This window comes from Haematobia irritans, chromosome 3, assembly GCF_050003625.1.
Source record: "Haematobia irritans isolate KBUSLIRL chromosome 3, ASM5000362v1, whole genome shotgun sequence".
NCBI classification, from domain to species: Eukaryota; Metazoa; Arthropoda; class Insecta; order Diptera; family Muscidae; genus Haematobia; species Haematobia irritans.
In genome coordinates this window covers 142,972,911-143,044,999 of record NC_134399.1, presented here as the reverse complement: position 1 = coordinate 143,044,999, position 72,089 = coordinate 142,972,911, and the positions used below count along the sequence as shown (strand labels likewise).

At 34.7% G+C, this 72,089-nt stretch overlaps 3 protein-coding genes across 3 annotated transcripts; all 3 read right to left on the bottom strand.

Moving 5' to 3' along the window:
- Positions 1–39,061: 39,061 nt before the first annotated feature.
- Positions 39,062–46,330, bottom strand: LOC142229565 (uncharacterized). Its single transcript, XM_075300131.1, has 2 exons — positions 45,982–46,330; positions 39,062–40,365 (listed from the first exon to the last, which is right to left on the bottom strand). The coding sequence occupies exon 2, from the start codon at positions 40,351–40,353 to the stop codon at positions 39,613–39,615; it is 741 nt and encodes a 246-aa protein (XP_075156246.1). The 5' UTR covers positions 40,354–40,365; positions 45,982–46,330; the 3' UTR covers positions 39,062–39,612.
- Positions 40,432–41,394, bottom strand: LOC142231227 (uncharacterized). Its single transcript, XM_075301844.1, has one exon. The coding sequence runs from the start codon at positions 41,392–41,394 to the stop codon at positions 40,432–40,434; it is 963 nt and encodes a 320-aa protein (XP_075157959.1).
- On the bottom strand, positions 41,606–45,582 carry LOC142231226 (uncharacterized). The gene is made up of 2 exons (XM_075301843.1): positions 44,825–45,582; positions 41,606–44,762 (listed from the first exon to the last, which is right to left on the bottom strand). Exons 1-2 carry the CDS (start codon positions 45,580–45,582, stop codon positions 41,606–41,608), a joined length of 3,915 nt encoding a protein of 1,304 aa, XP_075157958.1.
- Positions 46,331–72,089: the final 25,759 nt, after the last annotated feature.

Genomic DNA, 72,089 nt, shown 5'->3' with positions numbered 1-72,089 from the left:
AAACATGTTTTATTAATTTCTTTTTTGTGTAAATGCTAATTTAATATATAGAAAAGAAATGACAAACGAAATTTTAGTATAGAACCAATGTATGAAGTAACACAATTATTAACAATAAATTAATACATAAAACAACAACAACAATAATAAATAACAATTATTTTAGTAATGAATGTCAACAGAAAACCTATGAAAAAACAACAACCATAAATATGATTATTTCCTCAAAATTAACAAAAAAAAAACACAATGAATAATTAAACTGAACCAATTTGTTGCATGGTATATGATTCCCTCAAAGGATAGAATTTACAAAAATAAAATATGGACATGCAGAGTATATGATTTCAGCCTGATTTGTAGTGTCTGTTGTATAAAACGAAAGAACCCAAAATGATGATTGTTTGAATAGCTGAATACATTAATTAAACAAATATTAATTGGAACAAGAAGAAGAGCCCATTGAAGAAACATAACAATAAACTAGGAAAATGTAAAACAGAGATATAATTTTGCAATATAATTGTAAAATATTTACGAAACGATAGTAAAAGAATGGAAAAAATAAAGGTATAAATTACAAAAAAAAAATATTTTGAATGATATTTATTTTTAAATAGCATCACAAGTTTTTGAGAAAAGGTAAGTTTTTAAGAGCAATTACTTTATACGACCCTTCTTTCACAGTAAATTAAAATTTTAGAGAAATTCGTAAATTCAGATTCGTTCTGAAGAAAAGTTTTTTTCTTTGAGGGAGAGGTTCAACATTTTGGCGGCAAAAATGTGCCATGTTCTCAACTCAAAACTAACATTTCGCTCTCGAAACATGTTTAGAGTGATCATATTCCCTCTCTGCGTTCATATACATCCAAAAAAGTGAACTCTCCAGGGCATTAAAGCCAAATTAACTCTATTTTAGTTCATGCAAACTATTATGTTATACTTACAAATTCTCAGATATGAGAAAGTTTCTTTCATCTTAATAATTTTTTGCCCGGCCGAAGCTTAAATACCCACCAACATGGAAACAAAATACAAGTATATACGGCCGTAAGTTCGGCCAGGCCGAATCTTATGTACCCTCCACCATGGATTGCGTAGAAACTTCTACGAAAGACTGTCATCCACGTTCGTATTACTTTGGTTGTGGTATCTTAAAACTTCTTAACATCGTTTTCTCAATTGTGAGTTAGTCCATACGTGATATATATTAGACAAAAAAGGTATGTACACGCAAAAAAAAAAACATTTGGAAAACGTGTACCGAAAACGTTTTTCTTTTGTTAGAGTTTTTTGAATTGCTTCCAAAATTTTAAACTTTTATCACCAAAAAAATTAGTTTGTTACAAAATTTTAATTTTTTCAATAAAAAAAGTTATTTTTGAAACAACAAGACAGTCCATTTCGTTTATATCAAACACTGTTCTTTTCTGACTTTAGGTCTTTAATAAGACAAATTTTACAGTTCAAAATTTAATATTCTACAATGTAATGTTGAACATTTTTTCGGAATCTTCCGAACATATCTGGAATATATGTAAAAAAAAAAAAAACAAAAAAAAAACTTTGGTCGAAGCAGGGATCGAACCCACGACCCTTGGCATGCAAGTCGGACGTAGCAACCACTGCACCACGGTGCCAAACTAAATGTTTGTTTCTGTTAAATAAACTTTGTTTATTCGGTTCGTGGGCGCCGCAAGCTATGCTATATAAATATAACTTATATGGATATTTATCTATTGATGACCATAACAGGTACATAGCTCAGTGGTTAGTGTGTTGGCTTACAACGTGCATGGTCCGCGGTTCGATTCTCCGTCCAGGCGAAAGGTAAAAAAATTTTATAAATTTATAAAATCGTATAATTTCTTCTACATTGTTGGTATTACAGGAAAAGGTGTTAAGAACTAAAAAACATCGTGGATGTGAGAAAGATGTGAGGGAAAATGCAATTAGCAAGAAAACAATTTTTTTTTTTTTGAGTTTGTCCTTATGAAATTGTTTTTACATCCTGGAAAAGAATAAACGCTTATCACAAAAAGTATATACTTTTCTCCCAAATACACTTCCTTACATCGAAAAGCAAATGAGAAACGAACTTTGTTTGTCTAAAATTTCGTTTGGGAGGAAAGAATTATTTTTTTGCGTGTATAGGTAAGTCAACAAATAATTACGAATCGATTTGGACTTTTGCACAGCACGTAGAGAGCCAGAATTGACATATGGGAGTCGCTTATATGGGGGCTATATACAATTTTGAACTTGATATGGACCAATTTTTGTGTGATTGGGGATCGATTTATCTGAGGGCTATATATAACTATAGACCGATATGGACCTAGTTAGGCATGGTTGTTAACGGTCATATACTAGCACAATGCACCAAATTTCGGATGAAATTTGCTCCTCCAAGTTGCTCCAAAACCAAATCTCGGGATCGGTTTATATAGGGGCTATATATGATTATGGACTGATATGAACCACTTTTGGCATGGTTGTTAAATATCATATACTACCACCACGTACCAAATTTCAACCAGATCGGATGCATTTTGCTTCTCCGAAAGGCACCGGAGGTCAAATCTGGGAATCGGTTTATATGGGGGCTATATATAATTATGGACCGATGTGGACTAATTTCTGCATAGTTGTTTGAGACCATATACTAATACCATGTACCAAATTTCAGCCGGATCGGATGAAATTTTCTTCTCTTTGCGGCTCCGCAAGCCAAATCGGGGGATCGGTTTATATGGGGGCTATATATAATTATGAACCGATGTGGACCAATTTTTTTAGAGATCATATACTAACACCATGTACCGAATTTCAGCCGGATCGGATGAAATTTGCTTCTCTTAGAGAATTCGCAAGCCAAATTTGGCGGTCCGTTTATATGGGGGCTATACGTAAAAGTGGGCCGATATGGCCCATTTGCAATACCATCCGACATACATCAATAACAACTACTTGTGCCAAGTTTCAAGTCGATAGCTTGTTTCGTTCGGAAGTTAGCGTGATTTCAACAGACGGACGGACATGCTCAGATCGACTCACAATTTCACCACGACCCAGAATATATATACTTTATGGGGTCTTAACAGGTTGGCTGATAAGTTCCCGGTCTGACACATAGATGGCGTCGCTAGTATTAAATGCATATTATTTTTATATAGAACCAACCTTCAAATGATTGGTGCCAAAATTTGACGTCTGTAAGTCAATTAGTTTGTGAGATAGAGCGTCTTTTGTGAAGCAACTTTTGTTATTGTGAAAAAAATTTCGTGTTTTGACTGTTTTCTGAAGGGAAAAAATACGGTGGAACAAAAACTTGGCTTGATAATGAGTTTCCGGACTCTGCCCCAGGGTAATCAACAATAATTGATTGGTATGCAAAATGCAAGCGTGGTGAAATGAGCACGGAGGACGATGAACGCAGTGGACGCCCGAAAGAGGTGGTTACCAACGAAAAAATCCACAAAATGATTTTGAATGAACGTAAAAGGAAGTTGATCAAGATAGCAGAGACCTTAAAGATATCAAAGGAACGTGTTGGTCATATCATTCATCAACATTTGGATATGCGGAAGCTCTGTGAAAAATGGGTGCCGCGCGAGCTCACATTTGACCAAAAACAATGATTCTGAGCGGTGGTTGCAGCTGTTAACTCGTAATACACCCGAGTTTTCCGTCGATATGTGACAATGGATGAAACATGGCTCCAGCACTACACTCCTGAGTCCAATCGACAGTCGGCTGAGTGGACAGCGACCGGTGAACCGTCTCCGAAGCGTGGAAAGACTCAAGTCCGCTGGCAAAGTAATGGCCTCTGTTTTTTAGGATGCGCATGGAATAACTTTTATCGATTATCTTGAGAAGGGAAAAACCATCAACAGTGACTATTATATGACATTATTGGAGCGTTTGAGGGTCGAAATCGCGGCAAAACGGCCCCGTATGAAGAAGAAAAAAGGTTTGTTCCACCAAGACAACGCACCGTGCCACAAGTCATTGAGAACGATGGCAAAAATTCATGAATTGGGCTTCGAATTGCTTCCCCACCCACCGTATTCTCCAGATCTGGCCCCAGCGACTTTTTTTGTTCTCAGACCTCAAAAGGATGCTCGCAAGGAAAAAATTTGGCTGCAATGAAGAGGTGATCGCCGAAACTGAGGCCTATTTTGAGGCAAAACCGAAGGAGTACTACCAAAATGGTATCAAAAACTTGGAAGGTCATTATAATCGTTGTATCGCTCTTGAAGGGAACTATGTTGAATAATAAAAACGAATTATGACACAAAAATGTGTTTTTCTTTGTTAGACCGGGGACTTATCAGCCAACCTGTTATATGGGGGCTATATCAAAACATGGACCGATATATACCAAATTTAGATCAGCTCTTTACTGACTTAAACTACGTCCCGATTTCCAATTCCAAGCAAATAGGATAAACATTGCGGCTTCCATGCCCACAATAAGTAAAATCGGAAAATCGGTTTATGTGGGGGCTATGTCGAAACATCGACCGATATAGGCCATTTTCGAACTTGAACACAAAAAGCAAAAGTTAAGCAAGATTATATTGTTATTGAATGCTGTAGTGTGATTACAACAGACAGACGGACATCGTTATATCGTCTTAGATTTTCTCCTCGATCAGGAACATATATATTTTATATCGTCGGAAACCCATATTTCGATGTGTTACAAAAGGAATGACAAACTTAGTATATCCCCATAACCATGCTATGGTGGTGGGTATTAAAAAGGGGAAATTTTACACACATATGAAGCATACATACTTCTATATATTACTATATTTGTATTACCCACAAAGTTCACCACTGTGGTATCGCAATGGACTGAATAGTCTAAGTGAGCCTGATACATCGGGCTGCCACATAACCTAACCTAATCTAACCTACCCATAAAGTAATTCAGAATTTCTTAAAATTGTAAATGTTTTTGTAATATTCGCGTGATATCGCCCTTTGTAATAAAATAATATGTTAAAATTTGACAAAATTTTCTATAGAAATAAAATTTTGACAAAATTTTCTATAAAAATAAAATCTTGAAAAAAATTTTCTACAGTAAAAACATTTTCACAAAAGTTTCTATAGTAATAAAATTTTGACAACATTTTCTATAGAAATAAAATTTCGGTAGATTATTTTTGGAGATCGGCTATATATAACTATCGACCGATATGGACAAATTTTGGCATGGTTGTTAGCGGCCATATACTAGCGCAATGTACCAAATTTCACCACGTATCAAATTTCAATTGGGTCGGATGAATTTTGCTCCTCCAATAGCTCCGGAGGTCAAATCTGGGGATCGATTTAAATGGGGATTATATATAATTAAGACCAGTATGGACCGATTTTTGCATGGTTGTTAGAGACCATATACTAACACCACGTACCAAATTTCAACCGGATCGGGTGAATTTTGCTCTTCCAAGGAGCTCCGGAGGTCAAATCTAGGGAACGGTTTGTATGGGGGCTACATATAATTATGGACCGATATGGACCAATTTCAAACGAATCGGATGAATATTGCTCATCCATGAGGCTCCGGAGGTCAAATCTGGGGATCGGTTTATATGAGGGATATATATAATTATGGACCGATGTGAACCAAAGTTTACATGGTTCTTAGAGACCATATACTAAAGGGTGAAACGGTCAAAATTTGGTCAAGGGAAAACGCCTGTAAATCGGTGAAATCGTTTATTTAAAAAATCAAATTAAATTTCTTTTTCAAGTTCAATTAGTATAAAATTCAGGAAAAATATTCAGTTAGGCTTTCGCTTTTCCAAATCCGAATTGCCGGGCCTCCCGCTTGACACCTGCCATCAGATTTTGTACAGCCACCTTGTCCACCTTCTTCGCCCGTTTGCCTTGAACTGCTGCTCGTCCTTAGCAGTTTTTTGGTCTTCTTTAGGTTCCGCTTGACAATAGCCCAGTATTTCTCAATTGGGCAGAGCTCTGGCGTGTTGGGAGGGTTCTTGTCCTTGGGAACCACCTGCACGTTGTTGGCGGCGTACCACTTCATGGCCTTTTACCGTAATGGCAAGATGCCAAATCCGGCCAAAACAGTACGGAACAACCGTGTTTCTTCAGGAAAGGCAGCAGACGTTTATTCAAACACTCTTCACGTAAATTTCTTGGTTGACAGTCCCGAAAGCTATGAAAATGCTGCTTTTCAAGCCACATGTACAGATGGCTTGCCAAACCAGATATTTCTTTGCGAACTTTGACAGTTTTATGTGCTTGAAAATATCTGCTACCTTTCCCCTTCCTTTTGCCGTATAAAACTCCTGTCCCGGAGGCTGCTTGATTTGTCGGCTTTGACGTAGGTTTCGTCGTCCATTACCACGCAGTCAAACTTCGTCAGCATCGTCGTGTACAGCCTCCGGGATCGCGCTTTGGCCGTCGTATTTTGTTTATCATCGCGATTTGGAGTCACTACCTTCTTGTAAGTCGATAGTCCGGCTTGTTTTTTGGCTCGATGCACGGTTGTAGACGATACACCCAGCTTATTTGCGGCATCTCGGAGAGAGAGGTTAGGGTTTCGCTTGAAACTACCGGCAACTCTCTTTGTCGTCTCAGTGGCTTCCGGTTTTCGATTTCCCCCCGATCCAGACTTCCTGGCTGTCGACAAACGTTCCCCAAACACTTTAATTACATTTGTAACGGTTGATTTGGCAACTTTTAGCGATTTTGCCAGCTTTGCGTGCGAGTAGCTCGGATTTTCGCGATGCGCGAGCAAAATTTTGATACGCTGCTCTTCTTGCTTGGACAGCATTTTGACAACTGAAGAGTGAATTCCAAAATCAAAATAGGAGCAACATTCTACACACACACCTTGAAAATGAGGGGTGTTCAGGTTTTTTAAATGCAAAATTGAAAGAAATACGTCAAGTTTATATTGACCATATTTTGACCGTATCACCCTTTAACACCATGTACCAAATTGCAGCCGGATCGGATGAAATTTGCTTCTCTTAGAGGATCCGCAAGCCAAATCGGGGGATCGGTTTATATGGGGGCTATATATAATTATGGACCGATGTGGACAAATTTTTGCATGGTTATTAAAAACCATATACTAACACCATGTACCAAATTTCAACCGCATCGCATGAATTTTTCTCCTCCAAGAGGCTCCGCAAGCCAAATCTGAGCGTCGGTTTATATGGGGGCTATACGTAAAAGTGGTCCGATATGACCCATTTGCAGTACCATCTAACCTACATCAATAACAACTACTTGTGCCAAATTTCGAATCGATAGCTTGTTTCGTTCGTAAATTAGCGTGATTTCAACAGACGGACGGACATGCTTAGATCGACTCAGAATGTCACCATGACCCAGAATATATATACTTTATGGGGTCTTAGAGCAATATTTCGATGTGTTACAAACGGAAAGACAAGGTTAATATACTCCCCCCATCCTATGGTGGAGGGTATAATAATATTTAATTGTAATATTAAAACAATAAAAAAATTGCAGTGCTCTGAGTCGCAAAAATTAGCAATACAACTCTTGCTGTATACCTTGTTTTCTGTCTACGTTATAATTGTATATAACATATGCATGCGAATATGTTGTGTGCAGAAATATCTCCTACAAATCCTTTGGATTCAGTTAAAGCTTAACAATTATTAAAGTAAGAGCAGAGAAAGACAATGGCAGAACCCAGAGCGATAACCCAGAAAGAAGTTAAATAATAATTTACTTTTTCACTTTCACATATATAATCGGATGATAATCAGCGGTGATATTTAAATGTTTTTTGTTTCTCATATCCTTTCTTTCTTTTGCATGCGTCCTGCATGGGTTCGCCAGACCGCACTCATACACTAACAACAGCAACCATTCCCTATGGTAAGGACATTATAGGCAAATATCACGTAAAACAGATATAAACTACATTCTCTCGTGGGTGAAATGAAAAAATACCAAAGTAACTGAGATGCAGAGGAATGCAACAACTAACAGATGATAAAAAACGACAACTTTAGAGTCCATATGAAATGGCTTAAACAGGATTAAATCGGATTGTGTTAACGAAGAATGTAAAAAAAAACGGACTTTTTCCAGCACTCTGAACCTTGAATGCAAATACATACAAACAAATAAGAAAAACAATGACAAATGGAAATTGGATGAGCAGGAAATGACGGTGATTACATCTAGCCACGAGCTCTGGATGATGGCAATTGAAAAATTTATTGAAATGCGTCAGAAAGTTACACTCTTAAATTTTTAATACCATGTGGTCATCTTTTTGTTAATTTACTAAAAGTTTACTCAGGTGCTCTTTACCAAGCAGAATAATAGTAATTAAAGAAATTGCACAAAAAAACACTAATTACAAAATGGCGAAATTATACAGTAAAAATACACTCAAAAAATTGTAAACCCACCAGGACGGAAAATGTTTGTTAATTTTAGAAATTTTTAAATAAACTGTCGTACAAACCGATATCAAAACAATAAGTGAATATTTTTCGAGAAATTCAAGAGAAGACATAATTATCGTTTTTCACTTGTTACAGAAATATTTCTGGTTTGAAGAAAACAATTGGAGTGAAAATGTGCAAAAATGTCTTTAGTACCATACGAAGTTCAAGATGGGCGCATTATTGGAAAAATTTACAAGTTTTAAGGAATTCGGAACTATTTTGTGGGAGATCCGAATTCAGTAAATCTTTATGCTTCATTTGAGTATAATTGTTTCCCTTTTTTATACCCACCACCATAGAATGGTGACGGGGGTATAATAAGTTTGTCATTCCGTTTGTAACACATCGAAATATCGATTTCCGACTATATAAAGTATATATATTCTTGATCAGGGAGAAATTATAAGACGATATAACGATGTCCGTCTGTCCGTCTGTCTGTCTGTTGTAATCACGCTACAGTCTTCAATAATGAAGCAATCGTGCTGAAATTTTGCACAAACTCGTATTTTGTCTGCAGGCAGGTCAAGTTCGAAGATGAGCTATATCGGTCCAGGTTTTGATATAGTCCCCATATAAACCGACCTCCCGATTTGGGGTCTTGGGCTTCTAGAAATCGTAGTTTTTATCCAATTTGCCTGAAATTTTAAATCTAGAGGTATTTTATGACCATAAAGAGGTGTGCCAAAAATCGGTTCATGTTTTGGTATAGCCCCGATTTACCTCTTGAGCTTATAGAAACCGCAGTTTTTATCCAATTTACCTGAAATTGGAAATCTAGAGGTATTGTAGGACCACAAATACGTGTGCTAAAAATTGTGAGTATCGTTAACCATAAATAGAATCAAAAAGAGCGAGTAAATATAATCAAAAAAGCGAGTGAGCTGCTGCTTTCATATCTATTTATAGATATTATTCTCTCTCGGTTTTTACTACCCCTTTTTTTGAAAATCTCTATAACGCCAGGAGCAATTGAACTCAGACCTGTTGCTTTGTAATCCAACACACTATACCTATAACACACTATACCCTACACCACAGCATAGATATATTCAGTAATGTAACATAATTTTACAATATAAATGATGCACTATACAACTTAAGAAAACAAGGGTATATTTTATTAGCATGTTGCAATTTTTTTCTGAAATGTAATTTTCGCTACTATTAACGGTGCCCACAATCGCTTTAGAGATTATTCTATTTAAAAAAAAAAATCAAGAAAAAAGCAAAATTTCAAAAAACAAATTAATGAAATAATATATAATACGAATAAAAAAATAAATTTAACAAGTATATACGGCCGTAAGTTTGGCCAGGCCGAAGCTTATGTACCCTCCACCATGGATTGCGTAGAAACTTCTACTGAAGACTGTCATCCACAATCGAATTACTTGGGTTGCGGTAACACTTGCCGATGACAAGGTATCTTAAAACTTTCTAACACCGTAATATATACCACATAGTCCATACGTGGTATATATTAAACTAAAAAAGGCCGATTAAATACGTATATAATTAAGTTTAAAGTTTCTATAGAAATACCATTTTGACAACATTTTCTATAAAAGTAAAATTTGGAAAAAATTTTCTATAGAAATAAAATTTGGAAAAAAATTTCTATAGAAATAAAATTTTGACAAAATTTTCTTTAGAAATAAAATTTTGACAAAATTTTTTATAGAAATAAAATTTTGACAAAATTTTCTATAGAAATAAAATGTTGATAAAATTTTCTAAAGAAATAACATTTTGGCAATGTTTTCAATAAAAAAAAAATTTTGGCAGATTATTTTTGGCTCGAGTGGCAACCATAGGTTAGGTTAGTTTATGTGGCAGCCCGATGTATCCGGCTCACTTAGACTATTCAGTCCATTGTGATACCACAGTGGTGAAATTCTCTCTTATCACTGATTGCTGCCCGATTCCATGTTAAGCTCAATGACAAGGGACCTCCTATATAGCCGAGTCCGAACGGCGTTTCACATTCCAGTGAAACCACTTAGAGAAGCTTTGAAACCCCCAGAAATGTCACCAGCATTACTGAGGTGGGATAATCCACCGCTGCAAAACTTTTTGATGTTCGGTCGTAGCAGGAATCGAACCCACGACCTTGTGTATGCAAGGCGGGCATGCTAACCATTGCACCACGGTGGCTCCAACCATGAATATGAACCGATATGGACCAATTTTTGTGTGATTGGGGATCGGCTACACTGTTAGAAAAATATGTTTTTCATATGTTCCGATATAAACAAAATGTGTTTCGGGCACAATTTTTAAACACAATATATTTAAGTGCCAACATGTAATGTTCCTAAACTAACACTAAATGTTTGGGACACATATGTTAATATGATAAAATATATTATGTTTGGGGTATGAATGTTTCATAAAAATAATATGTGTGAATTTAAACATATATAAATTTACAAATTTCGAGCAAACATATATATGTTTACAATTTCTGTGAAATGGTTGTATGTTGTTTCGGAAAACTGCTATATGATAAGGCCAAAAATTTTATATGCTTAAGTCTAAATATTATTTAATTTGAATATTAGAATGAGTATTCGGAGTAAAGATAATAGACATTCGGAACCAAGAGCATAGAGATTTGAAAAAAAACAGCATGTGTTTTCGCCTTGAGAGGAGAATTTTATGTATGTGGGGACTGTAAATTTTTAATAACCCACATTTCGAAGTTTCATTATAAAAATTTAATATAGTATAAATGTCTAAATTGCAAAAAAAAAATTGGTTCGGTCGGAGCAGGAATTGAACCCACGACCCTTTGCATGCAAGGCAGGCATGCTAACCACTGCTCCACGTGGCCAACAAATGTATGTTTCTTTTAAATAATGTTATGTTTGCATGGGCTCGTGGGCGCTGCAAAGTATGCTATATAAATGTAACTTGTAACGATAATTGTCTACTGGTGACTATAACTACTACGTAGCCCAGTGGATAGTGTGTTGGCTTACAAACTGTATGGGCCTCGGTTCGATTCTCCGCCCAGGCGAAAGGTAAAATTAAAAAAAAAATTATAAAATTGAATAATTTCTTCAACATTATTTGTATTACAGAAAAAGGTGCCAAGAACTAAAAATTTCGTGGAAGTGAAAATTATGTGGGGGAATGACCACAATCTTCTTTGGGGAAAATTCTTCCAAGCATATATTATTTTTGGGCTCAAAATGCTTCCAAACATATAATATGTCCACATAAAACAAACATATTAATATTTCGGCAGTATCCAATAATATATGTGCTTCCTGCAAAATATGTTTGGAACATATGTTAAAGAAGCGATTTTTTTTGAGGGTGTATATATAACTATAGACCGATATGGAGCAATATGGCATGTATATTAGCGGCCTTATACTAACACCACGTTGCAAATTTCAACCGGATCGGATGAATTTTGCTCCTCCAAGAGGCTCCGGAGATCAAATCTGGGGAACGGTTTATATGGGGGCTATATATAATTATGGACCGATATGGACCAATTCTTGCGTGTTTGTTAGAGACCACATTCTAACGCCATGTTCCAAAATTTCAACCGGATCGGATGAATTTTGCTCCTCCAAGAGGCTCCGGAGGACAAATCTGGGAATCGATTTATATTGGACCGATATGGACCAATTTTTGCATGGTCATTAGAGAACATATACCAACACCATGTACCAAATATCAGCCGGATCGGATGAAATTTTCGTTTCTTAGAGGCTCCGCAAGCCAAATCGGGGGGATCGGTTTATATTGGACCGATGCGGACCAATTTTTGCATGGTCATTAGAGAACATATACCAATACCATGTACCAAATTTCAGCCGGATCGGATGAAATTTGCTTCTCTTAGAGCAATCGCAAGCCAAATTTGGGGGTCCGTTTATATGGGGACTATACGTAAAAGTGGACCGATATGGCCCATTTGCAATACCATCCGACCTTGTGCCAAGTTTCAAGACGATAGCTTGTTTCGTTCGGAAGTTAGCGTGATATATATACTTTATGGGGTCTTAGAGCAATATTTCGATGTGTTACAAACGGAATGACAAAGTTAATATACCCCCATCCTATGGTGGAGGGTATAAAAATAGAGTCTCAGCAGGATTCGAACCCGGACCTCAAGACATGATTTGAATTACTGGTATAAAAAAAGTAATCACTTTTGGTCTACACAGGTAAGTTATTATTTTTAAATCCCAGGTAATACTACAAGTAGTAAGTTTTTTGATTACCGGTATTACTGGAAGAATCACTAGAGCTTACCCAGTTTTTGCTGAGTTTCCCTTGTTTTAACCACGCATTGAAAAAATCGCAAAAAGTGGAATAAAATGTAATGCAATATTCTCACGACGTATCAATTTTCCCGTAAAAGGGCTTACTATTTTTCTGTGTGTAAAACTAATCATGATATTTCTTTTTGTGCACTTGTATGCATTTTTCATCGCACATTAATCCCTCTTCAGGCTTGCTTGTTTGCAATGTCAATCCACCAAAATAGAAAAATTGGCATTAATATTTCATCTGGTTCGGTAACAAATCCATATCTCCCCTAAGGCATTGCATCTAACTAATCATCAAGCAAAGTATTCAACAAATTCAAAGGACTTGGCTATTGAATGTTGTGTACTAAGTATAATTCACATAATGTACATCATTTGGATTGTTTATTCAATAGCTCTCACTGGTCAGGTATTTGCAATGACATTTCGGAAAAATGAAAATGATGATGAAATAATATGCGGCGCCATGCAACCGTAAATGCAACGATGCATTTCCAACTGAATTCTCTGTCATGCGATGGTCATAACTACTCCACAAATGGAATCAAATACCGTTAATTTTTGGGCATGGAAGCAAATATTTGGCCACTCAGCATAGTCTAGAATTCATTCATTTAGCCATTACTCATGTTGTTGGCTCTGGTCTTGAGCGTATTGGGAATACCCACCAACAAAACCGCAAAAGTGTGGCCAATGCCTTTAAATATGCAGGAGGGGAAATATGACAGAAACAATCTTTAAAATTCATATTTAGGGTATTCACGTCAGTGCAATTGTTGGAAACCATCAATACTTTGCTTTGGCTTAGCGTGGGTGTTTAATTAGGGTTAATTAGGAGATTTGATTGGAATGAGTTGTAGGCTTTTGAGATTGTGAGAGAAGATAACAAGAACTTAGAGATGTGTACATAATGTGGAATAGTGTATCAGTGGGTATAATCAATTTTGCATTCCGTTTGTAACATATCAGAAGAAATACTTAGACTATCTATTGATGTTGTTTTGATAGATTGTATTTTGTACTCAGGTTAGGTTAGGTTATGTGGATGTATCGGGCTCACTTAGACTATTCAGTCCATTGTGATACCACAGTGGTGAACTTCTCTCTTATCACTGAGTGCTGCCCGGTTCCATGTTAAGCTCATTGACAAGGGACCTCCTTTTTATAGCCGCCCTTCAGTTCTTGGGACTGGTCCCAAACCGGTCGTTTCACCTGTCCTTTATAGCCGGTACAGGTCCTTTAACTGGTTAGGTGACCGGTGAAATTAACATGGGGTTGTCATAGGAAGGGTCAATTGACCCCCACATAGATACCTACAAACCAATCCTTTAACCGGTTGTTTTCAACCCATCAATTAACCAGTTCAAATAGACATGTTAGAGAGACAGTTCTAAAAAACAAATTTTTCCACCAATTTTACTTCTTATTTCTATCAATGTTGTTTTTTACTTTTATTTGTCTTATTATCTAATTTTTACAATTTGAACAACTTTTTCGCTCCGACCAGGTTTTGAACCTGGGTTTACTGGCAGCATAACAGAACGCCTTAACGCATTTAGCCACAAACGCCATTGAACACACAGCGTTGAAACGTCAATTTAGGGAATATATAACTGAAAAAAATCTAAAAATAGAACTGTCCCTGTTTTAGATGCAAAAGGGCCAGAAATGTGTTAATTAATCCTGTAATAGAGACATTTGAACCGGTTAGGGGATGGGTTCTTTGTGGTCTAGAGACAAATGCATGAAGTGGCTACCAATTGGCTAAATACAACCAGTCCCATGACCGGTATAAAATTCCAATTGCTTGGAAAAAGGGTTCAATTGGAACCAAAAAAACTGAAGGGCGAGTCCAAACGGCGTTCCACATTCCAGTGAAACCACTTAGAGAAGCTTTGAAACCTCAGAAATGTCAACAGCATTACTGAGGTGGGATAATCCACCGCTGAAAAACGTTTTGGTGTTCGGTCGTAGCAGGAATCGAACCCACGACCTTGTGTATGCAAGGAGGGCATTGTAACCATTGCACCACCGTGGCTCCCTTTGTACTCACGCTACAGCATTTAGTGGATTGGATAATTTGAAAATCAGAAATAGGCCCTATAAAAATCGAACACCGATAAATCGAACTTCTTGTACGCATCTCAACTGCGCAATTTAAATGTCACATGTTCACCTTCTAAAAATAACGTTTTGATTTCGGAAGTGGTCATATTTCTTCTTTGGGTGCTACAAATATTCTGGTATAGCTCTCATATAGCCTGATCTACTGATATGACTTCTCAGCAAAAAATAGTTTGCAAAAAGGTTTGTATCCACAACTTGTGATCCGGAGGTAGTGCAAAATTGGATCATCTCCAATGAATTCTACATGGGCTTGTCATCGGATCGAAGGACTTCGTTGTCGGATCCTTAGCATTTCTTCAGAATGGTTTTAATTTTGGACCAACGAACATTGCTTGGAAATTTATATTCGTGGTAAAAAGGTTTGTTTTGTAGAATAGTATATTTTTTTGTGATGAAAAAAAAAACAATTTAGTTATTATAAGCTCAAAAAGATTTAAAGTTGTGTCTAATTGTACCTTCCCTATATCCCTCTTACTTTCACATGATGTATTTGGCGCTATGTATATGGGCCCCATAAAAGTGAGCTTCAAAGCTAATTGATGTAGGACCCCAAAAACATATATGGGAAACAACGACACCAATTTTTTATATTTTTTGGAGTGAACCTTCATTTTATTTTTGGACTCATTTGCAAATAATTATGAAAATAATAAATACCAATATTTCAAATGAAATTAAACTCCAATTTCCTAATTTGAAAACAGGCTTTCCAGTAAATGTACGTGAATATGATTTAATTTGAAAAAAAATGTCAATCAACTCTATAATTTCAGAAATGTACTCTGCGGGAGCTTATTATTTTCAATTGTTGGAATCTCAAACTATTTCTCCACCTTTTTAAAACTAACTGAAGTTCAATTACAATAGTTTGATTATATGTACAAGTTTTCTTAAGGATTTTTCTTTTTTGTATAAAAACAGGAGCACAACATACTCGTCTATTTTATTTCATGATGAGAGGCCACTTCTAAGTACTCATATGGAAGAGAAAAGTTTTATATCAAATTTAATAATAATAATGACAATCTTGAAGGAAACAATTGTACGACTAAGGGAAACAAGGAAATCCCATCGAATGTTCGGCCGAGCAGAGGCTTATGTTCCCTACACAATGAGATAGCCTTAAGCCAACAGATGACAAAAGCTTTACTTTTAATTCTAATTCTATTCATACTGAAGGGTTGGTTAAGTAGAAATACAGAAAAAGGCCCGCCAGGGGAGCAAATCGATCAATTTAACAATCAGGAAATTTTTCTTATAGTTTTGGATAATTTTGATTCCCTTCTATTTCCTCATATCAAATCAAACTCTTATTTTTATACCCACCACTATAGAATGGTGACGGGGGTATAATAAGTTTGTCATTCCGTTTCGATATATCGATTTCCGACTATATAAAATATATATATTCTTGATCAGGGAGAAATTCTAAGACGATATAGCCATGTCCGTCTGTCTGTCTGGCTGTCTGTCTGTCTGTTGTAATCACGCTACAGTCTTCAATAATGGAGCAATCGTGCCGAAATTTCGCATAAACTCGTTTTTTGTCTGCAGGCAGGTCAAGGTCAAGATGGGCTATATCGGTCCAAGTTTTGATATAGTACCCATATAAACCGACCTCCCGATTTGGGGTCTTGGGCTTATAAAAACCTTAGTTTCTATCCAATTTGCCCGAAAATGGAAATCTAGAGGTATTTTATGACCACAAAGAGGTGTGGCAAAAATGGTGAGTATCGGTCCATGTTTTGGTATAGCCCCCATATAGACCGATCTACCGATTATATTTCTAGATCTTCTAGAGTCGATAGTTTCTATCCAATTCGCCGGAAATTGGAAATCTAGGGGTATTTTAGCACCATAAAAAGGTGTGCCCAAAATGGTGACTATCGGTTGATGTTTAGGTATAGCCCCCATATAGATCGATTTCCCGATTTTACTTCTTGGGCTTCTAGAATCCGTAGTTATTATCCAATTTGGTTGAAATTTGAAATCTAGAGGTATTTTAGGACCATAAAGAGGTGTGCTAAAAATGGTGAGTATCGGTCCAGGTTTTTGTATATCCCCCATATAGACCGATCTCCCGATATATGGTCTTGGGCTTATAGAATCCGTAGTTTTTATCCAATTTGCCTGAAATTGGAAATCTAGAGGTATTTTAGAACAATAAAGAGGTGTGCCGAAAATAGTGAGTATCGGTCCATGTTTTGGTATAGCCCCCATATAGACCGATCTCCAGTTTTTACTTCTTGGGCGTCTAAAATCTGTAGTTTTTATCCAATTTGCCTAAAATTAGAAATCTAGAGGTATTTTAAAACCCTAAAGAGGTGTGCTGCAAATGATGAGCATCGGACCATGTTTTTATATAGCCCCCATATAGACCGATCTCCAGATTTTATTCTTGAGCTTATAGAAACCGTAGATATTATCCAACTTGCCTCAAATTGGAAATCTAGAGGTATTTTAGGACCATAAAAAGGTATGCCGAAAATGGTGAGTATAGGTCCATGTTTTGATATAGCCATCAGATAGACCGATCTTCCGATATTACTTTTTGGGCTTCTAGAAACCGTAATTGTTGTCCACTTTGCCTGAAATCGAAAATCTGGATGTTTTTAGGAATACAAATAAAGGGTGATTCTTTTGAGGTTAGGATTTTCATGCATTAGTATTTGACAGATCACGTGGGATTTCAGACATGGTGTCAAAGAGAAAGATGCTCAGTATGCTTTGACATTTCATCATGAATAGACTTACGATCTGCCACAACGTCGAATTTACAGTGAATGGGCCCTAGAAAAGTTGGCAGAAAATCCGCTTTTTTATCGACAAATTTTGTTCAGCGATGAGGCTCATTTCTGGTTGAATGGCTACGTAAATAAGCAAAATTGCCGCATTTGGAGTGAAGAGCAACCAGAAGCCGTTCAAGAACTGCCCATGCATCCCGAAAAATGCACTGTTTGGTGTGGTTTGTACGCTGGTGGAATCATTGGACCGTATTTTTTCAAAGATGCTGTTGGACGCAACGTTACGATGAATGGCGATCGCTATCGTTCGATGCTAACAAACTTTTTGTTGCCAAAAATGGAAGAACTGAACTTGGTTGACATGTGGTTTCAACAAGATGGCGCTACATGCCACACAGCTCGCGATTCTATGGCCATTTTGAGGGAAAACTTCGGAGAACAATTCATCTCAAGAAATGGACCGGTAAGTTGGCCACCAAGATCATGCGATTTGACGCCTTTAGACTATTTTTTGTGGGGCTACGTCAAGTCTAAAGTCTACAGAAATAAGCCAGCAACTATTCCAGCTTTGGAAGACAACATTTCCGAAGAAATTCGGGCTATTCCGGCCGAAATGCTCGAAAAAGTTGCCCAAAATTGGACTTTCCGAATGGACCACCTAAGACGCAGCCGCGGTCAACATTTAAATGAAATTATCTTCAAAAAGTAAATGTCATGGACCAATCTAACGTTTCAAATAAAGAACCGATGAGATTTTGCAAATTTTATGCGTTTTTTTTTTTTTTAAAGTTATCAAGCTCTTAACAAATCACCCTTTAGTTGCGCAAGAAATGATTTTATTTTTTAGGCTTCTAGAATCCGTAGTTTTTATCCAATTTGCCTGAAATGAGAAATCTACAGGTATTTTAGGACCTTAAATGTGAGAGCCGAAAATGGCGTGTATTGGACCATGTTTTGGTTTATCTCCCAAATAGACCGATCTCCAGATTTTACTTCTTGGGCTTTTAGAAGCCATAGTTTTTATCAAATTTGCATGAAATTTTAAATCTAGAAGTATTTTAGGAACATAAAGAGCTGTGCCGAAAATGGTGAATATCGGTCCATGTGCACTGATAATGAAAATTGCTTGAAACTGAATTATACTTTCCAGATTTTACTTCTGGTAATCATTTAAATAATGGGGGTAAAAATCTACATATGTTAGAGTTTAAATCAAGGCGTTATTTCATCGTTTTCTTGCACACGATGTTTATGATTCCTCTAAAAACAAATATGGTTCTTATAAATCCAGAATCTGATCTAGTCTTCATAGGTAAAATCTTTGAATTTATCTTCGGGAAGTGTACTGGTTGAACTGATCTGCTTGTCATCAAATCCCCCTGAAATTTTCACAGGAAACTATAATATTTGATTCATGGTGGTGAGTATTTAAGATTCGGCCCGGCCGAACTTACTGCTTTATATGCTTGTTGACATATATCTTTATGAACCTACCTCTAGATTTCGAATTTCAGAACATTTGGATAAAAATTGTGATTTCTAGACGCCCATGAATAGAAAACTCGACATAAAAGTGTTTTACCAAAACATTTAAACCGTTTAAAAATATCTAAATCTCCAATTTCAAGAAATCTGATAAAAAAAGTGCGGTAACTATGCTAGGTAAAGTTAGGTATAGTGGTTTCTACAAGGAGTAGAACTAACATTCTGTCTATGCATGCCAAATTTGGTTGAAATCTGTTCAGATTTAGATATAGCTCCCGTATATATCTTTCGGGCAATTTACACTCATATGACCATAGAGGCCATAATTTTACTCCGATGTACGTTAAGTTTTGCACAAGGAGTAGAACTAACATTCTGACTATGTACCATGCCCGCCTTGCATATACAAGGTCGTGGATTCGATTCTTGCTTCGACCGAACCCCAAAAATTTTTAAGCGGTGGATTGTCCAACTTCAGTAATGCTGGTGACATTTCTGAGTGTTTCAAAGCTTCTCTAAGTTTTTCGGACTTGGCTATAAAAAAGAGGTCCCATGTCATTGAGCTTAACATGGAATCGGGCAGCACTCAGTGATAAGAAAAAAGTTCACCACTGTGGTATCACAATGGTATGAATAGTCTATGTTAAGTGAGCCTGATACATGGGGCTGCCACCTAATAACCTAACCTAAATATACATGCAAAATTTGGTTGGATATAATCCCATATATACCTTTCGCCCGATATGGGCTTAGATGGCCCTAGAAGGCAAAGTTGCACTCCAATGTACATGACTATGCATACCACAGTTGAAATCGGTTCAGATTTAAATATAGCTCCCATATATATCTTTCGCCCGATATGGACTCATATGACCACCGTACTTCAAAATTTCACTTCAATTTACTTCAAATTTTGCACGGAGAATGCAATAAACATTCTAGAAATGTGTGCCAAATTTAGTCGAAATCGGCTCAGATTGGGACAAAGCCCCCATACCTACCATATTTCGATTGGGGTAAAGATGGTCAAAATACCCACATTTTCTTTGTAACATGGCGACTGTTAAAACGAAAACTTGTAAAAATGACTCCAATATAAGACATATCTATCGACCGATAAATCATAAATGTACTTTTGCGATGTTGCCTAATACTGGCTTCAGAAATGTAATGTTTAGAGATTTTGTAGATCACAAATAGATAACAAAATTTTGTCCAAATCGGATCAGATTTAAATATAGGTATGTTGCAAAATAAAATTATACATATAGCACTCAACAAATTTGAAGGATTTTATATGGTATAGAAGTGTTAGATCTCCGAACGAAACAAACTATCTACTTGAAACTTGGCACAAGTAGTTGTTATTGATGTAGGTCGGATAGTATCGCAAATGGGTCATATAGGTCCACTTTTACGTATAGCCCCCGTATAAATGGACCCCCAGATTTTGTTTGCGGAGCCTCTTGGAGGAGCAAATTTCATCCGATCCGATTGAAATTTGGTACATGGAGTTAGTATATGGTCTCTCATAACTATGCAAAAATTGGTCCAAATCGGTCCATAATTATATATAGCCCCCATATAAACCGATCCCCAGATTTGGCTTGCGGAGCCTGTTGGAGGAGCAAAATTCATCCGATCCGGTTGAAATTTGGTACACGGTGTTAGTATACGGTCTCTCACAACCTTGCAAAAATTGGTCCAAATCGGTCCATAATTATATATAGCCCCATATAAACCGATTTGGCTTGCGGAGCCTCTTGGAGGAGCAAATTTCATCCGATCCGGCTGAAATTTGGTACATGGTGTTAGTATATGGTCTCTAAAAACCATGCAAACTTTGGTTCACATTGGTCCATAATTATATATAGCCCTCATATAAACCGATCCCCAGATTTGACTTTCGGAGCCCCTTGGAAGAGCAAAGTTCACCAGATCCGGTTGAAATTTTGTACGTGGTATTAGTATATGGTCTCCAACAACCAATCAAAAATTGGTCCATACCGGTCTTAATTATATATAACCCCCATTTAAACCGATCCCCAGATTTGACCTCCAGAGCTATTGGAATAGCAAAATTCATCCAACCCGGTTGAAATTTGCTACGTAGTGAAATTTGGCACATTGCGCTAGTATATTGCCGCTAACAACCCTACCAAAATTGGTCCATATCGGTCTATAGTTATATATAGCCGATCCCAAAAATAACCTACCAAAATTTTATTTCTATAGAAAATTTTGTCAAAATTTTGTTACTATAGAAAATGTTCTCAAAATTTTATTTCTATAAAAAATTTGGTCAATTTTTTTTTTCTATAAAAAATTTGGTCAAAATTTTATTGCTATACAAAATTTTGTCAAAATTTTATTTCTATAGAAAATTTTGTCAAAATGTTATTTCTATAGAAAATTTTGTCGAAATTTTATTTCTATAGAAAATTTTGTCAAACTGAATTATTTACGTATTTAATCGGCCTTTTTTGTTTAATCCTCTAATGCCCCAATTTTTTTGCCAGCTGATTAAAATTTCAATGTTAACGACACAAAAGCAAGAGAACTAAGCAAGAAAAATTTATACGGTAAAATTCAGCATATGCTTCAAAGCCTCTTGAATAGCTTCAAATAAGTTTTCTTTTTATTTTGCCCATTTTTGTTGTCTTAAGGTGTTTTTTACTAAAAGCTTCCTTATTAAATGAAGCCCGCCTAAAGGCGGCTTAGGGCATTAGAGGGTTAATATATACCCCGTATGGATTAACTTACAATTGAGAACACGGTGTTAAGAAGTTTTAAGATACCTTGCCATCGGAAAGTGATACCCAAACCAAGTAAACTTACGGCCATATATACTTGTTTATTTTATAAATTTATTTATCGTTTTATGATCACTCCCAATAGCGAGAATTTGTCCCATGAATTATAAATGTGTCAAATTTTAAAATATTTTTAGCTTACACCAACAAGCGAAAATTGGTACTTTTACCAAAAGGCAGAACACAATGGACTTTGATAGTATGACCTAAAACGGGAATAAAAATTTTTAAATATTTAGACTTAATATTGTAAATTTTATCAAAATTTTATTTCTACAATAAATATAGAAAATTTTGTCAAAATTGTATTCCTAGAGAAAATGTTGTCACAATTTTATTTCTAGAAAATTCTAACCAATTATATAGAAAATTTATGAAGTAAGCTCAGAAATGTCACCAGAACTACTGAGAGGTTATAATCCAATGCCGAAAACCTTTGCTTAGTGTTTTGTCTAAACTGGGACCATTTGGCTGCCGGAAAGCTGTGGTTAATATCTCTCCCTGATCAAGAATATATATATATATATATATATATATATATATATATATATATATATATATATATATATATATATATATATATATATATATATATATATATATATATATATATATATATATATATATATATATATATATATATATATATATATATATATATATATATATATATATATATATATATATACATATTTTATATAGACGGATATCCGGATATTTCAATACGTTACAAACGGTATGACAAAATTATTATACCTCCAACACCATTCTATGGTGGTGGGTATACAAAATTCTACAACTTGAATGAATGGGAAAAGTGAAAAGTTTGAAGAAGAACTCTTGGTATTGTGAGCTTATAGAAAATTATAATAATGAAGTTTTCTTTGCATCATTGTTAGGCGACACTAAAAGGATTTGTATGTCAAATCCAAGCTGGAAATAAAACAAGTATATACGGCCGTAAGTTCGGCCAGGCCGAAGCCTATGTACCCTCCACCATGGATTGCGTAGAAACTTCTACTGAAGACTGTCATCCACAATCGAATGACTTGGGTTGCGGTAACACTTACCGAAGGCAAGGTATCTTAAAACTTCTTCTAAATTACTTCCTTGTAATACGTAGTATATATTAAACTAAACAAGGCCGATTAAATACGTATATAATTAAGTTTAAAGTTTTTATAGAAATAAAATTTTGACAGCATTTTCTATGGAAGCAAAATTTGGAAAAAAAATTCTACAGAAATAAAATCTGAAAAAAATTTTCTATAGAAATAAAATTTTGACAAAATTTTCTATAGAAATAAAAATTTGACAAAATTTTCTATAGTTCGGCCAGGCCTAATTTTATGTACCCTCCATACATATGGATTCTATAGAAATAAAATTTTGACAAAATTTTCTATAGAAATAACGTTTTGACAATGTTTCCATAAAAATAAAATTTTGGTAGATGGACCAATTTTTGTGTGATTGGGGATCGGCTATATATAACTATAGACGATATGGACCAACCAACCTTATACTAACACCACATTGCAAATTTCAACCGGGTCGGATGAATTTTGCTCCTCCAAGAGGCTCCGGAGATCAAATCAGGGGAACGGTTTATATGGGGGCTATATATAATTATGGACCGATATGGACCAATTCTTGCGTGTTTGTTAGAGACCACATTCTAACACCATGTTCCAAATTTCAGCCACATCGGATGAATTTTGCTCCTCCAAGAGGCTCCGGAGGACAAATCCGGGAATCGATTTATATGGGGACTATATATAATTAAGGACTGATATGGACCAATTTTTGCATGGTCATTAAAGAACATATACCAACACCATGTACCAAATTTCAGCCGGACCGGATGGAATTTTCGTTTCTTAGAGGCTCCGCAAGCCAAATCGGGGGATCGGTTTATATGGGGGCTATATATAATTATGGACCGATGTGGACCAATTTTTGCATGGTCATTAGAGAACATATACCAATACCATGTACCAAATTTCAGCCGGGTCGGATGGACCGATGTGGACCAATTTTTACATGGTTGTTAGAGACCATATACTAACACCATGTACCAAATTTCAGCCGGATCGGATGAAATTTGCTTCTCTTAGAGCGATTGCAAGCCAAATTTGGGGGTCCGTTTATATGGGGGCTATACGAAAAAGTGACCGATGTGGCCCATTTGCAATACCATCCGACCTACATCAATAACAACTACTTGTGCCAAGTTTCAAGTCGATAGCTTGTTTCGTTCGGAAACTAGCGTGATTTCAACAGACGGACGGACGGACGGACGGATGGACGGACATGCTCAGATCGACTCAGAATTTCACCACGACCCAGAATATATATACTTTATGGGGTCTTAGAGCAATATTTCGATGTGTTACAAACGGAATGCACACAAAAAAATTTCACGAAAAATTTTCCAATTAAAATTTTAATTGAGTTTTAAAAAATATTCAATTAAAAAATTAATTGATTCAACAATTTTTTTTAATTGAAAAAAAAAATTAATCACAAAAATAATAGTATCAATTATTTTTTTAATTGGATCAATTAACTTTCTAATTGAACTTCAATTAATTTTGTAATTGATACTATCATTTCTGTGATTGAAGACATTTCAATTAAAAATTAATTGGATCAATTAATTTCGTGATTGAATCAGAAAAAAAATTTTGTGTGTGACAAAGTTAATATACCCCCAACCTATGGTGGAGGGTATAAAAAGTATTTGTATTTATTGTATTTTGTATTTATTGAGTTTGGTTCCTGCACAACAAGACTCAAGGTCCTATAATTTACAGTACAGGCATTTGATTGTATGCGAACAGATGCAATGGTATATACGGCCTAAGTTCGGCCAGGCCTAATCTTATGTACCCTCCATACATATGGATTGCGTAGAAAGTGCTACTAAAGATTGTCATTCACATTTGAATTACCTGGGTTGTAGTAATACTTACAGAAGGCAAGGTATCTTAAAACTTCTTAAGATCGTCTTCTAAATGGTAAGTTAGTCCATACAGGGTATATATTAAACAAAAAAGGCTGACTAATAATTCAGTTCTTAATCGGCATATATATATAGGGAGTCTATAAATAATTACGAACCGATATGAACTCTAGCGTGGTAATTAGAGAGCCACAAGTGAAATATGGGGGTCGAAATTTACACCTCCAAGAGACTCCGGAGGTCAAATCTGGACATTGGTTTATACGGGGGCTACATAAAATTATGGACAGATATGGACTAACTTTTGCACGGTAGAAAGTGTCCATATACTAACTCAACTTACAACATACATACGGATTATATGGGGGCTATAAATAATTATGGACCTATATGGATCAATTTCAATGTGAATGTTAGAGACCCTATACTAACACCACGTACCAAATTTCAACCGCATCGGATAAATGTTGCTTCTCTAAGTGGTTCCGCAAAGCAAATTTGGGGGTCCGTTTATATGGGGGCTATACGAAAAAGTGGTCCGATATGGCCCATTTGCAATACCATCCGACCTACATCAATAACAACTACTTGTGCCAAGTTTCAAGTCGATAGCTTGTTTCGTTCGAAAGTTAGCGTGATTTCCACAGAAGGACGGACGACCGGACATCACTAGATCGACTCAGAATTTCATCACGACCCAGAATATACATACGTTAGATTAATATTTCGAAGTGTTACAAACGGAATGACAAAGTTAATATACCCCCCATCCTATGATGGAGGGTATAATAATAACTCCATCCACAACTCTATATCTTTCGGAGAAATTTTATAAAAGAAATAACAAATAACCACATATGGTCTCCCGTATAAAATAATGCTAGGTAAATCTATTAGTCATAATTATTGGATTATCTATGGTTTATTTGTCTCATTAGAGAAATTAAAAGGAATTTCAATTTTCAATGAAATTAAATTAAATTTCTGTATTTATCACTACCTCTATTAAATCCCTTGATACACAAGAGCTCAAGAGCTCTCACATCACAATAAATCAACTATGAATCAATTCATAATCCCGTTTTGCACTATTTATTACATCTTCCAACCGAATTGCCATTGCCCACCTTCAAACCATTTTAGATTGCTATTGATGGTCAATACCTGTTTGTGAGCAGAAAGATAAACCCTTTGCCCCAATGCCTGACATGGTATAGCAGTAGAACAAATGCATATTTTTTTCTTTTTTTTTCGTTTATCCTAAACTAAACGTTTTCACAGTCAGTCGATAAAAGTATGAAGTTGAAATAACGAACAAAACCAACCAAGAACCAATTTTTTAGCATAGTTGGAATAGGAGAGAAAAAAAGTACTCGGTTAACAAAAAGACCGTGGATAGTAAAGGATAACACAGCATAAAATGAACTTTGAACCATTATCAAATATTCTTTTTGATAGCAGAGAAAAAATATACTTCACAAACAGAGATTCCAACATCAAAATCAGGCAAGCGAGGAAATGCTAAATCGGATGGGAGTAGGAAAACTGTTATTCTGGTCAACACGAATACACTTCATGCCGCCCGGTTCTATTTTTATCTCAATGATATGAGACCTTCAATCAAGAACCTTGGAACTTCAATGGCTTTAGTCGAAGCCCATTTTTCAATAAGAGTTCCATCCTTTCTCGCGATCTGTTGAGCTCACAAGCAAGTTTTCTATCACTGTGGCATGGATTTCAATTAAATCTGGCCTCCACTTTTCGGATCAATATTTATTGGAAATATATCAGCTTATGAATCTATGATATAGGACCAACATCCACCGATCTCCACAATTTTAATGGAAAACTTTAAGAATCACTGATATGCCAATATGTGATGATTGCACGTATGAGTTTTCGTTTGCGTTATCACTTCACTGGAATAACGTATGCAATACGCCGTGGTATTCTCAACTGTATTAGTTAACATTGGTGACCACAGAGGAATTCTTCAATGGATTTTAGTTTAAATTAACTCAATTCCATTGAATGGAATTCTTCAAACACATACCTCAACACATAAATGAAAACTGCAATCCAGCATTCTAGCAGGAGGCTCTCGTGCCAATGGGGAAATGCAGGAAATATGAACAGAAGCGAAACTAGCTTTTAATTCTGTAAAGATTGAGTGTGTGTATATTTGTATGCGTGTGTGATTGCGAATGATTGTTCAAAATTGCTACATCAACATTAAATGGCAAATCTGCAATATATATAATAATATATGCATGGGGTTATGACAGAGGTTCTGGGGATTTTTTTTTTTCACAAAGAGGCAACCATGTTCCGAGTTTTCGAGTAAAACCAATTGGTTTGGCTTTGAAGCTCCGTCAAGGACCAGTGTTTATCGATCAACTGATGTCGTAGTTCAATCAGCGTTGCCGCTGTTGAAAAAGAGCCAAATTTTAAATATGATTTTTAGGGAGAAGACATATTTAAATTTGTAACATTTTATTAATCATTATTCTATTTTTAATCTAAAGGGTGGTTAAATTGTAAGGGCCGATGTTGAATGTGAAACACACCTAAACGCCAAGTTTTTTTCCAAATTTTATTTGACAATTTGAACCATGGAGAGATACACAATCCAACAACGTGTTAAATGGTTCCAAGAAATGGCAACAGTGGATGATCAATTTTCGAAGAAAATCATCTTCAGTGATGAGGCACATTTTCACCTCAGTGGATTCGTCAATAAACAGAATTGCCGCATTTGGGCGAATGAGAATCCAAGAGTGATTGTCGAAAAACCAATGCACCCACAAAGAGTGACTGTTTGGTGCGGTTTATGGGCTGGCGGCATCATCGGGCCGTATTTTTTCCAAAATGAGGCCAGTCAGGCAGTTACTGTGAATGGTGTTCGCTATCGTGAGATGATAACGAGCTTTTTATGGCCCGAATTGGAAGATATGGATTTGGACGATATGTGGTTTCAGCAGGACGGTGCCACTTGCCACACAGCTAACAAACAATGGCTCTTTTGCGCAATAAATTCAATGGCCGTGTTATCTTACGTAATGGCGATGTCAATTGGCCGCCAAGATCATGTGATTTGACACCGTTGGACTTTTTTCTTTGGGGTTATTTGAAAGAAAAGGTATACGTCGATAAGCCAGCAACAATTCAAGAGCTAAAGCTTGAGATAATTCGGCACATTAACGGCATAGAACCTCCATTATGCCTCAGCGTCATCGAAAATTTGGACCATCGGATGAAGGTGTGCCACTGAGGTCGCGGCACCCATTTGACCGATATTTTGTTCCATACATAACTGAGTAATACCATAATAAAAAATCATAATAAAATAAAATTACAATAATTTCCTAAATAGTTTGTGTTTTATTCAAAATCAACATCGGCCCTTGAAATTTTAACCATCCTTTATTTGAAACAAAAAAACTTAAAATTACTCATTAAAAATATGTAAACAGCGAGTTATACAAAATTGAAATTGAAAGGACTTCCCGTGTAGTTAAAATAAAGAATATCTTTGAGAGGACATTTTTGGAAGTGCTTCGTTGTGCCTTTAGAAGATTTTTTTTGCTGGGTACACCCTCAAAAAAAATCGCTTCTATAACATATACCCCAAATACTTCAATCATATATATTTTCAGGTATAATCCAAACAAATTATTGTTTATCTTGTTCAAATATATTATGTTTCACCTTAGGAATACACTGGTAGAAAAAAAATTAATGAATTTTTCTTTGTGTATATATTTTTAAGGCGCCATTTGGTTACTTCCATTTTTTTACTTGCAGCATGCTCTCTAGTTCTCTCTTTCTAAACACATATATGTTTATAGGATATTTCTAAATTAATATATGTGTACATACAAGCATATTATATTTACAAACATTGTATGTCCCAAACATAATATGTTCTAATATGTTAATATATATATCCCAAACATGTTATGCTAGTTTATGAACATTGTATGATTGCACTTAAAAATATTGTGTTAAAAATTTTTAGTTCCAAACATATAATTTTTGCACCCAAACATATGAAAAACTGTCTTTTTCGTCCGTGTGCCAATGCGAATTTAGTTTAGCATAGAAGAAACATTTCTCCGATATAAAGTATATCTTGTCCAAAAGTAGATAAACTATGCAATGAAGTCGCTTTGTTGTTACAGTTAAGTGATTCGACCTGAAATTGGGTATCTTTACATGAAAGAAAATTTTGTTTAGCTACGGTAAGCTTAGCTTCTGAAAAATTCTTTAAAATTAATAAAATTGTCCTTAAATTTGTTGTCTATTTGCAATATGACTGCAAAGCAAAAATGTGTTCAAAAATAGGAGATGTCTTTCAATACTTTATTTTAAAGACGTTGATACATAGCATAATTTCTACATGAAGTCGACTTTGAATTTGGAAATTTAAGTTGTCGTTGACAAGCTAAGGGATTTTGAGAGCACATGAAGAAAAAAGCTTAAGAAACGAATCAATTAAAATTTGTTTCCTAGACTCAAGTATGCAAAACTCAAATTTAAAAGAAAATTGGGTCTTAAAAGTATCTTTACTTCCATTTTCCGTTTCTTTGGCTCGGAATCAATACCAAACTCATTAGTGTGAAGACAAATTTTGAAACATGTTCGGCATATGGTTCTTCAAAAGCATGTATAGATCTTAATAGGACATTTTGATTATTAAATCGATAATGATAATTAAATCGATTTTCGATGATTAATATTTGTTTCTGTCCTCCAATCCTGAAATATAAAAATAACAGGTAAGAAAAGTCTAAAGTCGGGCGGAACCGACTATATTATAAAACTTTCACAAATTTCTGCAGAAACTCACAGCGAATGCTGTCATGCTAAATTAAAAAATATTCAGGATTTCTTCTATTCAAAATTAGGTTTTCTACAGTAGGTTTACGACTTTTGCGACATACGTATTATACCGTATGTCGCAAAAGTCACAGTTTGTAACAGGCCAACCCTGATTATATCCTGCACCACTTTGTAGATCCACATTTTCGATGTCATATCAAATCAGTCAAATGTGTTGGGTTCTATATGTAAAGGTTTTTATTCCCCTATACATACATTAAAATCTGACTCGATCTGATAAAATTTGTTAGACTTCTAAAAAACTGTAGACTTAAAATTTCAGTCGGGGAAACATTTAAATTTGAAGCAATTTTTAGGCAACTTCACAAAAGTGTATTTATGATTTATCGGACGATAGGTATGTATTAGAAGTATAGGAAAATTTAAGTCATACTTACAAGTTTTAGACTTACCAGTGGCGACTTTACAAGGAAAATGTTGGTATATTGACCATTTTTTCCAAAATAAGAAAAACGTAAATATAGGAGCTATATCTAAATCTGAACCGATTTTAACCAAATTTGGTATGAATAGTAACAATGTTATTTCTACTCCATAGGCAAAGTTTCACGTAATTCGGAGTAAAACTTTGACATCTAAGGTGATATGAGTGTAAATCTTGCGAAAGATATATATGGGAGCTATATCTAAATCTGAACCGATTTTAACATAAATTGACATGCATGCGTTAATTCTACTCCCTGTACAAAATTTAAAGCAAATCAGAGCAAAACTCTGACTTCTGGGGCCATATAAGTGCATATCGGGCGAATCATATATATGGGAGCTATATCGAAACCTGAACCGATTTCAAACAAATTCTGCACACTTTACGATACTATCAATTGCACTCCTTGTGCAAAATTTAAAGTAAATAAGGCTGAAAATCTGGCTTCTGGGGCCATATTAGTACACCCTCAAAAAAATCGCTTCTATAACATATACCCCAAACATATTTTGCTTCAAGCATATATATTTTCCGGATTAATCCAAACAAAATATTGTTTGTATATTATGTTTCACCTTAAGGCATACACTAGCAGAGAAAAAATTTAATGGAATTTTCTTTGTGTGGATATATTTTTAAGGCGCCAATTGGTTACTTCGATTATTTTACTTTCAGCATACTCTCTAGATCTTTCTTTCTAAACACATATATGTTTATAGGCTATATCTAAATGAATATATGTTTGCATCTAAGCATATTATATTTACGAACAGTTTATGTTCCAAACATAATATGTTCTAACATATTAACATATATGTCCCAAACATTTTATGCTAGTTTATGAACATTATATGCTTGCACATAAAAATATTGTGTTAACAAATTTGAGTTCCAAACATATTATTTTTAAACCCAAACATATGAACAGTCTTTTCGTCCGTGTAGATATCAGGGGAATAATAGATATATATGGGACCGATATCTTCCAAAACAAATAGGGTTCTATTCTGACTCAAAACACATACTTGTGCCAAATTTGAAGTCCATCGGACTAAAATTGCGACCAAGACTTTTATCACAAAAATGTGTTCACAGACAGACGGACATGGCTAGATCGACTCAGGGGCTGGCCCTGGGCAATATTGCTAAAGACACCATATGTCTATCTCGTCTGCTTCTGGGTGTTGCAAACATACACAGAAAGAAGAGTTTTCTTTTCTGAGGAACGAAATTTTAGACAAACAAAGTTTTCTTTTGATGCTAAAAAAATTTACCTTTAAAGCAAATAAAAACAAGTAAGGAAAGTCTAAAGTCGGGCGGTGCCGACTATATTATACCCTGCACCACTTTGTAGATCTAAATTTTCGATACCATATCACATCCGTCAAATGTGTTGGGGGCTATATATAAAGGTTTGTCCCAAATACATACATTTAAATATCACTCGGTCTGGACAGAATTTGATAGACTTCTACAAAATCTATAGACTCAAAATTTAAGTCGGCTAATGCACTAGGGTGGAACACAATGTTAGTGAAAAAATATGGGAAACATTTAAATCTGAAGCAATTTTAAGGAAACTTCGAAAAAGTTTATTTATGATTTATCGCTCGATATATATGTATTAGAAGTTTAGTAAAATTAGAGTCATTTTTAAAACTTTTCGACTAAGCAGTGGCGATTTTACAAGGAAAATTTTGGTATTTTGACCATTTTTGTCGAAATCAGAAAAACATATATATGGGAGCTATATCTAAATCTGAACCGATTTCAACCAAATTTGGCACGCATAGTTACAACGCAAATTCTACTCCCTATGCAAAATTTCAACTAAATCGGAGCAAAAAATTGGCCTCTGTGGGCAAATGAGTGTAAATCGGGCGAAAGCTATATATGGGAGCTATATCTAAATCTGAACCGATGTTGCTGATATTTTGCAAGTTTTTCGAGACTCATAAAATATTCGGATGTACGGAATTTGAGGAAGATCGGTTGATATACACGCCAATTATGACCAGATCGGTGAAAAATATATATGGCAGCTACATCTAAATCTGAACCGATTTTTTCCAAAATCAATAGAGATCGTCTTTGAGCCGAAACAGGACCCTATACCAAATTTTAGGACAATCGGACTAAAACTGCGAGCTGTACTTTGCACACAAAAATACATCAACAGACAGACAGACAGACAGACGGACATCGCTAAATCGACTCAGAATTTAATTCTAAGCCGATCCGTATACTAAAAGGTTGGTCTATGATTACTCCTTCTTGGCGTTACATACAAATGCACAAACTTATTATACCCTGTACCACAGTAGTGGTGAAGGGTATAAATATGGGAAACGTTTAAATCTGAAGCAATTTTAAGGAAACTTCGAAAAAGTTTATTTATGATTTATCGCTCGATATATATGTATTAGAAGTTTAGTAAAATTAGAGTCATTTTTACAACTTTTCGACTAAGCAGTGGCGATTTTACAAGGAAAATTTTGGTATTTTGACCATTTTTGTCGAAATCAGAAAAACATATATATGGGAGCTATATTTAAATCTGAATCGATTTCAACCAAATTTGGCACGCATAGTTACAATCTAATTCTACTCCCTGTGCAAAATGTCAACTAAATCGGAGAAAAAAATTGGCCTCTGTGATCATATGAGTGCAAATCGGGCGAACGATATATATGGGAGCTATATCTAAATCTGAACCAACCAAATTGGGGTAAAACTCTAGCTTCTGGCACCGTATTAGCCCATGTAGGGCGAAAGATATATATGGGAGCTATATCTAAATCTGAACCGATTTCATTAACATTTGGCAAACTTGACTATAGTACTAATTGTTCTTGTTATGCAAAATTTTAAGATAATTAAGGTAAAACTCTGTCTTCTGGGGCCATATAAGTCCATATCGGGCAATATATATATATATATATATGAGAGCCATATCTAAATCTGAACCGATTTCTTCCAAAATCAATAGGGTTCTATTCTGAGCCAAACCACATACTTGTGCAAAATTTGAAGTCGATTGGACTAAAACTGCGACCTAGACTTTGATTACAAAAATGTGTTCACGAACAGACGGACAGATGGAGGAGCCCACCCTGAGCATTTTTGCCAAAGACACCATGTGTCTATCTCGTCTCCTTCTGGATGTTGCAAACATATGCACTAACTTATAATACCCTGTTCCACAGTGTGGCGCAGGGTATAATTAAGACTCGACATCCAGTAGAAATTATGCTATATTTCAAGTAAAAAAACGTCTTTAAAAAAGTGTTGAAAAACGTGTCCTATATTTGAACGATTTTTTGCTTTGTAGTCAAAAGACAACAAATTTAAAAACAATTTCATTAAATTTAAAGAACTTTTCTAAATTATTAAAGTCAAGTTGACCTTAGCCCAAACATTTTTTCTTTCATGTTATGATACCCATTTTTAAGTCAAATCTCTTAATTATAAGGACAATACGACTTCATTGAAAAGTTTATCGACTTTTGGACAAAGAAAAAACTTTATATTAGAAAAATGCATTTTCTATGGTAAGCAAAATTTGCATTCGTATTTTAAAGACATGAAATCTTTGACTTCACGACAATATTTTTTTTAAGTGTGTGTAAACTCAAAGGTGATATTTAGGATATGATAAAGTAGACACCACCAACATTCTAATTCACTTGTTTGTTTTAATTTGAAAATGTCGGAAAGCTGGCATTTCCAAATTATGATAAATCCAAAAGACATAATTCTGATAACAATCCCTAAGACAAAAAAATATTTTGACAATGGCCATACAAACAAATAATGTTGATAAAATTTATTACATTAAATTTAACTTTTTCCAAGTCAACTTCCATAATAGAATTAACTTGGCCTCTTGTTTCTCCTTCACAATTTGACCCCATTTACACCAACGCCAACCATGTTTATTCAGAACTCTTTAACATCTGCTTTTTATTAACTTTGCACAACTTATTCAGGCATGGAGGAGCTCATAAAAAAAAATATTTGTGCCAAAAAAAACAGGGCAAATATGAATTCTTAACCAGCAACTTGAACTAGATTCACAGTCCTTTATGGGGAAAGACACTTGAGTTTTTCTTACTTTTCACTTTTCGTAAAACTTAACCTATGGTGAACTTTTTCGCCTTCTTTTACTTCTTTGGCCAAAGAAAGCAATATACATTGGTGGCAAAAGCATTGACAAAAGATATACAACGTGCAAACTTTTATGCGTTAATATATGCACTTGTTAAAATTTTGGCATATAGCAATTATTTAAATACACACTTAAATTTTTGGAAAAGAAACTCCTGCTCAAAAGACCTCTCTGGAAAATGATTTTACTTCCCAAATGAATCTCAATTTGGTGAAATATGGAAATGCGGCCGCAAACCACAATAAAAGTTCAAGGCAATTTAGTGAAAATAAATTTATTTTCAATAACTCTTTCTATTTTTTTTTTTTGCGAGTGAGGGTCAAATTTTGGTTGGTGGCCACAAATTGTGTGTCCCACAATTCTGTTTTGTAAGCCATTAGCATCCATATGGGGACAATAGACAATTTTATTTATTTAAACGAATTCTATGTAGTGAAATTTATTTGACCAACCATATGACATGTTCTTCGTTCATAATCACCCTCTCATAAATTGGAAATGAATGAAATTGAAAATTTGCGATTAATGTTAATCCGAAAGGACCAAATTTATGAACAAATATCCGTACTACCCACCTTAGGACAAAAAACAAGTAAGGAAAGCCTAAAGTCTGGCGGGGCCGACTATAGTATACCAAAATTACTGATACCATCTTAACTCCAATTTTTTTATACTTCTAGTTAATGACTTCCAAGAATGACTTAAAAAAGGCGTTCCTCGTTTCATTTTTACCACATACATGCAGAGAAGGAATATGATCACCTCAATTCTGTTACGGGGGCAAAATGTTATTTTTGGACGGGGACCATGGAACATTTTTGTCGCAAAAATGTTGTTTTCTCGGCAAACATATATATGGTTGCCGAAGTCAGACATATGCTTTTTGAGAAAATAACATGGTTGCCGCAAACATGTTACATGTTCTCCGTCTAAAAATAACATTTTGCTCTTGAAACATATTTGAGGTGATCATATTCCTTCTCTGGGTGTAATAGCCACCAAAAACTGCCGATAGTAAAACGTTTGACTTTTGCTCATGGGGGATTTTCGAGCATAAGGTTGGCCTAAAAAATACCAATCTAAAGACGGCGCTTCGTCGGTAATAGGACAAACTACTGCAGAAGCACTTATGTGATGGCTTTGTCGACCGTTAAAAGGCTATAATTCGGGGCATAGAAAGCCAATTCGAACAAATCTAAACTGATTCTAAATTTTTATATTATTTTCGACGTTTCTTCTTAGTATCATACTCTAACCAAAGACTATGTGATTTTTATGATCGGAAACGGAAAACAATCGATCGGTACTGTTAGTGTGTATTTGACCTATCTGCGGCTAAGCAGAAAACAAATTTTAGTACACCCATAGAAGAAATCATGAACGGCGTGGTCATTTTGAAACGATCCGTTCATGAAAGTGAATCAACACACATGTGTTGTCAAACTGAGAACAGATGGGGACAATCTGCCAAAATAAGAAGTATATACGGCCGTAAGTTCGGTCAGGCCGAATCTTATGTACCCTCCACCATGGATTTCGTAGAAACTTCTACGAAAGACTGTCATCCACAATCGAATTACTTCGGTTGCGGTTACACTTGCCTATGTCAAGGTATTTTAAAACTTCTTAACACCGTCTTATTAATTGTAAGTTCGTCAATAGGGGTATATATAAACAAAAAAAGGCCGATGAAATACGTATATAATTGAGTTTGACAAAATTTTCCATAAAAATAAAATTTTTTATAGCAATGAAATTTTGACAAAATTTTCTATAGAAATAAAATCTTGACAAAATTTTGTATAGTAATAAAATTTGGACACAATTTTCTTTAGAAATAAAATCTTGAAATTTTTTTCTAAAGAAATAAAATCTTGACAAAATTTTGTATAGTAATAAAATTTTGACAAAATTTCTATAGAAATAAAATTTTCACAAAATTTCTATAGAAATAAAATGTTGACAACATTTTCTCTAAAAATAAAATTTTGACAAAATTTTGTATAGAAATAAAATCTTGACAAAATTTTGTACAGTAATAATATTTTGACAAAATTTTCTATAGTAATAAAATTTTAGTAGAATATTTTTACTATAGACCGATATGGACCAATCTTTGCATTTCCCACGTACCAAATTTCAATCTGCTCCGGAGGTCAAATCTGGGGATAAACCGATCCCCAGATTTAATTGGCGGTTATATATAACTAAGACCGGTATGGACCAATTTTTTCATGGTTGTTGTAGACCATATACCAAATACCACCACGTACCAAATTTCAACCGGATCGTGTGAATTTTGCTCTTTTGGGTTCCAGACGTCAAATCTGAGGATCGGTTGATATGGGGGCTACATATAATTATGAATCGATATGGACCAATTCCTACATTGTTCTTAGAGACCATATTCTTACACCATGTACCAAATTTCAGCCGGATCGGATGAAATTTGCTTCTCTTAGAGGCTCCGCAAGCCAAATCTGGGGATCGAATTATATGGGGGCTATATATAATTATGAACCGATGTGGACCAATTTTTGCATGGTTGTTAGATGCCAACACCATGAACCAAATTTCAACCGAATCGGATGACATTTGCTTCTCTTAGAGGCTCCGCAAGCCAAATCTGGGGATCGGTTTTTATGGGGGCTATATATAATTATGGACCGATGTGGACCAATTTTTGCATGGTTATTAGAAACCATATACTAACACCATGTACCAAATTCCAACAGGATCGGATGAATTTTTCTCCTCCATATCGGGCGATATATATATATATATATATATATATATATATATATATATATATATATATATATATATATATATATATATATATATATATATAATATATATATATATATATATATATATATATATATATATATATATATATATATATATATATATATATATATATATATATATATATATATATATATATATATATATATATATATATATATATATATATATTTATTTATTTGTATATGGGAGCTATATCTAAATCTGAACCGATTTCTTCCAAAATCAATAGGGTTCTATTGTGACCCAAAACACATACTTGTGCCAAATTTGAATTCAATTTAACTAAAACTGCGACCTAGACTTTGATTACAAAAATGAGTTCACGGACATGGACATGGACATCGACTCAGGAGCCCACCCTGAGCATTTTTGCCAAAGACACCATGTGTCTATCTCGTCCCCTTCTGGGTGTGGCGCAGGGTATAAAAATTAAATCGGATATATGTTTTTGTGGGTCCAAAATAGCAGCATATTTACAATTTCAGGAACATCGGATAAAATCTACGGTTTCTAGAAACCCAAAAACTAAAATCTGGAGATCGGTCGGGATAAAGAAAAAATGGACCGATACTCACCATTGGAAATATAGGACCTTTATGGTCCTAAAATATCTCTATATTTCCAATTTCAGGCAAATTGGATAAAAACTACGGTATCTATAAGGCCAGGCCAAGACCTGCCTACAGACAAAAGAGTTTGTGCAAAATTTCAGCAAGATTGCTTCATTATTAAAGACTGTAGCGTGATTACAACAGACAGACGGAAATGTTTATATCGTCTTGGAATTTTTCCCTGCTGAAAAACAGTAAATCCACCAGGAAAAAAACTTTTGGTTAATTTTAGAAAATTTTGGAAATTTTTAGAAAATTACAAACGCTGGCATCACGCCGATATCACAAAAATAAGTAAATATTTTTCGACAAATTTAAGAAAATTTATTAGACATAATTAATTTTTTCACTTGTTAAAGTTAAAATGAAGGAAAAAATTGGAGTTCAAAATTGCAAGAATGTCTGTAGTGAAATACGAATTTCATGATGGACCTATTTGTAGCAAAATTTACAAATTTAAAGAAATAATGAACTATTTTGTGAGAAATACGAATTTAGTAAATCGTTATGCTTAATTCGTGTATAATTTTTTCCTGTTTTTAGTTGATTTAACTATCGTACGCAAAGAATTATTAGAGTAAAAGAAACTTTCTCCAAATATAATAACTCCATAAACTAAAATAAAGTTAAATTGGCTTTTGTGAAATAGGTAGTTCACTTTTTTTGAGTGTGATCAAACTTATTATACCCCCATCACCATTCTATGGCGGTGGGTATAAAAATTATACACAAATCAAGCATAAAGATATGCTAATTTCGTACTTGTCACAAAATAGTTCATAATTTCTTTAAATTTTTGAATTTCACTCCAAATACGCCCATCTTGAACTACGCGACTTGGCGGCATGACTCATCGGCTTCATTGTCTGATCCCTACCTACGTCATTTGTTGTTAGTCCCGCATTTCAAATTTGTTGATTGACATTCAATGTTAGATAATGCTACCTTCCCTACCTCAACAAAGGCAATGGACCCAAATATAATGGCCAACATTTGAAGTGTGCTTAATTTTAAAGGCCCTGTTGAAGCACCTGGCTTGCTAAGTATTTGAGGACGACCGTTTCAGCTCCGCCTGTGGTGTCAGGCGTTTATGTATATGGTAATGGTGGAATGTGCCGGAGTATATTGTCCACACGATTCGTGGTGTCAGGACGCTCACGTTTCCACAATGTGGGTTAAGTTGGTGATTTGTAGAGCCACAATATCCAAGATGCCTTTTCTTAATAAAACACACAGTTTCACTTCAATTAATATATTTATGCGCTTCTTATTAACACAAATGTGGCCGTTCAAAGAGTTAAGAAAAAAAGGAGCAAAAAACACGTTCAGCTTTTTCTAATCGATACGTTCATACAAAAAAACTTTTTCTAGAAGACTATTTCGTGACATTTAGACTTCTTAGCCCGCCTCAAATCACATTATCGGCGTTAGTAAAACTGAATCTGAACTTCAAAATAATTAGGGTTTGCGGTTTAAATGCCTGACTTCATGGGGCAAACATACCGCCCCCCTTGCCCCACTGGGCAACAAAACGACCGACATGTATTCTTACTACTATACCGGTAATTTAATAATACTAGGAACTTCGTACTCTGATAGTAACTTATATGCAAACTTAAAAGTAGGTATCCTTTCAAAATAGTAATAGATAAAGGATAATGATAAAAGGGAATAAAATAATATTGTATGCGCCTATTGACCCAGTAGGAATTCATTTAGTATTGATTGCGGGTTAGGCCCTCTTTCATAGGACTGTTAATTCTGTTCACTGTACATGGCTGACTTCATTATTTTTTATCACAACGGCGATCGTGTCTCAATTCTTGAGATCTTCTCCCTTCGCCAAAGAATGCTGGCCCAAACGATGTAAATTGTATAAGGGTTTGGCCAGCCCGGCCCATGGTGTTGCCGATGAATACTTGGGATGCCACATCTGCCCCTAGTACCATGTGATACAAATACGGTATATGCCAGTTATTGTCCGCTAGATTTGCGCGACCAACCACCGGGTGCTTCTGAGTCCACTCAGTATCGAGTTGCGCACTGGGGGTTGTGCCATACCTGGTGTCCTCTACCACGCATCGGACATGTACCATGTCACGGTCGAATAAGCGATGGCGTAGACGGAACGAAGTGTAGCCTCGATTGAGTTCGCAACGACATCGTTCGGCAGCTTCCAGAGTGATAGCGGAGTAGCGACGGGACGGATCGATCACAATACGGATTTCCTTATTGCTGGCGTCACGTGTGGGGTACAGACGCACCATGGCTGTCATTGGGAACCAAACGTTACCGGGATCCATCAAGTGCAACAGTGAGTTATGATTTCGTCGACACCGCAAGCATGTTACTTCACTAGGACAGTCTTTCCGTCTGTGCGATTGGGCCAAGCAGTTTTTGCATAAGTTCAAGGCCTCAACCTTTTCACGTCTTCGCTCGATGTCCAGCGCAAGAAATCTGGTGCAATCCCTGATAGCATGAAGCTTGGAGCACAACGGGCAGGGATAGCGGTTGTCGAAATTAGCCATAAAGGGAGAGGGCTAGAATGATAAAAGAGGTGAGCATATGTACGTGAACAAGGGGCCTATAGGAGGGATTTTAGTGAACTACGATTCGGAGTTGATTGGAAGGAGTACCATTTTGTGTATGGGCCGTACAATAGGGCCATTCTGCGTTTTCAATTCGGCAACCCTGACACGACCGTCGGGGCCACGGAAAACCTTTGTAACTCGTCCAAGTCTCCACTCCGTGGGACAGGTTGGTTCACCACGGATAACTACTAGGTCGCCTAACTTTAAGTCTGCGCTTTCGGTTTTCCACTTTGTTCGTTTAATGGCTTGTCGCAAATAGTCCTCTTTCCATCGGCGACACAACTCATAGTTTAGAGCCTTTAACTTCCGCCAGCGATTGACAATACTTTCAACTGGGCTCATCTCTTGGGGTTCCGCAGGAGTCAGAATAGGGCTACCGATTAGGAAGTGTCCAGGGGTGAGGGCTGACAAATCATCCACATCATCTGTCATAGCCCCTATGGGCCGAGAGTTAAGGCAAGCTTCTATGGTAGTTAAGAGAGTTGAGAACTCCTCGAACGTATGTCGAAGCTGCCCACTGATTTTTTTTAAATGCATCTTGAAGCTTTTCACACCGGCTTCCCACAGACCACCCATGTGTGGTGCCGAAGCCGGTATGAAGTGCCATTCCAATTTCTGATGCCCGTACTTCTGAATGGCGTCTTCTCGAGATTCCTTGACGAGGGCGACAAAGTTAGAGTCAATCTGACGCGCGGCTCCTACGAAATTACGACCATTGTCGGAATACATGCGGTGGGGGCAGCCCCTTCGGGACACAAAGCGGGCGAATGCAGCTAGAAACGCAGCGGTGGAAAGATCACTTACTGCCTCCAGATGAACTGCTTTGGTTGCAAAACACACGAAGAGACACGTATAACCCTTCGTGATCTTACATGATCTGCCGGTAAAGCTTTTGAACTCGAACGGGCCTGCGAAGTCTACCCCAGTGTTCGCAAAGGGTCGACTCAGAACCGTTCTTTCCTCTGGCAACACCGCCATGACTTGCTCTTGGAACCTTTTCCGATATAGGATGCATTGTTTACAATGTTGAATATGATGCTTGACCAGGTTTCGAGCTCTAATTATCCAGCATTCTTGACGAATCGTATTAAGAACAAGGCGTGTACCCCCATGCAACACTAGTTTATGGATAAAATCTACATACAGTTTTGCCAATCTACTTTTGTAAGCAAGAATTATAGGGTATCGTTCATGGTATGAAAGACAACTGGCAGAACCCAGACGACCATTGGCTCTGATCATCCAGAAAGGGGGTAAGCGTTAACAAAGGGCTATCAGAGGGCAGACTATGATTGGTTTGCAAACATTTATACTCTATGTCGAAATATCGACGTTGGGATAAGAGAAACAGCCGGCGTCGGACAAAGGCTAGCTCGGAAGAGCTTATCCGAATACTTTCTGTCTGAGTCTTAGTACACCCCTTGCGACGTGAATTCAGGTAAAAGCGAAACATGTACGAAATGACGTGGAGTGCTCTCGTGAACGACGAAAACCGATCCAAAATATCCTCTGCGTCAGATCTAGCAACAAAAACTTGAGCACATCGTGCCTCCTCCTTAGTCTCGAAATTGGCAGGTGATATGGGCCACTGCGACTTGTCCTGACTTAACCATTCTGGTCCGTGCCACCACAACCTATTATTCTTCAACTCCGAAGGAGGTATCCCCCGGGTTGCTAGGTCGGCAGGATTTTGATTTGTTGACACATGAGCCCATTGTGTATTTCCAACTTTTTCGAGAATACTGGCCACTCTGTTTGCCACAAACGTCTTCCAACTACATGGGGGCTTTCTGAGCCACGCTAAAACAATGGTAGAATCGGACCACAAATGCAAAGAGTAATTCTTCGGTTCAAATTGGGTTAATAAACTATCTACCAAGTCGGCTAGCAATGATGCGCCACATAGCTCTAAACGTGGGAGAGACGGCTTCCTAATCGGAGCAACCTTCGTTTTTGCAACCAATAAATTGGAACGAATACTTCCATTATCGGAAATCCTTGCATATAATGTCGCTGCATAGGCTGACTCTGACGAGTCGCAGAAACCGTGATATTCGATTTCGCACTCAGGCGAAAAACCTATCCATCGCGGTATCGAAATCATGTCTAACTCATGATAAGTTGAAATAAATTTTTGCCATTTCTGTAGGGCCACAGACTGTATATTGTCGTCCCAATCAACCTTGTCAAGCCACATATCTTGCATGATAATCTTAGCCGCTACGATTACAGGCGCCAACCACCCAGCGGGGTCAAACAGGCGCGATATTGTTGACAAGACTTCCCTTTTAGTGTATGACTGCTTAGGTGCTACTTTATCCGTTACAAAGAAGAAAAAATCATTAACAGCGTTCCACCGAACACCTAATGTCTTCGCTGTGCTTTTATCATCGAGACACAAAAACTCGCAATGAAGCAGGTGGTCGGAAGGTATGTCCTTTAAAATATGTTTAGAATTCGCTGTCCATTTCCTTAATTCGAACCCTGCTGATTTAAGAATACCCACTAGTTCATCTCTCGCTATTATGGCTTCAGAAACGCTATGAGCACCAACCATAGCATCGTCGACATACATAGAGCTCCGAAGAATTTGTGCCCCAGTTGGGTATCTAACCTCTTCGTCTTGGGCCAACCTTAACAGTGTTCGCAGCGCCAAGTATGGGGCGCAATTGACGCCAAAGGTCACAGTATTCAACTCATAGTCCCGGATCTCCTCACTTCCACACTCGCGAAATACAATCCTTTGATAACGAGAGTGCTCAGGGTTTATACAAATCTGTCTGTACATTTTAGAAATGTCCGCGTTAAATACAAACTCGTAAAAGCGCCACTTTACTACAAGGGCCACTAAGTCTTTCTGCAACACTGGACCTGTGTAAAGTATATCATTTAGGCTAACTCCGGTACTCGTGGGACTCGACGCATTGAAGACCACCCTTAATTTTGTTGTAGTGCTCTCTGGCCTAACAACTCCGTGGTGGGGAAGGTAATAGGACGGACCACTATCAAACTGTGAGACCTCCTTCATATGACCCAATATGCCATATTCATTTATCACATCGTCATAGGCGCCTTTACATCCGGTTTTTAACAGGCGTTTTTCATTTCGTAAAAATTGTTGCACAGCTATATACCTGTTTGGACCCAACCGTGGCGCCCCTATCCTGAAAGGCAGATTTACTACATACCTTCCGTCTGACCGTCTCACTGTTGAAGAACAATATATCTCCTCACACTTTATGTCATCCTCTGATAACACAGCCCTTTTCGGCACTTCTTCCAGTTCCCAAAATCTAGTTAACTGCTCATCTAACGTAACCTTTGTGAAGTGGGACACCCTTACGTCTACACGTGACTCTCTTTTTGCCGTTGGACCGGTGACGATCCACCCAAAAATTGTTTCTTGGGCTACCAAAGTGTCAAAAATACCATGACGAACTCCACTTCGAAGAATTGATGGGTATAAATCACCACCCAGCAGTATATCAACCTGTTTACTTCTATAAAATTCGGGATCCGCAAACGGCAACTGAGGCAAATCTAATGGCACGTTTACATGCATCTGATGTGTAGGAACGTTACCTGTGATTTGCGGGACGACTAATGCCTCCACCCTTAGCACCACTTTATCGTCAAATCCAGAGGACACATTGAAGTTTGCCATTTTCCTTGACTTGCTCACCACTGAACCCCCTAGACCAGCTATCTCTGCAGTCACTGGAATTGTCGGTAGCTTAAGCAATTTCTGTATTCTCTCCGAAATAAAGCTCTCGTCGGAACACGGGTCAATCAATGCCCGAACTTTGAAAGTCGAATAATCTGTCATAATATTCACCCATGCCGTTGCCAGCATAACTTCCTTTGCCACTGAAGTATGATGGGCTTGAACCGTAAATATCTGATTCGTAGTGGACTGTGTACTATTACTTACGGAGGGCTTCTGTGAAACCGCATCCACGGCTAAAGAAGTTACATTGTCCTGTTGTTCACTGTTATCCTTCACATCCCTATGTAACAGCGTGTTGTGCTTCTTTTGACACTTAGCACACCTAACTGTACTAGGACAACTATGAAATATGTGGCCCGTCTTTAAGCAGTTAAAACAATACTTAAACTTCTTTAAAACCGCAGCCCTATCCTTTTGTCCCAGTGCCAGAAATCTCTTACATGAACTGATCGCATGTGCCTCTTTGCACATCTTACAGTGAGCCACTTCGACTTTCGTATGATGTGATTTCGAATGTCTTACTTTCGTCCTATGATTTTTTGGAGATCCATCGTTGACGCTACCTGACCACATCCCGTTAGTGGATATGATGTCGGACACACTCTCCAAAGCATGATACCTATCTGTCAAGAAGTTATTCAATTCCTGCCACTTTGGTACCTCAGTCTTTTTTTTACTGACTGTCCCCACAAGTTGAGAGTTTGTTCAGAGAGCCTAGCAGAACAAAGGAACACAAAAATTGGGTCCCACGATGCTATATCTACATCAAATAATTTTAAGACTGCCATACAATTGTTAACATCTCTTTGCAACCTTTTTACTTCTTGAGCAGAATCATGAGCACAAGGTGCCATATTGAATAATAGCCTCAACTGGCTGTTTATAAGAACCCGTTTGTTCTCATATTGGGCCTTCAGATTCCCCCAGGCAATGTCAAAGTTCTCCGCGGTTAACGTAACGTTCCTATTTACCTCTCGGGCCTCACCATCAGTCTTCTGAAATAAATAGAACAACTTTTCTACGTCGCCTAACCTTGAATTATTTATATATATTGCGGTGAACAAGTCTCTGAAGGTTGGCCACGACGCATAATCTCCTCGAAACACACCAGTGTCGCATGGAGGTACACTGACGCATACATCCTTCTGCGCCACTTCCTTTGCCGCACTACGTGGCCGCTTAATTTTGGCGATAATGTTTACACACTTAATGTATGACTTGTAACCAAACGTGTGTTTCGCATAAACTTTCTTCTTCTCCTTTGCATCAATTTCAAGGCCTTCATATGACGACTTAAATTTTGCCCAAAGCATATCGAGCTCATTTCTTTCACACTCTATGGCCTCTGCAGTATACTCCAAAAAATTTTCCTCTTTCAGTCTTGCCTCGCACCTAGCGAGTTCTTCGCAAACCTCTTCGAACTTTTCTAATGAAGACATCTTATGGAAAAAATCCTTAATCACCTGATGTCAAATAAAATCAAAACACTTCTGTTCGTATGAGCCACACCAGTGCCTTGAATATTTTTTCTTCTTCTGTAAAGTCTTTGTGTTTGTTCCTTCTGAGTGACCTTCTTTTGACCTTGTGCAGAACTAAACCGTATCACTACTTTACAAAGAAACTCAAATTTCACTCGAACCACATAAAACAATAACAAATTCGATGCCCAAAATGGCGTTAAGTATATATTACTTGAAAAGAAACCGTTTTCTTGCGCATGTATCCGTCACTTATAAAGCCGTAACGTAACCTCCAAACGCACGAAAATGCTTGGTACAACCTCCACTCTAATTGGGTCACAAATCCTCCAAGAAGTTTAAACTTATTTGCATACGCACCTTATATTTGCCGGCTCTAAAGGCCAAGGACCAATGTTGAAGCACCTGGCTTGCTAAGTATTTGAGGACGACCGTTTCAGCTCCGCCTGTGGTGTCAGGCGTTTATGTATATGGTAATGGTGGAATGTGCCGGAGTATATTGTCCACACGATTCGTGGTGTCAGGACGCTCACGTTTCCACAATGTGGGTTAAGTTGGTGATTTGTAGAGCCACAATATCCAAGATGCCTTTTCTTAATAAAACACACAGTTTCACTTCAATTAATATATTTATGCGCTTCTTATTAACACAAATGTGGCCGTTCAAAGAGTTAAGAAAAAAAGGAGCAAAAAACACGTTCAGCTTTTTCTAATCGATACGTTCATACAAAAAAACTTTTTCTAGAATACTATTTCGTGACATTTAGACTTCTTAGCCCGCCTCAAATCACATTATCGGCGTTAGTAAAACTGAATCTGAACTTCAAAATAATTAGGGTTTGCGGTTTAAATGCCTGACTTCATGGGGCAAACAGGCCCAATATACCATGGACTGTTCCCATTTGCTATTGCCATGACATTGTAGATAGCCTAAAATGGTAAAAGTCATATATTAGCAACCATTTGCGTTGCAAAACAACTTTCATAAATTCCCAAAACCAAAATGACATTTGGTGTGCGGTATTTTTTTGGGATTTAGTTTGTTTTTGTTTTAATTTTTTAACCACCATCCCACAAGAATAACTGCACTGATAAATTTTTAGAGCAAATATTGAGAGTAGAAAAAAGACCTCAAAATAAATTGCATTTAACATATATCAGATGACCATAATGGCCCACATACGAGATGTATGGATGAATGTTTTAGCCATCTAGTGATTAATTGTTATCCATTTCAAACTTGGATGGCCAGGAGAATACAAAACTTAAACAGAATCGAATGTCGACATGAATAGCAATCTGGTCTATACAATCTGTCCATTGCTCTGACAGATTTATTGTATATTCAAGTTAATATTTTATGGAATACTAGCAATTCATGTATAACAATTTTTCCATTTGATTAAATTTAATGGTCAAATAATTTAAGGAATTTTTTTCATGGTGAAATGATCCTTTGGGTTTTTGTTGCAGGGCGATTACAACAGTAAGGCCAGAATTTGTGTAATCTATAACCATGACAACGGATTTCTATTTTACACAAAGATAGAATATGGTTTTCATATCAAAAATATTAGCGATATGGAAAAAGTCAATCTAACCGGGGTGGCAACAAGACTTTATCTGTATTTGCAGTAGAATCAAACGATGGGCTTAAAAAATGATAACCATCCAACCGCAATACAAATGCAGGGAAGATCTACACAGAAAAAATTTCCGTAGTTAAACTAACGCTAAACATAACTTATTTTTTATTGCAAAAAAATATTTGTTAGTAGTTCAATTTTATTACTTTTTGCGAAATTTTCCACAGCTCAATGAAATTTTCGTTTTTTTTAAGTATGTCTCAAATATTTTATGAACTAAACGTGGGTATAAAGTTCGATGATCATACACACAAGTTCAATATGAACTAAAGCAAATGAAAATTGTAGTACGAAGTATTAACTACTGTATGGTTAAAATGATCATGATTTGGCGCCAATGATTTTCTTCTTAACTTTTATTTAATATTTTCTTCTATAAGAGGGTGTAATTTCGTGAACTGTAGTTAAAAAGTACAATAGGGCATTAAATTTTCCTGGTTTTAACAACGCTTTGGGGAGATCTCAAAATGTGTAGCAAAATTTAGTTCAATTTTCGTACGAGTTAATTTATTCTTCCTATAAAACAGTTTACTTTTTTTCGGTGTATATTAAATGATGACTCTGCTTTAAATTGCAAATTATAATGAAATATACAGAACAAATTCCAATTATATTAAAAAAGGACAACAATAATTGTATGGCTTATATTTAATTCATAAGAGACCCTAATTTTCAAATACCATATAATGAAAATCTTGCATTGAAGAAAGATAAAAATGAAAGATGCATTGTCGGATATGGCATCTTAGGTTAGGTTACACAAAAAAGTCTTGCCCGGCTTCCACTAATGGTTTTGCAGGCAAAGAAAAAAACAAGTATATACGGCCGTAAGTTCGGCCAGGCTGAATTTTATGTACAGAGATGGTCTGTATCAAACTTTTTTAGGTTTGCGACTGTCGCAAAGTTGCAAACGTCGTAAACGTCACATACGCGTCGTAAATGTGGAAAAAGTAACAAAAGTCGCAAACTCAAAATACTTAAGTAGCTTCAGCTAGGCAGCGAATTGGGAGCTTAACATGGAATCGGGCAGCATTCTGTGATAAGAGAGAAGTTCACCAATGTGGTATCACAATGGACTGAATAGTCTAAGTGAGCCTGATACATCGGGCTGCCACCTAACCTAACCTAACCTAGGCAGCGAATTCGATGATATCCAAGGCGATGGCACACAGAAAAAATTTCCGTAGTTAAACTAAAGCCAAATTTAACTTATTTATATTGTCAAAAAAATGATTTGTTTGTAGTTCAATTTTATTATTTTTTGCGAAATTTTCCACGGTCCAATGAAATTTTCGTTTTTTAAGTATGTCTCAAATATTTTATGAACTAAACGCGAGTATAAAGTTCAATGACCGTAGTTCGTACGATTCCCAAAAATAGTAAGAATGAACTACTGTATGGTTAAAATGGTCATGATTTGGCGCCAATGATTTTCTTATTTACTTTTAGTTAATTTGTTCTTCAATGAGAAGGAGTAATTTCGAGAACAATAGTTAAAAAGTACAACATGTTACTAAATTTTCTTGATTTTAACAACACATCGTGAAAATCTCAAAACATGGAGTACAAAATAGTTCAATTTTCGCGCGAGGTAGTTCATTCTTCCTATAAAACAATTAAATTTTTTTTTCGGTGTATGTGCGAATTTTCAATTTTTTAAGATTTGCATGGATTTTTCAATTTTTTGGGTGTGGTTACGAATTAAAGTCCTTTTGCTCTAGGACGCTTAGTTTAGGATATATGGGCAAAAGAAGTTTTTCATTTCAAAACTTCCATTTTTTCAGGATTTGCATGAAATTTTCAATTTTGGTGGTCACGAATTAAAGTCCTTTTCGCTCTAGGACGCTTAGTTTAGGAGATATGGGCAAAAGAAGTTTTTCATATAAAAATTTAATTTTTTTGAGGATTTGGATGAAATTTTAAATTTTTTGGGGGTGGTCACGAATTAAAGTCCTTTTCGCTCTAGGACGCTTAGTTTAGGAAATATCGCCAAAAGAAGTTTTTCATATAAAAATTTAAATTTTTGGTGAATTTGGATGAAATTTTCAATTTTTTGGGGGTGGTCACGAATAAAGTCCTTTTCGCTCTTGGACGCTTAGTTTAGGAGATATGGGCAAAAGAAGTTTTTCATACAAAAATATCAATTTTTTTAGGATTTGGATGAAAATTTAAATTTTTTGGGGGTGGTCACGAACTCAAGTCCTTTTCGATCGAAGATGCTTAGTTTAGGAGATATGGGCAAAAGAAGTTTTTCATATAAAAATTTAATTTTTTTAGGATTTGGATGAAAATTTCAATTTTTTGGGGGTGGTCACGAATTAAAAAGTCCTTTTCGCTCTAAGACGTTTAGTTTAGGAGATATGGGCAAAATAAGTTTTTCATATAAAAATTTCAATTTTTTCAGGATTTGGATGAAATTTTAAATTTTTTTTGGATAGCCACGAATTAAAGTCCTTTTCGCTCTAGGACGCTTAGGAGATATGGGCAACAGAAGTTTTTCATATAAAAATTTAAATTTTTGCAGGATTTTGAGGAATTTTAAATTTTTTTGGGTGGTCACGAATTAAAGTCCTTTTCGCTCTAGGACGCTTAGTTTAGGAGATATGGGCAAAAGGAGTTTTTCATATAAATATTTCAATTTTTCCATTATTTGGATGAAAATTTCAATTTTTTGGGGGTGGTCACGAATTAAAAAGTCCTTTTCGCTCTAGGACGCTTAGTTTAGGAGATATGGGCAAAATAAGTTTTTCATATAAAAATTTCAATTTTTTCAGGATTTGGATGAAATTTAAATTTTTTTTGGATAGCCACGAAATTAAGTCCTTTTCGCTCTAGGACGCTTAGTTTAGGAGATATGGGCAAAAGAAGTTTTTCATATAAAAATTTCAATTTTTCCATAATTTGGATGAAATTTTCAATTTTTTGGGGGAGGTCACGAATTAAAGTCCTTTTCGCTATAGGATGTTTAGTTTAGGAGTTATGGGCAAAAGAAGTTTTTCATATAAAAATTTAAAATTTTTTTAGGATTTGGATGAAATTTTCAATTTTTTGGGGGTGGTCACGAATTAAACTCTTTTTCGCTCTAGGTCGCCTAGTTTACGAGATATGGACAAAAAAGTTTTTCATTTAAAAATTGAAATTTTTTTAGGATTTGGATGAAATTTTCAATTTTTCGGGGTGGTCACTAATTAAAGTCCTTTTCGCTCTAGGATGCTTAGTTTAGAAGATATGGGCAACAGAAGCTTTTCATATAAAAATTTCAATTTTTTTAGGATTTGGATGAAATTTTCAATTTTTTGGGGGTGGCCACGAATTAAAGTCCTTTTTGCTCTAGGACGCTTAGTTTAGCAGATATGGCCACAAGAAGTAATTCATATAAAAACTTCAATTTTTTAGGATGTTAATGATTTTTTTTCATATAATACCTTCACTCTTTTAGGATTTCGATGAAATCTTGTCTACCTTTTCCCGGTATACCTTAACTGTACGAATTGGAAAAACGATGCAACCACTTTCAGTAAAATTTTGAGAGACTTGAAAACAGTCAGTTTTCTAATGATGGGTTATTTTAATGCCAGAATAGGCACAGAACAAATGTTGGATCCGATATCGTTGGGGGTTCCCGCGTATATGCAGCAATAGGCTATCGAGAGACGGCACACTGAAAAAACAGTGAACCTTTTCCATTGCAAAATGAACTAAACTGTAGTAATATTGACCATGATTTAGCCCTTAAGATTTTTTTCAACTTGTCTAGTTTATAATTTTCTTAAATTTTAGTTCATCTATAACATTGTAGTTTAGTTCATTTTTACAACACCATAAGATTTATATACCCCTACAAAGATAAAAAGTCAGTATTATTTTGGTTTACTTGCTTATTTTGTGGGAAACCCGATAATAAAAATTGGTTAACAATCTCTTTAAAATGTCGACGACTAAACTATTTTTAAATCAATCATTCCACAGTACAGAAAAATTAAATAATTAAAGGAACAACAAACCGCTTTACTACGATGAAAATTTTCATACATTAAAATTAAACTTTCTTTAAGCAAAAGTACTTTATTATAACAACTTATGATGAAAGTTCTTAATACAATGTTTTTTGTGAATTAAAATTATGACCACGTGGAACAGAGAGTAGTTCATTGGAACCCGCTGTTTGGACATTTTGACTTATCTTTTTTTATTAATCGTAGGTAGTTTTTTCACATATCTTGCTGGAAAAAATGGAAACAAAAATGAAAATTGTTAAAAATTAACACCATGTAATGAAATATAATTTTTTAATTCTTCATTTTAGCTTGTAACTTACTATATTTGGGGCATTTTATCAAATGGTGTAAAGAATTCAACTTTTCTTTGGAAAACGTATCTCATAAAATTTGTACCTGAAACAATTAGAGAAATAATGAAGTATTCTAAATAAACTCATAAAACTGTGTTGTTATCGATGTGAAGGATATAGTAAAATAAATATTCTAGTTGAAAGAAAGCCAAAGTTTTAATATAAAACTTACCAATTCTCTATTAAATTGTACGCTGAGGGGAAATATAAAAAGTTGTCCAAATTTATTTGGGTTACTCTGAAATTAAATATTAAATAAAATTATTAAATAGGTTTTGAAAAAAATAATAATATGCATTAAAAACCAAATATTCTTGATAACCCTAGACAGTCATCATTCGTCAAAATGACGACACGTAATTTCATTTTCGATTTAAAATGCATTTTAGTCTATTGGGAAATGGTGAATTTAAGTTATACTAATTCGACCGTTTTATGAATTTTTGTTTTATACTACTTAAAACCAAATTGAATAAGAAAATAAACTCAAGTTTGGTTCACTTTTTCGCTCACAATGAAAATTTTAGCGTCTTGAAATGAGCCGTAGTCAAAATGACGAAGGCTGACGTTAATGTACAAAAAATAAGGATGACTGTCCAGGGCTAAAAGAAAGTTAAAGAATCCTTACCAATTCACTTTTAAATTACAGGCAAAGAAGTACTAAAAATTTGTCCAAATGTTTAAGGGGTTATTCTGAAATTAAATATTTGTTTTTACATTAAAAATATTACATTGGTTTCCAAAAAATTTGATTAAAGAAATACTAAAATAAGGCATTAAAAAACTGTAATTTTGATGATAAAAAGGTCACAAAAACGTAAATATTCTAGTTAAAATAAAGCCAATTTTTAAAAGAAAACTTACCAATTCTCTATTTTTTATTTGTTCGAATCCATCTGGAGTTGCTCTGAAATTAAATACTGTTTTTACAAAAAAGAAAAACATTAAACTGGTTTCCAAAAAAATTAATTAACAAATAATAATATACATTAAAAATATTCTTTTTAAAAGAAAGTCATATTAAAAAAATACTTACCAATTTATGAATAAATTATACGCTGAGATATAACAAAAATTTTCCAAATTCATCTGGAATTGAATATTAATTTTTTACATAGAATAATAAAAATTGCAATACACTTTCAAATTCAACATATTTTCCTAAATATTTGTAATAACTTTTTTCTAAACTACCGATAAAATATTAATAACTTTCATTTAAAAGGTTTAATAATAAACACCAATATATGTCTCAAAAATCCAAAATATTCCATACCTTTATACTCCCTTGTTGCATACCTACTTAAAAGATGCAACAGCGCACGCCAACGCCAACTATACAACTGAAGCATGCCAAACAAAACCAAGCAAAGCCAAAACATTCCTACAACAACAAAAACACATGTGCCTTTATTGAAAACAACACCTCATCCAGCCAAATAAACCATCCGCGAATAACAAACACACACACAAACAACTAAATGAACAAAAATAAAAACAACCCCACGCTCATGTATACACAACAAAACTCAAGTAACATCATCTTTACATTAATCACATTCCACTATACCGATAAAGATCTCTGTACTATGCATTAGTTCATCGCATCTGCTTACAATTTACTCTAAGAATAATATTCGTAAAGGCACACCAGTTTACGAACAATGAAACGTTTAACTTAAAATTTGCAAAATTTTCAAGAAATGTTATCTACCATTTTTGACGAAAATGACTATAAATTTAATTACATGTGAACTAAAAATATTTCATTGGGTAATTTTTTACCAAAAATTATTAACTATAGGAATTGTCAGTAAGAAATTGCTATCCACTTTCAAGTTCATTTTTCGTAAAAAAATATTTTCTCATACAAAAAAATCTTATAGTAAATTGCACTTATTATTTACAAAATACTTTACATTTCACAAGTAGTTTTATAGCATGACAAACGAATTTTTAACTACCAGTTAAGAAATTTTTTAAAGAAATTTCCATCGTATTTTGTAGGCCATGAACTAAACGATTGCTACTTAGAATTTGTAAAATTTTCTTCCGAGTAGTTAATTTTCTTTGAAGATGCGAAAAATGAACTAAAATTCTGGAAAATTCTTGTAATAAATTATTGTAAAAATTTTCTTAAATTTACGAGACACTTTTTTTCTGTGCACTTTAAATACCCAGGGCAGAGGGCTGAGTACTATTGTAGAAGATGTAGGTAGGATATTTTTAAATTACAGAATTGTGGGAAATTTAAAAGGAGAATATACATTTTGTGGGGCGATGGGGAGTTCAGTAATTGATTATTTTATTTACTCATTATGTTTATCGCCTTTTGTACATGAACTGACCGTTCCTCCAAAAGCTTTCTCTGACCACATGCCTTTATATCTTGAGATGAGATTCCCCTCCTCAGTATCTACTGCACGTCACGAGTATGATTGGAAAAAGCTACATTGGAACAATAGATCAGGTTCAGTATAACAAGAAGTTAAGAGATCTATGTGAGAGAAACAATCCGGAGGATAGAGTAACAGTAGATGAAAGAATATTGAATTTGAAGACCAAGATAAGACTATCATACCCCAAAAACAATTGCAGGAAACATTTTGAACCAAGCCAGATTTGGTTCGATTGGACATGCTTCCGTCAACGAAAGCTTATGATCAAAGCTCTCAAGAAGTACGGAGGGTACCACAACAAAATTAATAGAACGTTTCTTTTAATCAAAAATGTGTTTCTTTACTTTAAGGAAAATTTGCCTTACTTCAAACTAGAGGTGTGCACGTAAGTAATATTTTACTCACGCTCACGCACATTCACGACGGATAAATCATACTCATGGACGAAATTTTCGTGTGTCACGTACACACCTCTACTTCAAACACATACGGCTTTAGCGGAGGGATGCAAATTTCCAAAATTTGTGTGCTAAATTAAAAAAAAGTTTTGAAACAAATATTATTATTATTTTTATTATTTTAATTAAATTATTTTATTATTATTTTAATTAAAATTTCATTATTTTAAAGAAGTTTGTCCCTAATATTTTCTAAATTGCGCATCCTAAAATTTAGGTTTAGGTCTACATGATATTAGTAAACATTTTTTTCAGTGTAGATCAAAATCCCCGAAGTCCGTTCAGTGACACGGCTCCATCGATAACTATGACTGAAATAAATTTTGTCCCTGCTCTTTCTTCCTTATTTTTCTAAAAATATTTGTTTTCCAAACAATTAAATTCTCATAATCGTCTTAACATTTCCCATTCGTTAACAAGTTTTGAAGGTCACCAACAGTGCAAGCAATTGTTAAAATAACATTTTCACATAGAATGTAACCTCATTTCGAAATTGCTTTAAGTTGTTGCAAATGTTCCCTAGTCACTCAGATGCAACGACTAGAATACACATTAGGCCAACACTTAAATATATTAAAAATTATTTTTCCTTTCAAATTATTACAAATACCTTTGAGATATGTATGTTATAATGACAAAGAGATGATGATGATGATCAAGAATCTCTTCAAGGTCCACATAACCATGTGGCATATATGGTTAAAAGCCACAATATAAAATTTTCACCCCTAAAGGACAAAGTTGAAAACAAAAACCCAGAAAATTTCGTATGAAGGAAAACTAGAAGTTCATCTACATTCACTAATTGCTGTATATATATATAGTTTTACTTATCTTATCAAGGCGGTAGCAAACATATTTACGAGAATTAAATTTAATTTGTAAGTTTTAACAAAAGTTTGGGGAGATTGTACGGAAAAGAAAGGTTAAAGACAAGAGGTAGAGATTCCTTTCCAAGAGTAATATGCATGGCGGAAGATATAGAGCTCAATGAAATAAAAAAAAAACAACGTAAAAAAAAAACAAAATAGTGAGACCACCATGAACGAAAATGTAGATTTATATTAGAAAATTTTAACTAAAATATTTTAGTAATTGCAACATGATTGTATCAGTGAATAATTGTTGTCAAATTGAAGAAATTTTTTTTAATAATTTTTTTTTTGTTTAATAAAATTTCATTGTTTGGAAGATAAAATTTGGAATTAAAAATTATTAACATCTCTTTAGCGCTAAATAACACACACACAATTTAAGTAAAATTTACTCATTTGAGAAACTTATGAACCCGATTTCAGCAAACTTCACCCATTTTAGGAATATTTAGTAAAATTGCAACTTCATTTGTATACAACTTTTTTCTTATTTTTCACATCATTAAAGTAAGCAAAAATAATTAAAATAAGAAAAATGTTCTCACAATTTGCAAAATTGAACTAAAATCGATTTCAGGAACTATAACAAGTATATACGGCCGTAAGTTCGGCCAGGCCGAAGCTTATGTACCCTCCACCATGGATTGCGAAAGACAGTCATCCACAAACGAATTACTTGGGTTGTGGTATCTTAAAACTTCTTAACATCGTTTTCTAAATTGTGAGTTAGACCTAACGTGGTATATATTGGACAAAAAAGTTATGTATAGGTAAGCCTACAAATAATTACGAATCGATATGGACTCTTGCACGGTACGTAGAGACCCAGAATTGAAATATGGGGGTCGCTTTTATATGGGCTATATACAATTATGAACTTGATATGGACCAATTTTTGTGTGATTGGGGATCGATTTATCTGAGGGATATATATAACTATGGATCGATATGGACCTAGTTAGGCATGGTTATTAACGGCCATATACTATCACAATGTACCAAATTTCAACTGACTCGGGTGAAATTTGCTCCACCAAGAGGCTCCAAAACCAAATCTCGGGATCGGTTTATATGGGGGCTATATATGATTATGGATTGATAAAGGTTGATACGGTCAAAATTTGGTCCATATAAACTTGACGTATTTCTTTCAATTTTGCATTTAAAAAACCTGAACACCCCTCATTTTGAAGGTGTGTGTGTGTAGAATGTTGCTCCAAGCAAGAAGAGCAGCGTATCAAAATTTTGCTCGCGCATCGCGAAAATCGCGACAAAGAGAGTTGCCGGTAGTTTCAAGTGAAACCCTAACCTCTCTCTCCGAGATGCCGCAAATAAGCTGGGTGTATCGTCTACAACCGTGCATCGAGCCAAAAAACGAGCCGGACTATCGACTTACAAGAAGGTAGTAACTCCAAATCGCGATGATAAACAATATACGACGGCCAAAGCGAGATCTCGGAGGCTGTACACGACGATGCTGACGAAGTTTGACTGCGTCGTAATGGACGACGAAACCTACGTCAAAGCCGACTACAAGCAGATTCCAGGACAGGAGTTTTATACGGCAAAAGGAAGGGGAAAGGTAGCAGATATTTTCAAGCACATAAAACTGTCAAAGTTCGCAAAGAAATATCTGGTTTGGCAAGCCATCTGTACCTGTGGCGTGAAAAGCAGCATTTTCATAGCTTCCGGGACTGTCAACCAAGAAATTTACGTGAAACAGTGTTTGAATAAACGTCAGCTGCCTTTCCTGAAGAAACACGGTTGTTCCGTACTGTTTTGGCCGGATTTGGCATCTTGCCATTACGGTAAAAAGGCCATGGAGTGGTACGCCGCAAACAACGTGCAGGTGGTTCCCAAGGACAAGAACCCTTCCAACACGCCAGAGCTCCGCCCAATTGAGAAATACTGAGCTACTGTCAAGCGGAACCTAAAGAAGACCAAACAACTGCTAAGCAGCACTTCAAGGCAAACTGGCTTTCTGCGGCGAAGAAGGTGGACAAGGTGGCTGTACAAAATCTGTTGGCAGGAGGCCCGGCAATTCGGATTTGGAAAAGCGAAAGCCTAACTGAATATTTTTCCTGAATTTTAAACTAATTGAACTTGAAAAAGAAATTTAATTTTATTTTTTAAATAAACGATTTCACCGATTTACACGCGTTTTCCCTTGACCAAATTTTGAACGTATCATCCTTTTTGGACCACTTTTGGCATGGTTGTTGGATACCATATACTAACACCATGTACCAAATTTCAACCAGATCGGATGAATTTTGCTTCTCCAAAAGGCATCGGAGGTCAATTCTGCGGATCGGTTTATATGGGGGATATATATAATTATGGGCTGATATGAACCAATTCCTGCATGGTTGTTGGATACCATATACTAATACCACGTAGCAAATTTCAACCGAATCAGATGAATTTTGGTCTTCCAAGAGGCTCCGGAGGTCAAATCTGGTGATCGGTTTATATGGGGGCTATATATAATTGTGGACCGATGTGGACCAATTTTTGCATGGTTATTAGAGACCATATACTAACACAATGTACCAAATTTCACCTCGATCGGATGAAATTTGCTTCTCTTAGAGGCCCCGCAAGCCAAATCGGGGGATCGGTTTATACGGGGGCTATATATAATTATTGACCGATGTGGCCCAATTTTTGCATGGTTGTTAGAGATCATATGTTGACACCATGTACAAATTGTCAGCCGGATCGGATGAAATTTGCTTCTCTTAGAGGCTCCGCAGGCCAAATTTTGGGGGTCCGTTTATATGGGGGCTATACGTAAAAGTGGACCGATATGGCCCATTTACAATACCATCCGACCTACATCAATAACAACTACGTGTGCCAAGTTTCAATTCGATAGCTTGTTTCGTTCGGAAGTTAGCGTGATTTCAACAGACGGACGGACATGCTCAGATCGACTCAGAATTTCACCACGACCCAGAATATATATTCTTTATGGGGTCTTAGAGCAATATTTCGATGTGTTACATACGGAATGACAAAGTAAATATACCCCCATCCTACGGTGGAGGGTATAATAATGTTAGGTTATGTGGCAGTCCGATGTATCAGGCTCACATAGACTATTAAGTCCATTGTGATACCACAGTGGTGAACTTCTCTCTTATCACTGAGTCACTAACAATGTTAAGTCGTCTATAAAACATTTCGTTGTTATTTTTTTCTGGGCGTATATAAAGAAATTGAAATTGTAATAGGGAAAGACGGCAAAAGATTCCATAAGCTGACTTGCAGCAACCAAACTTATTAAGACCTAAGTTACCAATAATTCTCTTAAGCATTAAGATTACGATTAAATTAAAAAATATTTTACCAAAAATTCTCCTAAGCACACAAAATTTCCATTTTTATAAGCTGTACAAGAAATTCTCAGAGACCTAAATGTGTGTTTAATTTCACAATTCTTTAGCAAAATTGAATAAAGTCAGTCCTTCGCTTTGTCTATCTTTCTGTGGCTGAAATGGAAGTAATGCAATAAGTTCTCAGTGTCATAGCTTGGGAAATATCATATGTGGTATTTCTAATAATTGTCTTCTAGTAACTATGTACTTCAAACACAATTTCAATATTGAGAGAATATACACATTGAAGATTATCGGTTGTATTTGGTTGAAAAGAAAATCCCTGTTTCTTCTTGCCTCTTGTCGACTAACATTGGTTAACGCTATAGCCCGTTCTTACCCTTATTTTAGGGTTCTATAGCCTGCCTTTACCCTTATTTTAGGGTTCTCAAATTTTTCCCTATTTTTAAATTTGGCCAGTTTTGAAATCATCTCCTTATTCATGTGGCGGAATCTATATCTGGTGAATGCAAGACCCATAAGAATCCTAGTCAGCCTATCCTGTTTAATATGATAAGATGTGCCCTAATCTCCAAGAGCATTGTCGTCCTATTTATTGTCTAAATCTCCTTCATTAGTTCCCTAGTCTTCACCTCACATGCATCTTCGGTGTAACAGTTATTTCGTTTTGAATCAGGCGTCTGAAAAACAGGGCTATACTAGGGTCAATTATTGAGCAAATTCAAAGATAAATACAACAACAAATTTTTAAGGCCGTAAATTTGTTCGGGCCGAACTCTAAAATACCCACCGCCAGCAAGTATAAGAGTTTCCTCCAAAAAATCCCTCACTCCCAATACTCAAATAAGTACAAGAAGCTAAATCGGCAAATGTTACATCTAATTTCAGGCAGTTCAGATGACAAATTCGCCTTATATTCCCTCAACAAATTAAATCGGGGACCCGGTGCAGATAGGGGCTTATCAAATACTTACCGATACAAACCAAATTTGACATTACTCTCTGTGGACCTAAATTACCTATAGATTCTGAAAAATCGATAAAAATTGTTGTATCTAGAAACCCAAGAAATCAAATCAGGAGATCGATCTGTATGCGGGTTTTACCAAACTAAGGACCGAATTTGGTATTTGACACAAGTCTTGGCGAACCAAAACACTTCTAGATTTCCAATTTTAGGCAAATCAGATAAAAATTACGGTGCCCCAGTTTTCAAAACCCAAATCGGGGGTCAGTTTATATGCGAGTTATATCAAAACTTGGGCGATAAAGCTAATCTTCGAACTTGATCTGGGTGCAGACAAAAACGAATCTATGAAAAATTTCAGGACGATAGCGCAATTATCGAAGGCTGTGACGTCATTGCAACAGATGGATGGACATTGTATGTTTTTATATACGATGATCAAAAGTACTTATTATAAACTATAAACCGATATTTGGATGTGTTGCAAACGGAATGACAAATTTATAAAACCCAATCATCATTCTATGAAGAGGGTATAAAACCGGGACCCACATGGCGAAGAAAACGAGCTTCTACACCATTTTTATACCCTTCACCACTACTGTGGTACAGGGTATAATAAGTTTGTGCATTTGTATGTAACGCCAAGAAATAGTGGTCATAGACCAATCTTTTAGTATACCGATCGGCTTAGAATTAAATTCTGAATCGATTTAGCGATGTCCGTCCGTCTGTCTGTATATGTAATTTTGTGCACAAAGTACAGCTCGCAATTTAAGTCCGATCATCCTCAAATTTGGCATAGGGCCGTTTCTTGGGACAGAGACAATCGCTATTGGTTTTGGAAAAAATCGGTTCAGATTTAGATATAGCTGCCATATATATTTATCCCCGATTTGGTTATAGTTAGCGTGTTTATCAACCGATTTTCTTGAAATACCGTACATCCAAATATTTTATGAATCTCGAAAATCTTGTAAAATATCAGCCAAATCGGTTCAGATTTAGATATAGCTCCCATATACATCTTTCGTCCGATTTAGACTCATATGACCACAGAGGCCAAAGTTTACTACCGATCTTCGTGAAATTTTGCACAGAGGGTAGAATTGACATTCTACCAATGTTTGGTGAATTTGATTGAAATCGGTTCACATTTAGATATAGCTCCCATATATATCTTTCGTCCGATTTGAACTTATATGGCCACAAAAGCCAGAGTTTTGCCGTGATTTGCTTCAAATTTTGCACAAGGGATACGTTTAATAGTATCGTTATGTGTGTAAAATTTTGTTAAAATCGGTTCAGATTTAGATATAGCTCACATATATATCTTTCGCCCGATTTGGACTTATATGGTCTCAAAAGCCAGAGTTTTGCCCTGACTTACTTCAAATTTTGCACAAGCGGTACTTTTAACGATACTATTGTATGTGCCAAATATGGTCAAAATCGATTCAGATTTAGATATAGCTCCTATATATATCTTTCGTCCGATTTGGACTTATATGGCCTCAAAATCCAGGGTTTTGCCGTGATTTGCTTCAAATTTCGCACAAGGAGTACGTTTAGTAGTATCGTTAATTGTGCCAAATTTGTTTGAAATCGGTTCAGATTTAGATATGGCTCCCATATATATCTTCCGTCCGATTTGCACTCATATGACCAGGGGGGCCAAAGTTATACTCCCATTTACGTGAAATTTCGCATAGATAGCAGAATTATTACTCTAACTATACATGTCAAATTTAGTCAAAATCGGTTCAGATTATATATGTATATAGCTCCCATATATACGTACACCAGAGTTGGGGAAATATGGTAGACTATTACACATTTTAAACCCATTTTCAATGGAAGTTTCCTCCAATTAACTGGATAGCGTTAGCCGATTTAAATTTTAATTCTAGAGATTTTGTAGAAGTAGAAAAATTGTCTCCTTTATATAGCTTCCAGCAAATGTGAAGTAGTTGAGATGGTAACCCAAATTTTGGCCTACATAGGGGTGAAGGGTATAATATAGTCGGCCCGCCCAACTTTAGACTTTACTTACTTGTTTCTCTGAGAAATTGTATATATGCGATATATGACTAAAAATAGTCGTGGGTTTTTTTTTGCGACACACATGTTACATTCTCCCCACCCACAAATAACATTTGGCTCTTGAAACATGTTTGAGCTAACAATGTGGCCTTTCCGGTTAAAAAAAAAATATAACCCATAAAAACTGTATACATCAAAAAAAATTTTTTGTTAAAGATCATGTTCTTTAACGCTTACAGGGGAGAATGATTTCGAAAAGATGATAAATACTTTTGGACCTAGAACAGTTTTTTTCGAAATTAATTTAATACAATTTCAAAATTGTTGTTTATCATGAAATATTTATCATAAAATTAAAAATACATTTTTGCAAATTACCAAAGTATAATTTTAGTATCAATTTAACAACGTACACAGAAAAAAATACACGAAAAATTTTCCAATTAAAATTTTAATTGAGTTTTAAAAAATATTCAATTAAAAATTTAATTGGTTCAACAAATTTTTTAATTGAAACAAAAATCAATCACAAAAATTAATAGTATCAATTAATTTTTTAATTGGATCAATTAATTTTTTAATTGGTCTTCAATTAATTTTTTAATTGATACTATCATTTCTGTGATTGAAGACATTTCAATTAAAAAATTAATTGGATCAATTAATTTCGTGATTGAACCAGAAAAAAAATTTTTTGTGTGTACTTTTCTCTGTTGCCTACAATAATAACTACTGTGTTACAAAAAATTGTCTTTCTTGTCATTCATATTATTTTGCCCTCTTCAGCCCTCTAGATAACCTAAGGCATACAAATTGCAATTTTTTCCATATGGCCAGCTTTAACAAATATTTATTTTAAATGAAAATATTTGCACAAATTGTTTTCGAAATTTGAATGCAAGGCAAAATAAATTCATGGAATTGGAAGCAAATATAAAACAAAACAAAAAACTTTTTCAACATGCCATTCATGAATATTTTTGAAGGCCATTGCAATAGAATTTTTAATAACTTCTTTGTTTATGGAATGAAGTTTTTATTTTAAAAAATTTCCTAAGTTACCAAATTAATCCATCCAGAAATATGTACAATATGAAGGAACTCTTGCCATTACAGACATAATAGTTTGCAATTTTTGTTTAATGCTATATTACAGTTTGCCATGCAAGACATAGTTTCGAACCGAATATAAAAAAATCTACACGAAAATATATTAAAATTTACGACTTTAGGTTAAACATTTTGTGGAGTTGGGAACACGACAGCAGTTGTTAAATTGCTTCTATTTAAAGAAGTTCTACAATTGTAACCTTAAGATTTTCAAATTAAGAGTAAAGTTAAAGTTTAACTATCAAACAAAAGTTCTTTCCTAACTTAAATGTTAATTTTTAATTGAATATTCCTAATTTATTATTCAAAACTTTATATATTTATGTATATTTAGTCCTCATATAAACTAACCCCCAAATTTGATTTTTAGAGCCTACTCAGCCTACGTTTTCTGTCTGCAAGCAGGCAGGGATGGAAAATGCAGTACTATAGTACTTTTTTCAATACTTTTTCAACCTGGGCAGTACCGTAGTACCCCCGCGAATGATTTAGTACCTTTTGTGTAGACATTTTTGAGCCGATATCAGATTTATGGTACACTATTTTTGACAAAATATGTTAATATTTTGAGAAAGTTTTTAAGAAACTTATTTGCTAGTAGTCTTTTACAATTTTGGCAAAACAGACAAGTTCATGCGGGAAGAAAATCTCGATTTTGTAAAAGCCATAGTCAAAAAAAACGATTTTATTGAATTTCAATAATGTTTTAGTCGAAAGCAGCATGTGATTCTATATTACGCTTCCACATGAATACTTTATAGATAAGAAGTTATTGATCGCGTACTAAACAAATGCGAACCATTCAAGGTCGAAACTTGACACAAAAATAATCTACGGACATTTGGAGCAAATATTACCAGGAACTACCAAAAAAAATATTATTTTGCAAAAACGTTTGTCAAAATTTTATTTCTACAGAAAATTTTGTAAATTTTTTGTCTTTTGGAAAATTTTATTTTATTTTTTTGTCAAAATTTTGATTTCTATAGAAAATTTTGTCAAAATTTTATTTCTGTAGAAAATTTTGTCAAAATTTTGATTTCTATAGAAAATTTTGTCACAATTTTGATGTCTATAGAAAATTTTGTCAAAATTTTGTTTCTATTGAAAATTTTGTCAAAATTATATTTCTATAGAAAATTTTGTCAAACTTTTATTTTTATAAAAATTTTTGTCAACATTTTTTTTTATTGAAAATTTTGTCAAAATTTTATTTCTATAGAAAATGTTGTTAAAATTTTGATTTCTTTTTACATTATTGTTAAATTTATACATCTGTATAGCTGATGGCCTTAGCAGCCAATGCTACTTTTCTTTTTTATCATACATTTACTGTATGATTAAAATAAACAATAAATAAATAAATAATTTTGATTTATATAGAAAATATTGTCAAAATTTTGATTTCTATAGAAAATTTTGTAAAAACTTTATTTCTATAGAAAATTTTGTCAAAATTTTGATTTCTATAGAAAATTTTGTAAAAAAATTATTTCTATAGAAAAATTGTATATCTATAGAAAGTTTTGGAAAAATTATATTTCGGTAGAAAATATTTTCAAAATTTTATTTCTACGAGTATAGAAAATTTTGTTAAAAATTTATTTCAATTTATCTACAGAAAGTTTATGAAATACCATGAATTCTACAGATCTACCAAACCGTGATTACAATACTGTAGTCTTTGTAAGCAGATATATAACTAAAACAAGTAAGTAAAGTAGAAAGTCGGGCGGGGCCGACTATATCATACCCTAAACCACCATTACAGAATTATTAATCATAAGCATTTGTGGGGTAACATATAGGTCTGGGAGATAAACCGCAGTTGCATATTTAAGAAAATTAAGGGGTACATGTCTATGGGTGCTTTGTGTTAATCTGACTATAGCTCATAGACAATGTTGCCGGGGAAAATGTTCTATTTACCCTACAAGGACAAAAAAAGTTCCCTACTTTCCCATACATTCCCAAACAATTTTTCCTACTATATTTTTCGTTAAATTTAAAAAAATTTTACAAAACAAAAATGGTTCTAAGTACTTTATTATCTTAAAACATCAATATGCAACGTATATAACTTAGAATATAAATTTGTATTAACACCACGGTTGCCACAGTTAGTAGAATTCTACCCAAATTAGTATTTTTTTTTTTTTTTTGTTAAATCTCTATAAAAATAAAATTTTGGAAAAAGTTTCTATAAACAAATTTTTGTGAGAAATTTTTCTATAGAAATAAAATTTTGACAATAAATTCTATAGTAATAAAATTTTGAGAAAAAATTCCACAGAAATAAAATTTTGAGAAAATTTTTTATAGAAATAATATTTTGAAAAATATTTCTATAGAAATAACACTTTGACAAAATGTTCTATAGAATTAAAATGTTGATAAAATTTTCTATAGGAAAAAAGTTTACCACACATTGTTAAAGATCAAGCCTTGCCGGCTTCTAATTTCCTCCTCTAGAGCCACCAAAATGTAAAAATTATTACAAATTGTGTTGAGTGAAAATGTCCTACATTGTGGCCCTACGTCCCTACAAGACGTTAAATATTAGTAAAACCCTACATATGGAATTTACCCTACTTCTAGCTGTGTTGATATTGCACCTACGGAGTTAGTATGCCACTAATATTGAGCCCATTATTAAAAAAGAGAAAATCGTTAAATTAGTGTGTGTAATAAATACAAATTTGTAAAAATCGAGCAATATTCTTATGTAAGAGCTACAAGTACGTATAAGAACGATCGGCTAGTACATCAAAATTTTAAATTTGAGTAACATTGGTTAATAAATAAGAGTACTATGGCCAAATTTGGGAAAATCGAGCGATGCATATATATGGAAGCTGTATCTAAATCTGAAACAATTTGCATAATATTTTGCTGGTTTCATTAATTCCACAAAACGTTACCTTGTGCAAGATTTGAGTAAGATCAGTTAAGAAATGAGGCCTGTATGGCACTCAGTGGTAAGAGAGAAGTTCACCAATGTCGTATCACAATGGACTGAATAGTCTAAGTGAGCCTGATACATCGGGCTACCACCTAACCTAACCTAACCTAGTACTATAGATGACTGGATCTAGCCAACTTTTAGTAAGATCGGTTAATAAATAAGGGTTCTATGGTCAAATTTGGGAAAATCGGGCTATACATATATATGGGAGCTATATCTAAATCTGAACCGATTTCGGTGATTTTTTGCACATATAGTTAGTGCTATAGAAGACTACATTTAGCCAAATTTGAGTAAGATCGGTTGATAAATAAGGGTTTTATGGCCAAATTTAGAAAAATCGGGTGGTACATATATATGGGAGCTATATCTAAATCTGAACCGATTTCGATGAGTTTTTGCACATATAGTTAGTGCTATAGATGACTACATTTAGCCAAATTTGAGTAAGATCGGTTGATAAATAAGGGTTTGATGGCCAAATTTAGAAAAATCGGGCGATACATATATATGAGAGCTATATCTAAATCTGAACCGATTTGGATGAAATTTTGCAGACTTGAAGGGCGATGGAAAAGATTATCTTCTGCCAAATTTGGTGACGATCCGTTTGAAAAAAAGCGCAACGTGACCCCATTTGTCGAAATCGGGCGATACATATATATGGGAGCTATATCTAAATTTGATCCGATTTCTTCCAAATTCAATAAAAATTATTACAAATTGTGTTGAGTGAAAATGTCCTACATTGTGGCCCTACGTCCCTACAAGACGTTAAATATTAGTAAAACCCTACATATGGAATTTACCCTACTTCTAGCTGTGTTGATATTGCACCTACGGAGTTAGTATGCCACTAATATTGAGCCCATTATTAAAAAAGAGAAAATCGTTAAATTAGTGTGTGTAATAAATACAAATTTGTAAAAATCGAGCAATATTCTTATGTAAGAGCTACAAGTACGTATAAGAACGATCGGCTAGTACATCAAAATTTTAAATTTGAGTAACATTGGTTAATAAATAAGAGTACTATGGCCAAATTTGGGAAAATCGAGCGATGCATATATATGGAAGCTGTATCTAAATCTGAAACAATTTGCATAATATTTTGCTGGTTTCATTAATTCCACAAAAGGTTACCTTGTGCAAGATTTGAGTAAGATCAGTTAAGAAATGAGGCCTGTATGGCACTCAGTGGTAAGAGAGAAGTTCACCAATGTCGTATCACAATGGACTGAATAGTCTAAGTGAGCCTGATACATCGGGCTACCACCTAACCTAACCTAACCTAGTACTATAGATGACTGGATCTAGCCAACTTTTAGTAAGATCGGTTAATAAATAAGGGTTCTATGGTCAAATTTGGGAAAATCGGGCTATACATATATATGGGAGCTATATCTAAATCTGAACCGATTTCGGTGATTTTTTGCACATATAGTTAGTGCTATAGAAGACTACATTTAGCCAAATTTGAGTAAGATCGGTTGATAAATAAGGGTTTGATGGCCAAATTTAGAAAAATCGGGCGATACATATATATGAGAGCTATATCTAAATCTGAACCGATTTGGATGAAATTTTGCAGACTTGAAGGGCGATGGAAAAGATTACCTTCTGCCAAATTTGGTGACGATCCGTTTGAAAAAAAGCGCAACGTGACCCCATTTGTCGAAATCGGGCGATACATATATATGGGAGCTATATCTAAATTTGATCCGATTTCTTCCAAATTCAATAGCGTTCGTCCTTGTGCCCAAAAAACTCCCTGTACCAAATTTCATCAAAATCGGTTAATAATTGCGACCGGAATCCTGTGAACAACAAATACATGGACAGACGGACGGACGGACGGACACCAAGCGCTAGATCGACTCAGGAGGTGATTCTGAGTCGATCGGTATATATTTTATGGGGTCTAAAATCAATATTTCTGGTAGGCACATTTTTTGGCCGATCAAACTTATTATACCCTGACCACTATGTGGTTTAGGGTATAAAAATTAAAAATGTGGATTCGACAGATAAAATTTTATTTTCTTAAAAATTCACTCTAAAGGTGCTCTTGACAATAATCTTCCAATGGAATTTTTGTGAAAAGTACTTTTTCGCTCAAAAAAATACCTTTTTTGTACTTTGTTAAAAATTGTATTATCCATCCCTGCAAGCAGGTCAAGTTCGAAGATGGGCTATATCGGCCCAGGTTTTTCAAAGTTCGAAAGAAATAAGCATTTAACTTCAAATTATAATAATTTTCTAGAATATCATATCACAGAGTCAATCCAACAACATTTGTGTTCGTCAATTCCAAGTATTATGCATTTCATCAACCATCATAAAATTCCAAGTATTATACATTTTTATTGCTATTATTGCAATTATCACAAATAATTGCGAACAATCTTATATGAAATTACACATTTGACATATGATGTATCTTTCTCACCCTGAAGTTTAAATGAATTGAGTTCTTGGTAACTTATTGTAAGAGCTTCATTTCAAATGATAAATTGAATGACACAATCACTGAGTGTTTAAACACAAAATGCCGTATTCTCATTCAGTTCTATGAAAAACATTTATTATCTAGCATTCTTCATAGACTGATTGAGTGACGATAGATCAATATACACTGCATAATACAAAAACGAAATTAATTGATTTATTACTCAGCCATTGTTATCCCATCCAGCATTGATTAGGGAGTATAATAAGTTTACAATCCGCTTGGAACACAAAGAAATATCCGTGTCTTTCCATATAAAATTTAAATATTCTTAGAGTAGAGAAAAAAAATCTCAGATAATTCAAAAATGTGGCTATTGTACTGAAATTGTGCAATCACAAAAGTTTTATTTCAATTTCGCCTAAAAACCCCATATAAATCAATATTCTGGTATGATTTTTAAAAGTATCAAAGTAAGCTGGCATTCTAATTTGGATAAAGATTCGTTGGCATTATCTCACTATTCTGAGAGGCTGATATGTAATGCAGCAACCTCATATCCCGTGCTGAGTGCGACGGTTCTGAGTCCTGTTGGCATGTCCATGCTCTGTGGCAGTTTCAACACTGTCATTAAGACATTTTGCCGATAATATTCGGCATGTATTTCAATCACGGTTGCCACTCGAGCCAAAAGTAACCTACCAACATTTGGAGAACATTTTACAAAAAAACTATCATACAAAACAAATATAATTTTTCAAAACTTTATTTCTATAGAAAAATTTTGTCAAAATTTTATTTCTTTAGAACATTTTTGTAAAAAGTTTATTCCTATAAAAATTGTTGTCCAATTTTTTTTCTATAGAACATTTTTGTCAAAATTTCATTTCTATAGAAAATTTTGTCAAAATTTTATTTCCATAGAAAATTTTTGTTGTTTTTTTATTGCAGCTTAAAACCATACATTGACTAATCTACAAGTGTAGCTTAACCAACAGAGGAAAAGAATGTTTGTCAAATTTATTTGGGCAAAACCCTATAGACTGCAAGATGGTTGGATGGACGCACGTTTCGGAGTTACCACATTCCTCAGCAACATCCTCTACTTGCAGCAAAACTATCAACCAATTATCAGAAAAAATTCAGGCAGTTCATTAAACCCAACAATGAACCACACTTGAACCTTCCGAAAAAAGGTTTTGTATGATAGCCGGCTTATGCCGAAATAAATTCGAAACAAACATATCTCTTTTCCTATGTTTGTTTCGAATTTATTTCGGCATAAGCCGGCTATCATACAAAACCTTTTTTCGGAAGGTTCAAGTGTGGTTCATTGTTGGGTTCAATGAACTGCCTGAATTCATTCTGATAATAAAATTTCACAAAACTTTATTTTTATGAAAAATTTTCTCAAAATTTTATTTCTATCGAAAATTTTTTCAAAATTGTATTTCTATAGAAATTTTGTCTAAATTCTATTTTTATGAAAGTTTTTCTCAAAATTTTATTTCTATGGAAAAATGTCTCGAATATTAATTTCTATAAAAAATGTTCTCAAAATTTTATTTCTATCGAAATTTTTTTCAATTTTTTTCTATAGAAAATTTTCTCAATATTACACTTCTATATAAAATTTTCTGAAGATTTTATTTCCAAAAAAAAATTTTGCCAAAATTTAATTTCCATAGAAAATTTTGTCAAAATTGTCTTTCTATAGAAAATTTTCCAAAAATTGAAATTCTATCGAAAATTCTACCAAAATTTTATTTCTATAGAAACTGTTGTCAAAATTTTACTTCAATAGAAAATTTTCTCAAAAATATCGAATTTTTTTTTTCAAAATTTTATTTTATTAAAAAATTTTATTTCAATTTCATTTCTATCAAAAATTATTTCAAAATGTTATTTGTATAGAATTTTTTTATTAATTTTATTTCTATAAAAGATTTTCTCAAAATTTTATTTCTGCAGAAAATTTTGTCAAAATTTTATTTCTACAGAAAATTTTGTAAAAATTTTATTTCTACAGAAAATTTTGTCAAAATTTCATTTCTATAAAAAATGTTGTCAAAAAATTTTATAGAAAATTTTCTCAAAGTTTTATTTCTATAGAAAATTTTCTTAAAATTTTACTTCTCTAGAAAATTTTCTTAAATATTTACTTCTCTAGAAAATTTTATCAAAATTTTATTTTTATAGAATATTTTCTTAAAATTTTATTTATATAGAAACTTTTGTCAAAATTTTATTTTTATAGAAAATTTTCTCAAAGTTTTATTTCTATAGAAAATTTTCTTAAAATTTTACATCTCTAGAAAATTTTCTTAAAATTTTACTTCTCTAGAAAATTTTATCAACATTTTATTTTTATAGAATATTTTCTTAAAATTTTATTTATATCGAAACTTCTGTCAAAATTTTATTTCTACAGAAAATGTTGTCAAAATTTCATTTCTATAAAAAATTTTGCCAAACATTTTGTTTTTATAGAAAATTTTCTCAAAGTTTTATTTCTATAGAAAATTTTCTTAAAATTTTACTTCTCTAGAAAATTTTATCAAAATTTTATTTCAGTAGAAAATTTTGTGAAAATGTGGTTCATTGTTGGGTTTAATAAACTGCCTGAATTTATTCTGATAATTGGTTGATAGTTTTGCTGCAAGTAGAGGATACTGATGAGGAATGTGGTAATTCCGAACTTTTTTCTTAAAATTTTACTTCTCTAGAAAATTTTATCAAAATTTTATTTGAGTAGAAAATTTTGTGAAAATGTGGTTCATTGTTGGGTTTAATAAATTGCCTGAATTTATTTTGATAATTGGTTGATAGTTTTGCTGCAAGTAGAGGATAATGATGAGGAATGTGGTAATTCCGAAATGTGCGTCCATCCAACCATCTTGCAGTCTATAGGGCTTTGCCCAAATAAATTTGACAAACATTCTTTTCCTCTGTTGGTTAAGCTACACTTGTAGTTTAGTCAATGCATGGGTTTAAGATGAATCAAAAACAAAAACAATAATCTTATTTCTATAGAAATTTTTCTCAAGATTTAAAAATGTTTAGGAGGAATTTATTGGAAGTGTTTTTGAACATCTTACATTTTTGTTGCTGGGACACCAACCGTATGAAAAGAGCTTTGATCCAGATTTCAAACGGAGCGGTCAACTATTCATCCACATATAGAAACACCCTAAACCGGGCTATGCATATAGGTATAAAAAGAGTCACCAATACAAAAGGGCTTTATACCAAATATTAAAACATCCAATTTCAATAGAAAAAAATCGAAACCAACAAAAAACTTAGCATTAGTATGGAATTCATCGCATTACTTAGATTCGCTACGGCAAAGAAAAGTTCCACAGAACGCAATAAGCTGTAAAAGCTAATGATACATTGGAACAGCTGCTGACTGCATCAAAAACACGTTAACTTATGAAGGAGCACGAACACTAGTGGCACTGGTGGTTAGGATGCTGCGGCAACACTCCTTATCATAATAGCCAATACAACAAACCACAATATACCATCCGAATGGCAATATTATTCATACTAATATGAATTTTCTTGTTAAACAGCATTTTGGACACAAACGTGACTGGAATTTATAGCGCGCAACCAAATGCGGCAATGCTTTGCTTCCTTATCAAAGTAAAAAGGGGACATTCCCTGGTTAATCATAAGAATGAATAAGAAATAACATTTCATGGAGTGCCAATGTAGTTTTCCGTTTTTTCGTCCATATCTCGGAGTACGTGTTAAGGATGTTCGTAGTAATAAATTGAAAATTTCGTATTCAAAGGAAACCTAGTAGGAGGTTTACCAACAAAATATCACTAGCTTTTATAAACTTTCGTTTCGAGT

Bases quoted from the DNA above. Each gene is read 5' to 3' on its own strand.
- LOC142231226 (XM_075301843.1), bottom strand. From the start codon at position 45,582: ATGTCTTCATTAGAAAAGTTCGAAGAGGTTTGCGAAGAACTCGCTAGG. The intron at 44,763-44,824 runs GTCAGTAAAAAA...CTTGACAGATAG, and splicing joins ACTCTCAACTTGTGGGGACA to GTATCATGCTTTGGAGAGTG.
- LOC142229565 (XM_075300131.1), bottom strand. From the start codon at position 40,353: ATGGCTAATTTCGACAACCGCTATCCCTGCCCGTTGTGCTCCAAGCTT.
- LOC142231227 (XM_075301844.1), bottom strand. From the start codon at position 41,394: ATGGCGGTGTTGCCAGAGGAAAGAACGGTTCTGAGTCGACCCTTTGCG.